The 72,089-nt window shown below is 40.4% G+C and overlaps 1 pseudogene; it reads right to left on the reverse strand.

The window, feature by feature from the left end:
• Positions 1–7,374: 7,374 nt before the first annotated feature.
• On the reverse strand, positions 7,375–8,817 carry LOC117705574 (PRAME family member 12 pseudogene; annotated as a pseudogene).
• Between the last annotated feature and the right edge of the window lie 63,272 nt (positions 8,818–72,089).

The raw sequence follows: 72,089 nt of genomic DNA on the forward strand, positions 1-72,089 counted from the left end.
TAACCATATCCTCTTTGCTAGCAGCTTCTGGAAAAAAACCCACCATCTTTCCTCTGACATCCTAACAGCCTGGACGTACCCTTCCAGAGAAAACTGATAGATATGCCAGGCCACACTGAAGAATCCTCTGGTCAAAGCTGAATCTCTCATAAAACACAGTCCAGGGATTTGCAGCCAACTCTCCCTCTGAGGGAGAGGGAAGGGGTAAACTGTTCCAGGCAGAAGACTTCTTTCCCTTTCCTATATTCTGAAAAGTGGTCTGAGCGAGACCTTAGAGCAGAAGTAGATACCACTCAAATAGTTCCATCGAGTTAGAAGGCCCTTTGTATAGAGTCTAGCCAGTGCCTTGCCTGTGTGTCTTTCAGAGATTGTTATTGGCCCTGGAACCCCTGAGACTAAGTTCTCAGCACCAAGGATATTTGTTTGTCCCACAGGGACAGAGGGCAGGGAATAAGAGACAAAGACAGGAGATAGAGGAGAAGGGGAAGGAAGCGAGGGAGAGGGAAGGAGTATTTGTTCTTGGGACAAAGGATGTCTCTGGAAAGAGAGGAGACAGACGTGGCACATAGGAAAACGGTGGTTTATAAAGGTAAAGGGGGAAACCCTGTTTTAGGATGAGGGGTTTAATATCAATTGGGCATGTTAATTATGTGAGTCAAAAGGGGGTTTTGATTGCTGGACTTCAATACTTTGATAGCTGGACCTTGGTAGTCAGCTTCAGGAGGAGGAAGTGGTCAAATAAGGGAATAGACCTTGATGGCTAGCTTTAGAAATGTAATCTTTTTTTTCCCCCAAGGCAAAGAGAATGAGGGAGAAGATCAAGGCCTACCACAGCCGCGTGCTTGAGTGGGCTAGAGTCTTTTCAGTATCTATAGAACCTTGCAAACAAATTTCCCATGTTTGTTTTTCAATGTCTTAGAGGAAGCATATGCCTGAGGCTGTTGTTTTGCCAGTTCTGGCCCACTCCAGACCTCATTTCCAGGCCCACAGCTTCTTCTTCTTCTGGCTAGGTGGAGCCTCAGGCTGTAACTAGATGTTTGGGCCCTGGCCCAAGGGTTTATAGTTTATTGTTCATATAGCAGTATGTCAACAAATACCATTTCTTCCGTTAGCACAAGAGTAGAGTTATACAGTCTTCAAACCTGTAACTCACTGTAGAGAGTTTGCATGTAACCAGTGTGTGACAGATTCTGGCTTTCAACTCCCAGAAAAATATGCACACACACACACACACACACACACACACACACACACACATATGCACACACATGCTTGCACACATAGGAACACACCCATATGCACATACATACAAACACACACACATATATAAACACATAAACATGCACATAGACACATACATAAGCTAGAATACACACAAGGCACACACAAACATGCACATACACAAACACACACATGCCACAGATACATGCACATGAAGATGTACACACACACATACACATATATACAAACACAAAACAGAATTATAACATACACATATGCAAATACACATTCAAACATATACACACACTTCAGAATCTATTTACACACACACACACACACACACACACACACACACACTAGTCCAGGCAGAGCATCAAGTTGTAATACCTTTGTATTTTCAGAAGATTGTTCAATTAACACCTCATGATCTACAATCAGTCCTCTGATCAGATCAATGATGTCATTGTAAATATACAGAAGGGGTTTGCTCCCCAATAGTTACCGCATGGAGTGTTGATATAAGCTCCCCAGTTCATAAGGCATCTCATGTATTAATGCTTCGCTTACTCCCTACAATAGCCTGGCTTCAGACTAAGGAGGCCCAGGCTCAGAGGGTCTGTAAAGGTTAATCATCATTGTCAAGTTGACTGGATTTAAAATCACCATGGAGACATTTCCAAAGAGGTTTCCAGGAAGGTTTTATTGAAGAAGAAAGAGTTCCTTTGAATGTGGGTGGTGCCATCTCCTCTCCCCTGGCTGCAGCCTTGGACTACTGAAAAGAAAAAAAAAGGGTTCGGGAGACAAATTCACCTCCTCCTTTGGGACTGGATTTTACATGAGCAGCTGCCTCACTGTCCCAGCCTGTGGGAGCCATTCCCTTTCTCTCTGCCAAACCTTTAGGCCATGATATAATTTATCCTCAAAGTGTGAGTCCAAATAACCCCTCCCTCCCTCCCTTTCACCCTTTCTTCCCTTCCCTCCTGTCTTCCCTCCCTTCTTCTTTCCTTCCCTCCCTCCCTTCTGTTAGTTACTTTTGTCAGATATTTTATGACAGCCTTAACACAGTGTCCAAGTTGCTACAGTTAACCTGGTCTTCCAAGGGGCATTGCTGTGTCTTCTGCACACTGTATTTTCAGAGTGCAAACATGGAAGCTTTGTGATGATTGTGAAAGGAGCACCTATCACTGAACTAAGCCCTTCTCATACAGTCCCTATGGGCTCCCACTAATTGTACCTAATTCTCATTTCGCTGATGAGGAATCTGTGCTCATCACGGTTACCCAATGAACTCGGAATCACTGTCTCACACCTGCTGACGTCAACCTTTAACTCTGCTCTGTCTGACTTCTAAGCTCATGCTCCTTCCCTTGGTGGAGAGCCTCCTACTAGTCACCCTTCCTTTAGTCAGAATTTAAGACAACCGTTACTACCTCTTGTGGGGCTATTTGCCTTTTATTGCATCTCTACTTATAGAATGAAAGAACTTCGCTCAATTCTAGGCAAGCTCCAGTCATCAGACCCAGATAGGATAGAATCTAGAGAGTAGTGGGCAGCCTTCTGAGTATCTATGAAAGACAGATCACTGTGGCTGCTGGCTGCTGGGAGCACAGCGCAAATTCTCCAGGGAGGAGGACGAGTCCATCTGAGGAGAGCTGGGTCACTAACAGTAGAGAAGTCAGTAGTCTCAGTGATCCTGCTGCGAAGGACCTGTGTAGCTCTGATAACTTCCCTTCCTCAGTCCTCCAGGTCTCTGCTTCCTTCCTTGACAAAAAACAAACAAACAAACAAACAACAACAACAACAACAAAACAAAACAACCCAGGCATTAAGTTAGGTAAGTGTGTGTGAATTGTTTTCTAGAGAATCCTTTAGGTCTGTCTGCACATTCGTGACTAACAGGTGAAGGATGACTTCTGGGAAAGGTGGACTACCTCCGGAGGGCTTTGCTGAGCAGCTGCAGCAGGAGTCTCCAGCGCACTTCACTGCACGCAAAGCCTCTTTAGAGGGGAGGCCTAGAGTGGGTGTGAAGCAAGCAGTCTGTGAGGGAGTTGAGTAGAACTAGTGAGCTGCTCCAGGTCCTTGGCTACCAAGCATAGGAGGTCAGCGGTATATGGAGTCCAGCTTCCCAGCTTCCCAGCTCTCCTGTCAGCTGAGGTGGCTTCTGCTGCATGTGTCAGTGTCATTATTTGTATGAGGGGGTTGCCCAGTTTTGTAGAGCTCCTTCAAGGATGGCAGATGATGCCCACAGAACATCTTGTAGGCCTCATGCCTTTGCCTACAACTCTCGAGACTCTGTCTTCCGTGTCTTGTTCAGGCTCACGTTTAGTGGGGGATGTATCCCAGCTGCGCAGGCAGAAGTGAATCCCATCAATGGGAGGCTCTGAAGAAAGAGAGGCCACTCCTGATCTTCGATCTTCAGGCTTCTCTAGGCCCCCCATCAGACACTGCCCAGACAGCCCCTCCCACCCGGGGATTTATAAAGATAACAAAGGCGTGTGATGTAGGAAAGAACAGCAGAAGCCACATGCATCTGGTACTCAGACACTTCTGTGAGGTGACCTCTGTAGGATTCTGCCAGCATTTCTCCCTGCAGTGGACCAGGGAATTGCCCCTACATAAGGTCCCAGCAGAATGAGTGTCTGCCATGTTCTATGGACCTCTACTCCTGTGGGTTCTCTCTTACTGTCTCTACTGAAGTGTTTCCTTGATCCAAGCCAAGAGTACTGTCTTCTTAGACTTCTGTTCTGCAGCCACCAACTGCACAAGTCCTGTATTGTTGTCAGAGTGATTTCTGTCAAAGACTCTGCATCTCTGGCAGTGTGGGCAGTGTAGCCTCTGGCTTCTCAGTCTGGATGAAAAAAGCCCCTCATACTTCATCCAAATGATTCAGGGAAGCCTCAGCTAGCTAGCAGGAGGATTGATCACTTCTTATCCAGTTTTCTGTGGCTTTACTATAGGTTTCGTGATGTTGGATCCAATGTTAGAGAAAGAATGTAAAGAGATACAATTATTTTTCTCTGGCTGAAATGCATGAAATGCAGTTGTGTGTGTGTGTATCTTGGAGTTTGTACCCCCAGCTATGACTACATGAAAGACAACACCAAGTAAGGTTGAATGTACGTCCGTGGCTGTGACTATCCATGTTCAAGGAATTTATAGTACTATCACACACACACACACACACACACACACACACACACACACACACACACACAGGCAAAAAGCAGATTTCGATAGCCTTTGCAACAAGCAAACTGCAAGGTAAATCAGTGGATATGCAGCTCAGGACGGTTACTTGTACAGCAGAATTGAGAGTCATTGGAGGATCTATAGAAATGGAGGAAACAGAAAAGTCAACAGAAAGAATTTTAGTCAGAACCAATAACTCACCCAGAGGTGGGAATTGGCCTAGTGTGTTTGAGCACCAGGCAACCTATTTGGCTTCTGTATTTATTCTGTATTTACTCTGTATTTGGATTCTGAGCAGTAGGCTTAGTTTGAAAGGCATGACGGGAGTTTGGGCGTCATCTTTTAGACAGGCCTCTGGAAGCTTTCGAACAAACAGCAGGTACACAGAAGGGGATGTTGCTGGGAACTGATGGTGGTCATGGTATTTGTAGGGAACTCAACAAGAAGTAACAGAAGGGTCAGAGGGAAAGTCCCTCTAGGACTGTTGCCATGATTCCACACAAAATTTTAAGAACCTGGACTAGGGAATTGGTTGAGTGGAAGAGACAAAGTATAAGTGAGAGCAAGCAGTCATCAACAGCCAGCACTGGGCGGTGGAAGAATGTTGGAGCTTGTTTGCAAGACGATCCAATGGGTTAAACATGAGGTCTAGCAAAGGGCCAGCAAACAATGGTTGGAGAGCTGCAGGATGGTCAATGGATGAAGCTGAAGTAGGCTGGGTGTCCTTTGCATAGGATGGACAGCTGAGGTGGCTTTTCTTCAGGTCCTGTCTGTGCGGGAGCTAAGGCAGAGGAAGAGGTGCAGGGCCTATGGGAAATCCCAAACAGACCCAGGGGTATTAAAGGAGCAGGGCTGAAAAGCTAGGAGGGGCCTTGGTATGAAAGAAGAGCTTTGTAGTGAAGAACAGAGGGTCTCTGGTGTCAGAGAGGAGAACGTGCTGTGCACAGAAAGGATGGCTGAGCAGTCTGTTGGCTGCGAGGCTGGCCATCTAAGAAGGCTGATGTGACCATGTCAACGCTGGTGCAGAATGACATTGATTTGAGCTTCCAAGCAGGCCAGTAGGGTCAGGACATATGTCATTAGAAGATTGCACTTTGGCAAGTCTAGTAACACATGCTAGTAGTTAATCTCAGCACTCAAGGGGGCTTGAGTATTTGAGGATGCCTGGAAATAGATCCCTATCTAGATTTTTAAAAATAACTTTAAAGAAAAATAAAAGGCTGGACCAAACAACTGGCTTCATAGAATCAACAGGACTGAAACGGGACCCAGGATCTCAGAAAGGACTGGGAGACATGGAAAAGCTCAGAGATGGGCCTAGAGAAGGGCAAAGACTTCAGTTAGGCAACACAAGGCAAATAAATGACAATAACTTCTCGTTTGTTTCCTAAGACCTCAGGGGTCACAGAGGATACCTTCAGGACTGCTGATGGGTGCAGATGTACTTCAAGTGCCCCACCTCCATCCAGTCTGAGCCAGTTATGCTTTAACTCTTGGATCACTATGGGGTGACTGAATTTGAAAATTTCATTATTGAAATGAAGTTTGAAAGTCAATGCTGGAAGGCTTGGATTACATTTGGCCATAAGAAAAAGCTAAACAACCGGAAGGTCCATAAGCAAGGGGAGAATTATCTGGACTGTGGCCTAGCCAATGTGTGAACTGTTAGACATGACCAGCAAGAAGTCTGCACGGAAGTCAATCAGCACAGGGATGTGCCTGTTTGGTTAAGGACCTGGATCAAGCTTCAGGGTGAGGCGTCAGACACTGCTCTTACAGCACAAAGCCAATCCCTATTATTTTTGTGCATGTTGGTATCAAGGATGAAATAAGTGGGCAGCACACATCAGACCAGATTGGTGGGATGTTTTTGGAGGTGGGGGAAGGGGAAGCCATGCAATTAAAAAAGGTAGATTGTTACCACATTTTATTTTATTTGTTAGTGTGGGGCTGGGAATACACTGCACTTGATAAGTGGTTATTAGCCAGTATCTTTCTTTTTATGTTTTTTTTTTTTAATTTGAAAATAAGTAGGTCCATCAGAAGTTGCAAAGCAGCACAGAGACTCTTACTTCCTTCAGTGGCAGCTTCCGGCATAGGAACAGGGTGGTAACAGGTACCAGTGTGAAGGTGGTGGCAATGGGTACCAGTGTGAAGGCGGTGGTAACAGGTACCAGTGTGAAGACGGGCTGGCTTCATGCACATGTGCACATATCATTTTGTGCAAAGTCATCACATGTGTGGGTTTATGTAGCTGTTGCCATCACTGCCTCAAGGGTCCCTCACTTCAGACTCCTATCCCGCCTGCTCTGTTTCTGGCAACCTGTAACCTCTTTTTTTTTTTTTTTTTTTTTTTTTTTTGGCTCATATTCAGAACTGATTTATTGGAATCTATGACAAATTATACTTCGGATGGTTGTGGGAGAAGATCAAATCAGGCTGCAGGACCTCCCCAAGAAAGAGACACAGCTTAAAAGTCATAACACTCTAATACAAAGAGACTCCTGGGTAAAGTCAGACTTATATTTTATAAAAATGTGTCCATACACTGCAGAAGAGTATGTAAGAGGACAGCCAAAAGGTGGATACCATCCAGAGGCAGAATGACACAGAGTTCTCCTGTTCAAGTCCATTATGCTCTTTATAATGTCCTCTCTATCTCCTGTGCTTCCTCTAGGGTCCCTCATTCTATGAAAGTGCTGGGAGAAAAGCCATACAACTTTCATATATTGCTGCTCTCCAATGATGTGTTTTTCCTGTAGACATAAGACTGAAAGTAAGCTTATGGTTCTCCATGTCAACACAGTTATTTTAAATCTGAAGAATTTGATTGGAATTAAAATGAAATGAAATAATTATCTTTCCAAAGTCCATCCGGAAATGGTTGAATACACATGGCCAATGCCTCTAATCAATCACTTGACTCCTGCCTTCCATTTCTCAGAGCCCAGAAAAGACCTCACTTTATATATCCCCAACAAGAACATTGCCAGGCCTCCAAATTATAGATAAAGATTCTGACAATCTAGACATATTAATTACAAAGCAGACCTGTTTTGGCTGCCTTATATCCAGGACAGTGTCCATAAGCTCAGAATAAAGTTGTATAAATCTGTCTGGAAGAAGAAGACCCATGTTATAATAGATCTCATCAGGGGGAGGGTACTTCACCAGGGTCAGCTTTGTGAGGTTGGATGTATGCTGCAGCAGCTTCTTCAGGCTGCCCATGGACAAGACATTGTTCATAAAATTGACTTCAGTGAGCTGGGAACACTGGCTCAGTGCAGGCAGGAGGGCACTCATTTGCGAGTCCATGATCATACAGCCCTTCAATTTTAATGTCTGCAAAGTGGCTGTCAGTCTTTGTAGCAGACTTCCTGGAAATGCATCATTTAAATGTACGAAGGTGACACCACTCAGGTCCAGGTGTTTGAGCTTCCGGATGCTTGGACACTGGGACAGATAGTTCATATCTGATTGTGACAGCAAACAGTGAGTGATAGCAAGGGTCTCTAATGGACTCTCCAAGCACCTGAGCATTTGGTCTAGGCGACCATTCAGGAAGTAGATATCACTCAAATAGAGATGCTGGAGCTTATTCAGTTTGGAGAACTGGGAAAAGATCTCTGTAAAACAACAGGCTTCCATCTCTAGGTCCCCAGGTAAATGCACAGGTACATAGATTTCCTTGAAAGTGAGTTTCTGGAGGTTTTTCATCTGGCCCAGGCCAGGGGCTAGCAGTGCTAGGGTATGAAGGTCCCACCGTGTCCTATTTCCACTTCCTGGATTGAGTCTGTATCAAAAACCTCCAAAACATCTCGTGGGTCACAGGTAGGATAGTCCCGAAACTCTAACTTCTTACAGATGACCTGTATCACATCTTTCCTCTGCTTGGCCCACTGATAAAAATACTTTAGATAATTAGAGGGATGGTGGTACGTGAGGAAATGATTCATCAATACAGTCATGGGCAGTTTCTTGTCTAGAATGGGATGATTTCCCACAGCTTCGTTGGTGCCAACAACATCTGGAGAAGAGTCCATATGCTGTCTTCCAGCCCAACCCTTCCAGAAGTCGAGGTGGGCATCGCGTAAATCAAGCACTTTGTAGTTTGCACCTCCTGGGTCAATCCTTTTGTGCCATCAGCAAATCAAGGCCATCTAGCACAGCTTTGAAAGACTCCAGGTGGAGAGTCTTCTCCAGGGCTTTTAAAGGAAGGCAGGGGAAGGGCCATGCTGCCACCATCTGCCTCAGGATGTTAGGTTGTTTGCTGGTAAATGCATCCTTGAAGAGTGGTGGGAAGAAATGCAAGGGCAGGTCCTCCAGAGCAGAGATAGCCAAGGCTTCATCTTTCAGCAGGCTTCTTCTTGCCAGCTGCTGGAGTGCTGGTGGGGCCCTGAAGCTCATCATGACTTTTGGATATGCCGATGTTGCTTTGGACACTGCTCTCAAAAGCTTCAATCCCAGAGTGGTCAGGCTGGCAATCCAGACTCCAAGGCTCAGCGAGTGTAACCTCTTTTTCTTATCTCTCAACATGTCATTTTAAAAATGACAAATGAATAAACTCATAGTATGTAACGTCTTTTAAACAGCCTTTGATTTCATTCAAACAGGGTTTATTTGCAAACCATCCAAGTTGTTGGATGTATCAACAATTCATTTCTTTATCTAGCCTGTGTGGTAATTGATGCTAATGTGTCCTTGTTTGTTTAAGAAATTGCCTCATGAGGGATGTATAGGTTAGTTCCATATGGGGGAGTTTTGATTATTACAACAATGCTGCTTGAAACATTTGTGTGCACATGTCAATGTGTACATAAATTTTCAAAAAATTAGACTACTGAATTATAATTATGTGCTTTGTTTGTTTTAATATTGTTTTTATTCTTTGAGGATTTCATATGATATTTTTCACCCTATTCTTTGTTTAGGTTGTCAAATCCAGAATGACTGAATGATTTCACCTTTTCACCAGCTTTCCGTAAGTAGTCAGATTGCTTAGCATCCATATCAACATTTGGAATTAATATTTTTTTTTGTTTTAACTGTTCTGGTAGCTGCATGGTGATATTTAATTTGTCTTTCTCTAATGGCCAATAATGTAGAGCAAATTTTCAAATTCATGTTTTTGTCACTTGTGTATCACCTCGATGAAATGTATGCTTCATGGTTTTTTTTGTGCTATCTGTAAAAAATAATTTATTCTTTTACAATTTCATGCATATACATGATATATTCTAGTCACAATGATTACCTTACACATCCCTACCAATGCCCTGATCCATCATCTACCTCGATCAAGTAGACTTCGTTCTAGAACTTGCTGTACAGACATCTGCTTTAATGTCTTTTCATTTTGTTTGTTTTGTCTTCGTGACTCACTGATTTAACTAGGACTGCTCTTGTGGGCATGGGTGTGAAGCTCTCCCCTGGAGCAGAACTCCCCAGTGGCGTTATCTCTGAAGCCAATGATTTCTTCTCCTGAAGTCCTTGTCTGCCCTTAGTTCCCTCAGAAGGGTGGAGCCCCATGAGCTCATCCCGTCTAAGACTGTTTCCTCTTCAGCCTGTGTAGGCCCTCTGCAGGCAACTATGGATGCTGTGAGTTCATGAATGGATGACGTAAATGAAGGAATGGATGTAGGTGTTGTGAGTTCATGCCGAGGAGATAGCATTTCAGTGCTCTCCTCCTCCTTCATGGTCCTCATTTAGTTCTAACATTCTTTCCAACCTTTCTTGTGTGATGTTGGTATTCCATTGAATTCTAGGCACCTAACTGTCAATCATTCTCAGCACCTCAAACAGCCACCAGTCCCCGAATTAAGTACCATTTGCTGAAAAGAGAAGTTTGATACAGGCTGAGAACAGCACAGGTCAATAATAAGCATGAACATTTAAGAGAAAGTTTGACAACATGTCCTATAAAAGTAGTAGGTCACCTCTAGTACTTATGAATTCCCCAGTCATGAGGCTTTGACTGGCTCCACAGTATCAGACATAGCTCCCTCCATTGAAGTGGGCTTCATTTCCAATCATAAGTCAGTTAGTTTTTCACATCATAGCTATGCTGCTATTGTACCCATGAGGTCTTCTTGCCCAGTACATTGATATTGTAGCAGAGGGGAGACCATTGCTGTCTTTCTTCCCCAGACATCTGTACAGCAAGTTCCAGAGTGAAGCCTAATTTGATCATGGTGGATGATCTTTTTGGCGTATTCTTGGATTCAGTTTGCAATTATTTTATTGAGAGAAAATTAATCTATGCTCATAAGGGGAATTGGTCTGCAATTCTCTCTCTTTGTTGAATCTTTATGAGGTCTCATAAAAAAAATGGGCAAAGTTCCTTCTGTTTCTATTTTGTGGAATAACTTGAAAAGCATTGAGGTTAACCTTTCTTTAAAAGTATGGTAGAGCCGGGTGGTGGTGGTGACACACGCCTTTAATCCCAGCATTTGGGAGGCAGAGGCAGGTGGATTTCTGAGTTTGAGGCCAGCCTGGTCTACAGAGTGAGTTCCAGGACAGCCAGAACTACACAGAGAAACCCTGTCTCGAAAGACCAAAAAAAAAAAAAAAAAAGTACGGTAGAATACTGTCCTAAAACCAACTGCACTAGGCTTTTATTGGTTGGGAGACTTTTGATTACTGCTTCTACTTACTTCACTAGGTTTATAGGTCTTTTAAAATTGCCCGTCTGATCTTGACTTAACAGATAGGTAGGTGATATATATTGAGAAAAATTATTGATCTCTTTTAGATTTTTCTAATTTTGTGGAGTACAAGTTTAAAAGTATGTCTACATAATTCTCTGGATTTCCTTGGTTCCTGCTGTTATGTTCCTTTCTACATCTCTAATTTTCTTAATTTGGATTTTTTTCTCTCAGCCTTTTAGTTATTTAGCTAAGGGTTTGTCAATCTTATTTTTTTTTCCAAAGGACCAACCCTTTGCTTATTAATCCTTTGCATTGTTTTATTTGTTTCTATTTCAGCCTGGAGCGTGATTATTTCTTGCCATCTACTTATTTTGGATGTTATTTCTTTTCTTTTCATTCCCCTCCCCCAGGGTGTTTATGTGTGCTGTTAAGTTACTAGTATCAGATTGCTCTGTTTTGTTTTTTTATAGGTACTTATGCTGTGAACTTGCTTCTTGGAACTGCCTTCATGTGTCCTACAAATGTGGGTATATTGTACTTTCATTTTCACTTGATTCTAGAAAGGTTTTAATTTCTTTCTTCATTTCTGCCTTGTTTCATTTTTCCATTCAGTGAAGAGTTGTTCAGTTTCCGTGAGTTTATAAGCTTTCTGTTGTTAATACCCATCTTTAATCCATGCTGGTCAGATAGGATACAGAATGTTATTTCAATTCTCTGGCATCTGTTGAGACTTGCTGTGTGTCAGAGTATGTGGCCAATTTTGGAGAAAGTTCTGTGAGGTGCTGAGAAGAAGGTGTGTTCTTTTGTGTTTGGTGAAGTGTTACATCCATTTGGTTTATGATGTTAACTTCAGCACGTCTCTGTTTAGTTGTGGTCTGGATGCCCTGTATATTGGCGAGACTGAGTATTGAAGTCATCCATATCAGTGTGTGTGTGTGTGTGGGGTGTGATTTAAGCTGTAGTAATGTTTCTTTTATAAACTTGGGTGCCCTTGTGTTTGGTGCATAGATGCAAAACATTGCAATACTCTTTTAGTGGATTTTCCTTAGATGAATATGTAATGTCCTACCCTATCTCTTATGTTTAGTTTCAGTTTGAAGTCTATTTTTTTCAGATATTAAGATGGCTATGCCAGCTTGCTTGAAATATCATGTTTCATCCTTTTTAGCACAAGGTGATGCCTATTCTTGATGTTAAGCTGTGTTTCTTGGATGCAACAGAAGGTTGGATCCTGTTTTTTAATCTTTTGTAATTTTTCATATCTTTTTATTGGGAAACTGCTACAGTTGTTGAATCTCTCTGTGAGAGGTGCTGTTTCTATCTAATCCCCTTCGTTGTTGTTAGGATGTGATTCTCTTTTTTCTCCTCCCTCCTTTGATTTTCTGGTCAGATATTATCTATTTGTTCAGTTTTCTTGGGTGTGGTTAGCTTCTTTAGGTTACAGTTTTCTTTCTAGCAGCCTCTGTGGGGCTGGATTTATAAATACATACTGCTTACATTTGCTTTTATTATGCAGTGCTTTTCTTTATCCAGTATTGTGATTGAGGTTTTCTCATGGTAGTCTGGGCTGGCATTGTGTTCTCTTGAGTGTGTAGAACACTTTTCCAGATCCTTCTGGCTTTTAGAGTCTCCGTTGAAAAGTCAAGAGTTAGTCTGAAAGATCTGTCTTTATATGTTGCTTGGTCTTTTTCCCTTGCAGACTTTATTATTCTTCCATTGTTCTGTACATTTAGCATTTTGGTTATTATATGTTGTGGGGAATTTCTTTTCTGTTCCAGTCTACTTGGTGTTCTGTATGCTACTTGTACCTTGATAAATACCACCCTCTTTAGGTTAGAGAATTTTTCTTCTATGATTTTGTTAAAATATTTTTTGTGCCTCTGACCTGGGTTTCTTCCCTTTCACCCATTCCTATTATTGTTTATTTGCCCTTCTTACCATGTTTTCAGATTTCCTAGATGTTTCTCACCTTAATGTTTTTCATATTTAACATTTTCTTTGACCAAGGTATCCATTTCTCTCTCTCATCTCTTGTATTCTGTCAGTGAGGTTTGCCTCTGAGTTGCCTGTTTGAGTTCTGTCTTAGGGTTTGCATTGCTGTGAAGAAACACCATGACCAAGGCAACTCTTATAAGAATAACATTTAATTGAGGCTGGCTTACAGGTTCAGAGGTTCAGTCCATTGTCATCAAGGTGGCAGCATGGCAGCATCCAGACAGGCATGGTGCAGGAGGAGCTGAGAGTCCTACATCTTCATCTGAAGGCCTCTAGAAGAAGACTGGCTCCCAAGTGGTTAGGAGGAGGGTCTCATTGCCCACCCCCACAGTGATACACTTCCTCCCACAAGGCCATACCGACCCCTACAATTCCACAGCTTCCAATAATACCGCTCCTCAAATCACCACAAGTTCCTAAAGTTTTCATTTCCAGTTTCCCCTCAGTTTGGGTTTTCTTTACTGATTCTATTTCCTCTTGCAAAGTCTTGAACTGTTTTCTTCATTTCATTTCACTGTCTGTGTTTTCATAGATTTCTTTAATCAATTTATTCATTTCCTCCCTAAAGTCCTCTAACATATTCATAAAGGCTATTTTGAAGTCTTTATCTTGCTCTTCTGCCATATTGCATTTCTCAGGTCCTACTGTAGTGGCGTCATTTGGCTCTAGTGGAGATGTAGTGTCCTGTGTCTTATTGACTGGACTCGTATGCAGATGGCCTGCTGTAGAGCTGGGGATCAGAAGAGGATGGGTTTGGGATGAGAGGAGGAAAAACTATTCTATTTTGTTTTAATTAATTGTTTTTCTTTTCTTTTTTCTTTTTTTTTTTTTAGGAAAGGTCTCTAGCTTTCCTGGAGCTCACTATGTAGATAAGGTTGGCTTTGAACTCACTGAGATCTACCTGTTTCTACTTCCAGAGAGAGTCTAGAACAAGACCAGGTGCTCACACCAATGTTACTCATTGCGCTTTCATCTTGGCCCATGTAATCTATCAAATTTTAAATTAAAAGGGTCCTATATGAGGGGAAAAGTTTTCTATTCAACTATGGTAATGTATTTGAAGTTGAAGTTAGTCAAATCTTAGAGAGTTTCGGCTTTAGACAGTACAGTCTGTTGTCAACAGGCATCTCTTAAAAAAAAAATACACAGGGTTTTCTTTGCTGCCAAAGAAGCATGGGTGAACAAACATGAAAAGAGAATTCAATGACCGTTCTCCAGTTTCCATGTGAGTATGAAATTTCTTCCAGGTGAGTCTGTTGTGTTCTTTCACTGAGTAGGTAGAGCCATAGCTGCTAACATCAGCCAAGGTTAATTTTATCTCTTATGATGTTTGCATATGTAAAAGCAGAGCTAAACTGAAGTATTTCATATTGGATTCTCATCTTCCCTACGATATCACTGTATCAGAACTCGGAAGAATGAAGATGAAAATATAACACCCATGAAGACAGCAGCCAGAATTTTATTATGTTTGAAAGAAGTAGCTTTTGTTTTTAAGGCAAACAAGCTCTTTCTCTGGTCGGATAAGTTTTCGGCTCTTCTGTCACAAGCGAATGACTAAAGCAGCAGAATTTTATTAGTGTACAAAGCTGTTCCTGATGAGAAGAGAATGATGAGCCTGTGATTACTGTGTCAGGTCGTTTTCTTTCCTTTTTTTTCTTCTGGGTTTGTGGCATGTATTAAAAGACACAAAGGCAGACAATTACTCAGACCTAATTCAGAAACCCACAAGCAAAATCCAAGATCCTAACCAAAAGATCATAAACTAGGACAAGCAGAACATTGCCTTCCATGATCACAAACTATACATTTTAAAAGCGAGATACCTCCTGTAATCAGTTACACCTACAGCTGAAGATTAGTGGAGAAGATTTATGACTCATATGAGAGGAAATGGCACCAGAGCCAGGACTGTCTTCAGCTTGGTGATGGGAATAAAGTGGCTGAGAAAGACTCAGAATGCTGTTTGGAGTAGGAGGAGTAAACTGGGGGCAGGTATACCTTCGTTCTTTCCTGTGTGTATATTCTCAACCTTTCTTCCAAAGGTTATTATGTAGGAATGCTGCTTCTCAAACTAGTGTTATGAACTTCTTTACAAACCATCTATACAGGCACAAATTATCCAAACATAACACAAGGGAAATAAATTGCTATTTGATCATGGTTCAAGAAACTTCAAAAAGTAGTTAAGAGTAGGGATAGTTACTGTCCAATGAAAGCAAAGACTCGATGGTGTGTAGATGGCCTTGATGTCATCTTGAGGTCTTGTTCTTGATGTCATGTGATTCCTGTCCTCCCAATACCAGAGACAATCTAGTGATCCAATTATGTGATGATAACTTTTATAGACAAAAAAAGATAAGGTACAGGGGACTAAGGAAATTACCCAATATTATTAAAATGGCTGGAACAGAATGTAAGTACACATCTTCAAGACCCTAATCCCCACACTATGGAGGAAGCTTAAGAGGATGAGAGACATCAGGAGAAGATAGAAGGATAGATGCCAAGTCCTTCCAGATTTCACAGCAATGTACATAGTAACTTGCCCTGCATGTGACCACTGCCACCAAGATTCAATGATTTCCCCATTGTAGTAATTTACTAGAAATGCTTAAAGGAAGACATACTACAACCATTGAAGGAAATTTCTCTTTGAGGAGATACAAGGGGGATTTGATTAAAGGACACAAAATAAACGGTGGAGGAATCACCAGGCTGAGATCCAATTCTAGATCAACCATTTCAATCTGACCCAAAGGGGAAATGCTGGCAGGGCTAACAAGGAAGTCTAAAGTGCCCTCAGGTCCCAGGGGGAGTTGTACAGCTAGGCTGGCACTTTTCAGAGGATACAGAGATGATCATGCAGACATCTAGCAGTATATGAGGCATGTGCTGCAGGCCTGTCTTCATGGGTCTCATAATTTGGCAAAATGGCTTTTTGGATCAGTGAAGCTGTAACTTTGGGAGATATCTTGGAGATGAGAAGGAAAACGTGGCCTCCCCAAGGCCACATACTTTATAAAAGATCCCCTGGTCCCTTTGTGCTGTGTTTAGAAGATACCGCCAACACTCAACAGGAAACCATAGCAGACTCTGCCCTTAGTCTATGTCTAACGGGACAGTAATTCATTCTCTATAGTTTTAAGTTATGCGATAATACTGAGGTTCTGAGGGATGGGTGAGCCTAGAGCTATGGCACATGGCCAACCAGACTTCCCACCAGAGCCCAGGACAGCATTCCGTACATATTCTAGGTTTCCAAGGGAAGAAAGACTTCTCACCTCTTCTTCAGGAGTCTCCCCCACAGAACAGTGTTCTTTAGAATAGGTTGATAGCCATCATCCTTCTAGTCACTGAGGCAAAGTCAGTGTCCAAACAAACCATCATCTTGGTTTCTGCTTGAAGCTAGTCAGTCATGTGAATAGTGTCCCAGAATGGCCCCTCTGGGTTCTGGGATGACTTAAGCCTGCTGCTTACTCTTCATGGAGGGTCTTGACAGAGTCCCTTTCTTCCTTGGACCTTTCTAATTTCCACTTATCTCATAGGAATAATTGGTCCTCTCTCCACGGGATCAAACCTGCTTGCCCCATATGACTCCTAGCTCCAGGAGCTCATCTCAGTGTAGCATCAATGTACATGAAACTTCTTGTTTTGCTTTTCCTTGTCCCCCTCATAAGTACCTCATAAAGGGAAGTCAGCCAGCAAAGATCACAGCTGTAAATGGGGCCAATCCTGGGCCTTCTAAGATGTTTGAAAGACGAGCAGATGGTGGAATCCTGAAGGAACACAGAAGCAAAGAGCAACCATTAGGACAGGAATAGTGAAGAACATGGTCGATGTCAGGGAGCTTGATTAGAATTCCAGTTCTGTCCCGTGGCAGTTAAATGACATTAGACTCTTCTAAACCTTAATTATCCCACGTGCAGAATAACAACCACAGCAATGATAACAACCTAGAAAGTAATTACTTTGATATTATTACAGATACGTCAGGACTGAAGTAGAGCAAATGGGATAGTGTAATTATTTAAACTAGAACTTGGCACATTCTAAAGGCTGAGCTAATATTAACAATACTCTCACCCCTTTGGTGCCTGCCTAATTCTTTCTCTGCTGGGGTACATTTTGAAGAAAAGAACTATTACTACATTTGGAAAAAAATCCTTATTTGAGAATTATAAAATGGAATTTCTTTCAAAAGCAACCACCAATATCTCTGAATCATGTAGAGTCATTTATAAAGACGAATAAGTATTTATCATGCTGCCATTGGCATGGCTCCCAGCGTCAGAGGGTCTCATTACCAGGAATGCTTATGAATGAATGGCTTCTCCCGAGCCATCTTTTACCAGGCATAAAACTCACCACTAGGTGGCAGCTGAGAGAGGGGTCCCCGGAAGTGAAGGCAAACACACCCTTTTGGCAGCTGCACCGGAGGCTTTGCTGTTAGTACCCAAACATCTGACTCACCCAGTGAGCGTCAGCCTAGAAAATGGCAGGCACTGATTTCAATGGCCAGTGAAATATAACATCCCTGGGGCCAGAGCAGTAAGACAGATTTGGAAGCCTGAGAGCAATTTCCACGGAAATAAGAGAATTAGGCTGCTGACAAATGAAGACACACAAGCTTATAAACTACTTAAGTCTTTATGATAAATCACGTCCCTAGATAAAGAAGAATCATAGTCACGATTCTCCCTTGCACAGAAGCCTATGATGACCATTACGGATTTCCCAGTTAGTATGGGGGTGGGTGTGTAGGCAGGGACGACAAACCTAGTGCTGGAATTTCTAGGGAGAACTAAGCAAATAGCACTCATCACACTTTCTTTGTTTATAATACCGACTGAGGAAAGTGACTCTCAGTGCAATCTGACTATTGGCGATATACAGAGGAAAGAGGGGGAAGCATTGCAGGAGAGCTGGCCCACGATAGTAACGTTTACTAAGCACTGACTGCGGAGCTCTATCTGCCTTTACACACTGTCTCTTTCACCCTCCCAACCCCACTGCCAGGCAGCAGTGATTCATATCCTCATTTGACATCTAGGGAATTGGAGGCTTTGGGAGATTAACTTGTCTAAAGATGGAGTTCGATTCTATATCCAAGATTCAAATCTCTGCAGTCTGACTCCAGAGCCATGGTAAAGGAAGAAATCCAGGAAGGTCAGCAAGATTTGTGCACATTTTTGAGCCTTCTTTTCTTCATCTCCTCCTACGCCTTTTGATGTTTTAATTAGGCTGCAGTGGAGCACCATTATGGGCTGGCCTGAAGGCTACCGGTGCTGAGGTTGCACTGAAGATGGGGACATTAGAGGATAAATAACAGCTCCCTTTTATTATTTTGAGGGTGCCTCCTAGGGTCAATGTGGTTTCTTGCACTCCAAGGATTTGTGTGTATTCCCTTGGCTGCTAGTCACCATGACACATTTTCCCTTTCAACTCAGCCTAGACTTTGGCTTCTGTGCCAAACATACTGGCTACCATCAGAGTTCTACATGGTCTCTTCAGACCCAGAGGATGCTGTAAGAATCATCACCAAGTACTTCTCTTCTGATGCTTCACCTGTTTGTTGACTTGACATTCCCCAAAGATCCAAGCTGCTCCCTCCCCACCCCCCCAACTCTTTTTTTTTTTTTTTGTCCCTGGCTCCTTAGTCCTTCCCAGTGCCAGGTACAAAACGGTGCTTATGAGATCTTTATTGAATGAAAAGATTCTTAGATACCTTTTCATTCTGTTTGCTTTCAGGGAAGATGGAGGGAAACTCCAAGCCATGTAATTTGTATTTAAAGCAGGAGGAAGCTCTTGAAGTACTGGCTTCAGGTCACATCCTTGGGGGCTGACCCATGAGCAGCTAACTCTAGGATAGGATAAAAGTCTGGGATACACTTATCATTGTTGAAGTTGTTAAAAGAACAGTGTGGAATATTACCCTCTCATCTTGCTTAGGAGCCTGTATCTGCCCACCCAGAAGTCCCCGTGTATACAAACGTGACATGAAGAGAGGACCCCCCCCCCCACAGGTATCATTGCAGTACTTCCTCCAGTGCTAAGCAAGAGCTGAAATTCTCCCTAAGAGGGTGACAGCCCACACAGGTTTGCATTGGCCACAATAAGCTTCCAGGCCATTTATTTTCCTGTAGCATCATGGCTCAAGCTCACCCTAGCTCTTCTAAACCTTCACAAACATGGATGCACACATTTCCAAACGCACACAGATGCAATGTTATTGTGTCAACACCATGCTTGGAACAAAGTGCTGCAGCAATCTCACTGCAACCAGCATCTGCCCTCTTCTGAGAGCTTCCACCGCTCCTCATTTCAGAGCTAGTTACAATCATGTTTCCTACAAAGGCAAAGCAAAATGCACATTTTCAATCCTGTGTCTCTAGAGATCTCAAATGAATATTGTCGATGGATTTTATGCTTCTAGGAAAACTGAGGGAATAAAATAGCACAGTGAACGCCAGCTCTCTATCACCCAGCTCTATCATATGTTAACCTTTTGGTGCATTGTCCCAGATTGGAGATGCGGTTGAGGATTCCTGTGAGGAGTAGGAGAGCTACAGTCCACCTCTCTCTGTGATGTTCTCTCTCTCTCCCTCTTTCTACTTTATCGTTATTAATTGCCAGAAGCCTCTGTCTACTGTTTCTTTTTTTAATTGGATATTTTATTTATTTACATTTCATATGTCATCCACTTTCCCCATTCCCCTTCCTAGAAACCCCCTATCCAATCCCTCCTCCTCCTTTTTGCTTTTATACCATTTTAATTACATGCAAGTATTAAAGGTCAGTTCTAGGTTGAGGAACTAACAATAAAATAGATGCAAACAGTCAAGGAACAAGCAAGACAATAAACACAAATAGTCAAAGAACAAGCAAGACAATAAACAAAGTTCCATGAACACTCCCATGATCACTGTTTCTAAGGGCTTATCAGGATGACCAAAATATCTGAGCCTACTTCCCTGTCCTAGCCCAAAGTCATTTTCATGTCTGAAGCCTACTTCCTTGTTCTGGCCTAAGATTTAGATTCCTGCCTGAAATTACTTCTTTGTTCTAGCCTAATGTCAGATTCTTGCCTGAAGCCCAGTTTCTTGTCCTTGGCAAATGTCATATTCCTGCCAAACAGCCCGCCCATTTCCTTGTCTTTGGCCCATGTCAGATTTTTGCCAAGCAGTCCCTAAAGCTCTCTGCCTCTCCTGTTTTTTTTTTTTTTTTTTTTTTTTTTTTTTTTTTTTTTAAATTTCATAACTATAACTAAGCCTGTCTTAGGTTGTTCTGTCAAGAATGCCTTACTTACCTGTTGTGGAATATGCATTATCCAAAGCAATGAATTTCTTTCTTAGGTTGGTAAGGCTCTGTGCAGAATCTTACCTGTCCTTGGCTTGCCAGCCTGTTAATTTAATAACTCTGTCTGGGGAGGGGGGTCTATTTTCAGTTTCAAGTCTTGTACTTTGGCTGCCAAGATGTTTATGCTGTTAAAGACAAGCTTTAACACTATGGGCAGGAATAAAAGTATTTCCAGGACAAAAATGGCTAGCATGATCAAGCTATATAGGCCATTCTTGAAGCTTGACCAAAGTAGAAATACTGACTTCAGGCCATGGGTAATTTTATCAGCAGTATCTGCCACATAAATGCTCAGCAGAGAATTATTCTTTAAATTCATAATCTCACTGTGAAAAGTTAAAACATCCAGAGAGGTGTTAGAATTATGCTAAATACACTGTAAGTGTCTTTAAACTTTTCCCTAATTATAATGACTACTACTGTAAATTTTAGAACTAACAGGAATCCAATGGTATTTGGCATGACACTCGAGAAGGCTCCTTACTCTTTGAATAAGATAAAGAGCATCAATTTGTTGTTCCAAATGCCAATCTAAATTCTCTTGTATATTCAACACATTAGTAACATTTTTGGCTAAATGATTAACAAAAGTAGCTATTTTAACTTCTTGTGTCAAAGCAATTGCAGAAGCAGTGGTGCTAGCAATTAATGTAATTAAACCTGCTATTCCAGCAATAATCAAGCCCACTACCCTCTTGCTTCTGCTTAAAGCCTGACTCACTTCTTCCAGTACTTGCAAACTTTTCTCAGAAGACCAAAGTTCTGTGATACTCAGGGCAATAAAACAAAAGCTAGTTGATAGACCTTCATAACAGACATGTTGGGTTTCAATACACTAACACAATTAGAAAGTGTACAATCAATGCAACTTACATTAAATACTGTAGAGGAAACAAAAGTGATTTTAACTTGACATTAAAAAAGCCTTAACACATGTACTAATGCTTGTTTGAAATCCAGATCCTGTCCCAACTTTATCTCTTGCTAACATAACATCATAGAGAACTGCAGCTAACTTCCAAATATATCTCTGAAAATGTCCAGAACCAGACTTCCAAATGAAGACTGTTATTTTCAATATTGGATTGATTCTAGACCAGTCCATGATTGAGTCCGAATGACTGGTCACATTTAAGAAAAATACAAGAGTCATTACAACTTCTCTTTTTGATTCTCTGTTCCACAAGGTCTAAAAACTTGAAGCAAAGCAGCTTGTCACATCTGGGGTACAGGTAAGCAATGGTGGGTCAGGAACATATGTCCAATACAGCTTCCCAGTCACCATTATCAGGGAACTCAGCAAGCTCATAGGTCAGCATCATTCTTTGTCCCAGTATCAGCATGTCATTCTGGCATCTACTATGCTCCTTCAGCATCCTGCAGAAAAAACACAAACATGCCCTCTTCCCCATATAAAATACCTGAATGGGATCATGTCATATGCCAGTAAGTGGATCCTTCCCTTTTACTTATGCATAAGTATGCCTAGTTATAGGGTGCCATAGACACTCAGCAGAAAGTTCCTTGGCATCCAAAAAATTTTTAAAAAAAATTAAAATAAACAGAACATGATTTAAATAAATTTGTGGTGTACAGGGATATACCTCCCCCTTCTTTTATTTTATAAAGATATTGTTTAAAGTTTCATGGGACCCTTCCACGGTCTTTTGTCCTTGACAATTATAAGGAATCGAGTAATATGGGTAATCTTAAATTGCTGACAAAAAGTCTCAAGTGTTTGACTGCAATAGCCAGTTCCATTATGTTGTTGTTGCTTTTGTTGTTATTATTTTTATTATTGGCTAATTGATTTATCTACATTTCAGATGTTATCCACTTTCGCCATTCCCCCCTGCCAGAAGCCCCTTATTCCATCCCCTATCCTTCTACTTCTATGAGGGTATGCCCCTACCCATCCACCCACCCCCATCTACCAGCCCTAGAATTTCCCCACACTGGGGCATCCAGCCTTCTTGGGACCAAGGCTCTCCTCTCCCACTGATGACCAACAAGGACATCCTCCACTACATATAAAATTGGAGCCATGGGTCCCTCCATGTGTGCTCCCAGGCCAGTAATTTAGACCCTAGGAGCTATGGTTGGTTGGTATTGTTGCTTTCCCCATGGGGCTGCAAACCCTTTCAATTTCTTCAGTTTTCTCTCTAACTCCTCCACTGGGGACCCTGTAATCAGTTCAATGGTTAGCTGTGAGCATATGCCTCTGTATATGTCAGGCTCTGGCAGAACCTCTCATGAAACAGGTATATCAGATTTTTATCAGCATGCACTTTCTGATATCCACAACAGTGTTTATATTTGGTGATTGCACTTGGGATGGATCCCCAGATGGGGTAGTCTCTGGACTGTCCCCCCTCCAGACTCTGCTCTACACATTGTCTCTGTATTTGCTCCTGTGAGTATTTTGTTACTCCTTCTAAGGACAGAAGTGCCCACACTTTGGTCTTCCTTCTTGAGCTTCCTGTGGTCTGTGAGTTATATCTTGGGTATTGTGAGCTTTTGGGCTAATATCCACTTATCAGTGAGTGTATACCATGTGTGTTCTTTTGTGATTGGGTTACCTCAGTCAGGATGATATTTTCTAGTTCCACCCATTTGTCTAAGAATTTTATGATTTGATTGTTTTTAATAGCTGAGTAATACTCCATTGTGTAAATGTATGACATTTTCTGTATCCATTCCTATGTTGAAGGACATCTGGGTTCTTTCCAGCTTCTGGCTATTATAAATAAGGCTGCTATGAACATAGTGGAGCATGTGTCTTTGTTATATGTTGGAACATCTTTTGGATATATGCCCAGAAGTGGTATAGCTGGATCCTTAGGTAATACTATGTCCAATTTTCTGAGGAACTGCCAGACTGATTTTCAGAGTAGTTGTACCAGCTTACAATCCCACCAACAATGGAAGAGTGTTCCTCTTTCTCCACATCCTCGCCAGCATCTGCTGTCACCTCAGTTTTTGATTTAGCCATTCTGATTGGTGTGAGGTGGTATCTCAGGGTCAGGGTTGTTTTGAGTTGCATTTTCCTAATGACTAAAGATGTTGAACACTTCTTTAGGTGCTTCTAGGCCATTCGATATTACTCAGTTGAAGATTCTTTGTTGAACTCTGTACCCCATTTTTAAATAGGGTTATTTGATTGTCTAAAGTCTAATTTCTTGAGTTCTTTGTATATTTTGGATATTACCCCTCTATCAAATGTAGGACTGGTAAAGATCTTTTCCCAATCTGTTGGTTGTTGTTTTGTCCTATTGACAGTGTCTTTTGCCTTACACAAGCTTTGCAATTTTATGAGGTTCCATTTGTCAATTCTTGTTCTTACAGCATAAGCCATTGGTGTCCTGTTCAGGAACTTTCCCCCTGTGCCCAGTGTTCAAGCCTCTTCCCCACTTTCTCTTCTATTAGTTTCAGTGTATCTGGTTTTATGAGGAGGTCCTTGATACACTTGGATTTGAGTATTGTACAAAGAGATAAGAATGGTTTGATTTGCATTCTTCTACATGCTAACCTCCAGTTCAACCAGCACCATTTGTTGAAAATGCTGTCTTTTTTCCACTGAATGTTTTTTAGCTCCTTTGTCAAAGATCAAGTGACCATAGTTATGAAGGTTCATTTCTGGGTCTTCAATTCTATTCAATTGATCTTCTTGCCTTTCTCTGCAACAATACCATAAAGTTTTTATTGCTTTGTAGTACAGCTTGAGGTCAGAGATGGTGATTCCCCCAGAAGATCTTTTATTGTTGAGAATAGTTTTCGATATCCTGTTTTTTTTGTTTTTTTGTTTTTTTGGGTTTTTTTTGTTATTCCAAATGAATTTGAGAATTGCTCTTTCTATCTCTGTGAAGAATTGAGTTTGGAATTTTGATGGGTATTGCATTGAATCTATAGATTGCTTTTGGCAAGGTGGCCATTTTTACTATATTAGTCCTACCAATCCATGAGCATGGGAGACCTTTCCATCTTCTGAGATCTTCTTCAATTTCTTTCTTAAGGGACTTGAAGTTCTTGTCATATAGATCTGTCACTTGCTTGGTTAGATTCACACCAAGGTATTTTATATTATTTGTGACTATTGTGAAGGGTGTCATTTCCCTAATTTCTTTCTCAGCCTGTTTATCTCTTGAGTAGAGGAAGGCTACTGATTTGTTTGAATAGTTTTATATCTAGCCACTTAGCTAAAGTTGTTCATCAGGTTTAGGAGTTCTTTGGAGTCAGTTTTGGAGTCACTTAAGTATACTATCATATCATCTGCAATAGTGAAATTTTGACTTCTTTCTTTTCAATTTGTATCCTTCTGACCTCTTTTTGTTGTCTAATTGCTCTAGTTAGGACTTTGAGTACTATATTGCATAGATAGGGAGAGAGTGGACAGCCTTGTCTAGTCCCTATTTTTAGTGGGATTGCTTCAATTTTCTCTCCATTTAGTTTGATGCTGGCTACTGGTTTGCTGTATATTGCTTTTACTGTGTTTATATATGGGCCTTGAATTCCTGATCATTCCAAGACTTTTACCATGAAGGGGTGTTGAATTTTGTCAAATGCTTTCTCAGCATCTAGTGATATTATCATGTGGTTTTTTTTCTTTGAGTTTGTTTGTATAGTGGATTACATTGATGGATTTTTGTGTTTTGAACCATCCTTGCATTTCAGGGGTAAAGCCTATGTGATCATGATGGATGACTGTTTTTGATGTGTTCTTGGATTCAATTTGCGAGGATTTTATTGAATACTTTTGCATCAATATTCATAAGGGAGATTAGTCTGACGTTCCCTTGAGATTTCATCTTGGTTGGTTTTTCCTTTGACGAGTATGCAGTGTCCTTCCTGATCTTTCATAACTTTTGGTTGAAAGTCTATTTTATTCAATATTAGAATAGTTACTCCAGCTTGTTTCTTGGGACCATTTGCTTGGAGAATTGTTTTTCAGCCTTTTACTCTGAGGTAATGTCTGTCTTTGTTACTGTGGTGTGTAGGTAATTGTGGCTGGAGAATCGCAGGGTTTCTCACGCCTGGCTGTGTGTAGTTGGCTGGGAATGCTCTGGGTTCCTCCAGCTGGAAGTTAGGCCCGGCTGCTGTGGCTCCATGGTTCCTCATGGTGTGGCCCCAATGACACACAAGAAAGTCCATGGGTTTTTACAGGCTTTATTGTCATGGCGGATGGTGGATCTGGATACACCCTCCCCTGTCCCCCCAAACCCAGGGCAGACCTGAGTTAAATAGGGAGGGAAAGAGGGGGGAGGGGCTGGAGAGGAACGCTTAATTGACTCCACCCTCTGGCCTTCAGGTACCTCATTAGTATGTAAATCTCTCTAGGGCCTAAGGCATGTTAATCACACTCTCCACCTGTGCCCTACATGACTGAAGGGTGCAGGTTGAATGGAGATCAGAGAGTCAGGAGCCTGGGGGTTCTGGGGGCATGGCTGAACACCTACAACCCAAGAACCAGGATACCCTTGCATGGCCTGACAGTGGTGCGTTTCCTGTATGCAGCAAAATGTTGGGTCTTATTTAAGTATCCGATAGTCTATGTCTTTTTATTGGGGAATTGAGGCCACTGATGTTAAGAGATATTAAGGAAAAGTGATTGTTGCTTCCTGTTATTTTTGTTATTGAAGGTGGAGTTATGTTTGTGTGGCTATCTTCTTTTAGGTTTGTTGGAAGAAGATTACTTTCTTGCTTTTTCTAGGGTAATAATTTCCTTCCTTGTGCTGGAGTTTCCCCTCTATTATCTTTTGTAGAGCTGGATTTGTGGAAAGATATTGTATAAATTTGGTTTTGTCATGGAATATCTTGGTTTCTCCATCTATGGTAATTGAGAGTTTTGCTGGGTGTGGTAGCCTGGGCTGGCATTTGTGTTCTCTTAGGGTCTGTATGACATCTGTCCAGGATCTTCTGGTTTTTATAGTCTCTTGTGAGAAGTCTGGTGTAATTCTGATAGGTTGGTCTGCCTTTATAAGTTACTTGACCTTTTTCCCTTACTGCTTTTAATATTCTTTGTTTTGTGCATTTGGTGGTTTGATTATTATGTGATGGGAGGAATTCCTTTTCTGATCTAGTCTATTTGGAGTTCTGTAGGCTTCTTGTATGTTCATAGGCATCTCCTTCTTTAGGTTAGGGAAGTTTTCTTCTATAATTTTGTTGAAGATATTTACTGGCCCTTCAAGTTGGGAATCTCTCTCCTCTATACCAATTATCCTTAGGTTTGGTCTTCTCATTGTGTCCTGGATTTCCTGGATATTTTGGGTTAGAAGCTTTTTGCATTTTGCATTTTCTTTGACAGTTGTATCAATGTTTTCCATGGTATCTTCTGCATCTGAGATTCTTTATTCTATCTCTTGTATTTTGTTGGTGATGCTTGCATCCATGACTCCTGATATCTTCCCAATGTTTTTTTTTTTTTTTTATCTCCAGGGTAGTCTCCCTTTGTGATTTCTTTATTGTTTCTACTTCCATTTTTATGTCCTGGATTGTTTTGTTCAATTTCTTCACATGTTTGATTGTATTTTCTTGTAATTCTTTAAGAGATTTTTGTGTTTTCTCTTTAAGGGCTCCTACCTGTTTACCTGTGTTCTCCTGTATTTCTTTGAGGGAGTTATTTGTGTCCTCCTTAAAGTACTCTATCATCAATATGAGAAAAGTGATTTTAAATGTGAATCTTGCTTTTCTGGTGTCATGGGGTATTCAGGATTTGCTATAGTGGGAGAATTAGGTTCTGATGATGCCAAGTAACTTTGGTTTCTGTTGCTTATGTTCTTGTGCTTGCCTTTCACCATCTGGTTATCTCTAGTGCTACCTCTACTCACTATCTCTGACTAGAGCCTGTCTATCCTGTTATCTTGGTTGTGTCAGAACTTTTCAGAGTCCTGCTGTCTCTATGATCCTGTGATCCTGAGATCCTGGATATAAGAGCTCCTGGGAGTCCGGCTGCTTCTGGGATCCTGAAATCCTGGTGTGACCAAGATCCTGAGATCCTGTGATCCTATTATCCTATGTTTCTATATGTTAGAGTTCCTGGGAGTCCAGCCTTCTCTGGGTTTTGGGGGATTGGGTGCAGAGCTGGCACCCTAGGACTGCTCAGGGCACCAACACAAACTGGAGGAATCTGTCTACTGTTTCAATGTTGATTTTTGCCATCCCCAATGTCTTAATATATTGGCTACCTAGATATGGAATCACAAATAGATACAACATTTCACTTAACTATTCTAATATAGAAATAAATCTTCATGTCTTTATGATTATGTAAATATTGTCCACTCAGAAATATGACTTTTGGGAATTGAGAATATTCATGTGGGCTCAGGGGTTGCTTCAGTGGGTAATGTGCCTGCCATGAAGCTGGGGGACTTGAGTTCAGGCCCTGAGAAGCCACATTAAGAAAGTCAGCTGCTGTGTGCACACCTATAATGCCATCATTGGAGTGGCCAACACAAGACTGGCTCACACTACAGAACTGGAACAAAATAGCTCTTATCTGCTCTGTGGTCAGTGACATTTGGTTATTTTCTATTGTTTTCTCTGCAGTTTCCTCAGGGCTTCCATCATGACAGGATGTTGGATTTCAGTGAAGGTGGCTCTCTCCATCTGTTGAGATGATCATGTGATTTCTGTCCTCAAGTTGGTTTAAATGCTGTGTAACTCCTATTGGTTTTTAAAGTATTAAATCCTATTTTTATATCTGGAATGAAGCCTTTTTTTTTTTTTCTGTGTAGCAAATGGTCCGGAAATGTTGTTGAATTTGGTTTGCAAGTATTTTTATTGAGGATTATAGCATCTGCACTCCTTAGGGACAGTGGCCTAGGTAGTGGTTTGAATGAGACTACCCAATACCACAATAGGCTCAGACAATTGAGGATTTGGTTCCCAGTTGGTAGCACTGTGTTTAGGAGGGTTGTGAGGAGTGTGTCGTGGGAGGCAGACTTTGAGATTAAAAGTTTTGTGCCCCTTGCAATTCCCTCTCTGTCTAATTTGTGTTTGAATTTGAAACTGTGAGCTCTGCTTCCTGCTCCTATTGCCATGGCCATGCCTCTCCACTGTGATGGATTCTTATCTCTTTAGAACCATAAGCCCAAATTAACTCCTTTTTTTTTCACGTAAGTTGTCTTGGTCATGGTGTTTTTATTGTCGCAACAGAATTGTAACTAACACAGCTTATTCTTTTATTTTGTTGTGTCCTTGTCCAGTTTTGTTTTCATGGCAATAGTGGCAATGTCTACTGAGTTTGATAGCATTCACTCCCTCTTCAGATTTGTGAAATGGCTTGAGGAGAATTGGTCTTGTCTTTTTGTCCCCAGAGATTCAGCATATAAGCTTTCCAGCACCTTCAAGTTTTCAACATTGCCTCTCCTTCTTCAGGAAATGAGTGTTACTCCAGTCTGTGGTTCATACTAGTTTCTGTAACACATGGAATAATGCATTTTTGACTCAAAGACTCTAGCTTTAGCTAGGAAAAGAGAGATTCCATAAGTCAGCTCTTAAAGTGCAGCCCTCTTACCACATCAACACATACAATGTGGAGGTATGAAGAAGAATAGCTCCTATAGGTTCATATGATGGAATGCTTGGTCCCCAGTTAGTGGAACCGTTTGGGAAGGATTAGGAGGTGTTCCCTTGTTGTAGCAGATGTGGCCTTGCTAGAGAGGTGTATCATCAAGGGTAGGCTTTGAGTTTCAAAAGCCCATGCCAGGCCCAGTGTCTTTCTCTTTGTGTCTGCTGCCTGCAGATCACAATGTAGCTCTCAATTACTGCACTGGCACCAAGTCTACTTGCATGCATCCACAATAATCATGGATCAACCCTCTAAAACCATGAGAAAGTCCACAGCTAAATGCTTTATTTTTAAGAGTTGCCTTGGTCATGGTGTCTCTTCATAGTAATAGAACAGTAACTAAGACAAACACACCCAGGGTTCCCAGGGGCCTTGTAAAAAGGGAACTTTGTTTCTGGCTCAGTAGTGACACATAGTCATTGATTCAGAACAGGCCTTTTGAATGTGTCTTTTCATTACTGCTGCAGTGAATGATGGGGAGAGAGGATTTTCTTAGCACCCGTGTATTTTTTAGGACCTTGAGATACCTGTCTGTTGGCTGTTAATTGCAATTTTGCTCAGTGATGGAGTCCAGCGTTAATTGTATTTTTTTTAAACCTTTGAGTGCCTCCTATTTTCCTTCTCCATCCCTCTGCTGTATGGTCTGCCCTCTCTCTTGCCCCTCTTCTCTGTATCCCCTCTTTTCTCTCTTCTCCTCTTTTCTGCTGTCTAGATATGTCTAGATACTGAGAGGACAGTGTGTATTTCCTAAAGTTCTCTCTTTGTTTTAAGCCATGGCTTTCCCCCTCTGCAACTGCACTCACTACACACTTGGACCTGAGCCCTTTGGAACCAACTCTGTACTCTCTCATTCTGTTCAGTTTTCTAAAGTTTTGTTTCTTTCTTGGCCTATAAAAGCTCATTGTCTTTCTTCTATTACTCATGTCAGAGGATAACTTCTCTTCAACTACGCTGGATTCATTCCCTGGAGACTTCAGCACTGGTGTAGGGTCTTTGTCTGCATCTTGGTTGGCTTCTGATCTCACAACCTTTAAGAAAATCTTCTATAAGATCAAGATTTTTGATCCTTTCCAACTTGATAGTATCAGATTTTTAAATTGTTGCCAAACTGGTCACGGTAAAATAACATCTTGTTGTGGTTAAATTTGTTTTTCCTTGATCATCGGGGAAGTTGAGAACTTTTGTTTGGTGTTTATGTGTGTATGCCCAGGCCACAATACATGTGTGGAGGTCAGCAGACTTCATTCTCTTTTCTTCATGTGGGTTCCAGGGATTGAAGTCAGGCAGTCAGGCTTGGTGGCAGGCACCTTTACCCACTGAGACACCTTGCTGAGCCTGAGAAAAAAATTCACTCACATACAAAAATTAAAATCTCCTCCTTGTTTGATTTGCTTCTCAGTATCATCTACCTGTCTCAGCATGTTATTGGTTACCAGTCTTTATAGATTTCTAAGAGTTCAAGGTATGTTCTGGATATGCACTGTTGCCAGTTGAAAGTAACTTGAATGTGCTGCTTGTCTTTGTTCTTGAGCAGGGCCTTGAATTTTAATATGCAAACATTTCCTGACTCACTGTCTTTGTGAGCAATTCTTCTCCAAGCCATAGAGAGTACCATAAAAATAATCTTTAGAATAAATCTCCCTAAAATAGATTTGACCTACCTGTAATCTCTATTCTTGCCAGTACATGGGTATAATCTAATGTCCTTATCCCTAGTGTCATTTGCAGAAAATGTATTTGATCTACCTGTGATCTGTATTCCATGCCAGTACATGGTCATAATCTAATGTCCTTGTCCCTAGTGCCATTTGCTGGTGACTTGTTATTTCTCCAATGATTTACAAAGACATCCTTCTCTACAGGCTCTCAAGTGCTTCTGTGACAGACACATACCATCTTAAAATCAAGTGGAATTCGTGAGTTATAGGCCACAGACATTTGAAATTTCACTAAATATTGCCAAATGGCTCTCTAAAGTCTTTGTATTGATTTGTTTTGTCACGACTGGTGACAGAGTTTCTATCTCTCTTCATGACCTCCTCCCCCTCTTTTAAAAACTTTTTGTCGGGTGACTCATCTATTCTTGAAATAATATCTTTACCTTAGATCAGATACACGTTTGCACCAGTGTTATCTAGTAAGGGAGATAAGTCTGCTAATCAAAAAAGGAAGATAATAGACGACGAGAGGGAGCCAGGTCTCTTCAGCTGTACCGCCATTAACCCTCACCTCCTCCAAACCCCTACCCTCAACACTGGCTAAATAAATGAGTGTTGCTAAGTGCTTTGTGGCTGCTTATTATGTTTCATAGCCAGGCCAATGCAAAACTTAAATAAGCATGTGTTGTCAAATAAGTGCTTGATGAATGCAGGCTGTTGTCACAGTTTCAGCTAATGGCAGTTAATAGGCTGAGTCATTCAAGTCAGCAACCTGGAGTTCATCATGGATTCCTTTCAATCCCTGCGCATGCCCTCTCCAGGGAATGTTTGTTCTTTTTGACCTAGTCATAGCCCAATGCTGCTAATTCAAGCTCAGCCTCTCGGCATCGTCTCATCTCTTTGCTCTAATTATACTGAGCTATCTATCCACAGTTACCATGAGCCATGTTTCCTCCCTCCTCCCTCCTCAACACTCACATTATCCTCACACACACACACACACAAACACACACACACGAAAAATTTCCATAGAAACATACCTAAAAGTAAGCTGGAATAAGATGGTATGTGTCTGTCATAGAAGCACTTGAGAGCCTGGGTACAAGAATAGCTGGGTTACTTGATCAGATTCCATATTAAATCACAATAAAGCAAAACAAAACACATTAACTCTCATATTCCCACTTAATAGAAATACTGGCTAGTTTTATGTCAAGTTGACACAAGCCATCATCGTCAGAGAGGAGGGAGCTTCAATTATGAAAATGACTCTATAAGATTGGGTTGTAGACAAGCCTATAGGGCATTTTCTTAATTAGTAATTTAAGGGTGAGATCCCAGTCCATTATGGGTGATGCCCATAATGGGTGATGAATTCTATAAGAAAGAAGGCTGAAAAAGCCTTGGGAAGCAAGCCAGTAAGTGGCATCCCTCCATGGCCTGCATCAGTTCCTGTCTCCAGGTTCCAGCCCTGTCTTGAGTTCCTGTCCTGACTTCTTTCGATGATACAAAGTGATGTGTATGCATAAGCCCAATAAACCCTGTCCTCCTTTTGGTCATGGTATTTCATCATAGCAATAGTAACCCTAACTGAGACACTGGGTGTGTCCTTAGAGAAGCTAGGTACCATCTCTTATCTCTGTTTTCTGTTCTGAAAGAAATGGAACTAAGGATAGTATTTCTCAGAATGATTGCAAACATACTTTTAGTGTACAGTACACAGTAATATGAACATTCCTTTTAGCTGGCAGCATCTCACATTCCTTCTTGATGATACCCTCAGAGGTTCTGCTATGCTGGCTGCATGGTCAGCATTCTCCTGTTTCCTCTTAACAGTATCTTGAGAAACAGGCATGCAATCTGGATTTGATTGGTCCCATCTCACCTATGAGTTGCAGTTCATTTCTGGCTCTTGTCATATCCTGTTCTTAGACTATTTAGACACAGGGGTTCTCCTTCCGTTCAGTCTGAGAACTACAGTGCTGCAGCCTGTCATTGTGGGAAACATGAGACATGTTTAATGCATGAAACAGCATTAAACAGGAAACAACTTAGTGCAGAGCAATATAGAGCTTTGAAATGGATTCTCTTTTGAGCTTCGTTTAAACGGAACCCAAAGAGAACCTGTATTTTGACTTCTCATGAGCCTATTTGCTGGATTGTTAGGGCCAATTTTAGACAGGGTTTCTGCTGTTCACCACAGAGCCTGAAAAGCTGTACCTTAAAGGGATTTGTGTGTTCTTCCTCTTCTTTGGGCTTTGCCACTCTAAATGATGCTCGTTCTAAGTACTTAGCTGCTGTAGTGGGTTCAACAGTGGCGTCACAAGAGAGTTGCCTCCCAAGACTCCATGAATATGAACTTATTTGGGAACAGGCACAAATGAGAAGAGAAGGACGTGTGAAGATGAGGTAGACATCAGAGTTAGGCATGTCTTGAGCTACTGGAAGCTGCGGGAGGGAAGGAAGTGTTCTCTCCTGACCTTAGTGTGACCTCAGAGATACTTTGTTGACATCTATAATCTCTATTATTTTAGTCATTATATTTGTACACATATTTAGTTATTAAGCTAGATAGGTAGTTTGTCTTTCTGTCAGGATGAAGAGACACTTATCTTTAAGAACTTCCAGCCTATTCCTAAGTTGCCTGGACACACTTCTGCATAAACGTTTCTTCACTATGAGTTTATTTGTAATACGTAATCACCGTTTATATGATCAGATGTCCTGGATAGTTTTTGTTTGTTTGTTTGTTTTGTTTTTGTCAACTTGAAAGAAGCTAGAGTTATTTGGGAAGAGGAACCTCAGCTGAGACATTGTCTTCATCAGTGCAATGTTTAAAGGTACTTTCTTCAATCCTGACTGATGTGGGATTGGTGGACCACCTTTAGCCAGGTGGTCCTGGAATGCATAAGAAAACAGGCTAAGCGATCTATGAAGAGCAAGCCAGTAAGCCGAGTTCCTCCATGGCCTCTGCTTCAGTTCTTGCTTCCAGGTTCCTGCCTTGCTTGTGTCCTAAGCTTTCTTCCTGTTATCACAGGCTGTAAAGTAAAGCAAACTATTTTCCTTCTCAAGTTGCTTTTGGTCTTGGTGTTTACCATAGCAACAAAAACAAACTAAGATGTCAGGTTTTGAAATTTTATCTCCACTTCTTTCTCTTTCTTTTATTAAAAGATAATCAAACCAGATGGCTCCTGTAACACTTGGTTTGCATTATTCCAGTGTTTACCTGCCACCTCCGTGTGACTGCCCTCCTCTTGCTACCAGAGGAGTTGTCATTTTAGACAGCTAATCCTGTGGTCACCCATGCTAATAGGATTTGTCAGCTTCCACCAAGCGCAGTGTTTGAGATGTTTTCCTACTCTCGCTTCCTGGGGACACTCTGGGAGCATCCAGAGCTCTACTTCTTCAATGGCCAGGGCCACACGTTTCCTTTAAAGTGGCCTAGGATGGCTGCTTGGCTTACTCATAGACTTGTCAGTAGCAAGAATTTTTTGTCCTGTGTTTTCAATAGATGGGCTTGGGACTATTACATTCTTCTCTAGGTGATCTGTAAGTACGCTTGGATGGTTAGGAATATGGGACCATAATAAAAGAGGATGAGGCCACATTCAGGACTTGTACAACAATCCATGAATTCTCCAATGAGAGGGATTGAGAGAACAACAGATTTCTCCACAGACTTGTACACTTTGATGTATGGTCTTGCAAGCACAGTTCACGCAGACTGCTTTCTGTCTGGAGCTCCTGAGCTGTGCCATGTGGCAGCTCTGATTGTTTCGCATCCTAACGTCTTTCTGTTCCAATTTTAGGACTAATAGGTGTCCATCAGTGTTTCTAAAACTTGGCAAAACATTAGAATTTACAAGGCAAAAATTAAAAAAAAAACAATTTTTGATTCCAGGGGCTGGAGAGATGCATCATTGGTTAAAAGTGCATACTGTTTTTGCAGAGGGTCCGAGTTCAATTCCCAGCACCTGCCTAGGGCAGCTAACAACTGTCTGTAACTCCAGCTTGAGAGTCCCTCTCAGTTCCCTCACTGCTGTTTTTGAAGTCATTCCAGTGATGGAATTGGTACATCCAGAGATAGTACCCATCTCAACATGTGACTGAGCCACACTCCTGGTGCTCTGGATAGCAGGATATGGTCTATGACATCCTCTTAATTTCTCAGCAGTCATAGAACTGATCTAGAAAGCTTCATGCATTTTGCCTGACATCTGAAAATTGTGGTACTTCTGTCATTGGCTAATTTCATGAGCTTTTGAATAGCTCTTGGCATGAGGATGGGAATTATGTAAAACAGTCCTGCTTTTGTTCATCCCTTCTGTGTAATTCCTTTTAGTGTTTTCATGTACAGCTTGGGTCATGCTCAGTACCAACTAGACTAGAGTGCTTGTATATTACGCAGCAGGAGTTGATTGTGATTGTGCCTCTTTTTTTTTTTTTGTCTTCTGGTATATATTTTTTTAATGGTTCAGCCACTCATTTTATCCCATGGTTTTGCTATTCTGCCTGTATACATACACATGGGTTCCAGCAGCTGCAGATGCCTGTGATTTACAAAAGAGCACAAAGCACAGAAGAACTATATTTGGGAATGACCACTTGTAATGACAAACTGCCTCATGCCCTGGAATTTTCTCTTTTCAGTGCTGGGATTGAACTATCATCTTGAGAGTGCTCCGCCTGTGTGGCCCCTGAACTGTGTTCTCAGCCTTCAGTTCACTCTTTGTTTTGAGCTTGAGTCTCAGTAAGTTGCCCAACATGGCCTTTAACTCACTCTGGGTTCTAGGCAGGTTTTAAAATTTGAAACATTTCTGCTTTGGTTAGTATCACTAGCCACCAGCCCCAGCTGGAATTTTCTTTAGTTCAGTGGACATAAAAGGCAAACTTCTGTTCACAAGGTCGTTTACGCGATTTGATAGAAGTATTTATTATTGTTAATAACATTCACCTGTCCAGCACCTGAGCACAACTTTTAGAAATGACGTCAAATGATGTGACCTAGGGAGGAAGATCTCTATGACCAGGAGTGATGGGTGGGACCCCAATCCCCCCCAAACACCATCACTATAATTTGCATAGTACTACCTGGAAAGTGTAACACAGGGGAAAATAGTAGGGGCTAAGTATTTTTGGTGGTAGACTTGTATACCTGGCTCATTGATGGTGCTCTGATTTCCATTGTGCAAAAGGCACCTACAGGCATTAGCTTCTTTGAATATAGCAAAAAGAGAGGCTCTGAGCGGCCCTGCCTGGCATCTGAAAGGAAAAGACATACACTCCTGGGTACTAAACTGCAGCGCACCTTTCTGTCTTGTTCACCCACCCTTCTTCCCCTCCTGGTGTAAACTCTGTCTCATCCTTTGCATCTCTACAATGTTCCCAGGCTGAGAGGGGTGGGTTCTGGATGTGATGTTATTCATGTTTTCACTGTTCTTTTGAGCCTGTTCTAGTCCTTGGTTTTGCATTAGAAGCAATGGTTTCATCATGGCACCTTCATACCTATATGTCATTATACTTTGTTCTCACTTGTTGCCCTTCTTCATGGGTCTCTCCTTTCCTATTCCAGGTGGCTCCATTGCTCCACTTTGTCCTCCTTCTCGTTTTCCTATTACACATGCCCCATTACTCCGTCTGCTTTCCACTTCTCTTGAGATCTCTTCCACTCCTCTTGTGGCCACCTTTCAAGTTTTGTGACCTATAAACACAAGTAAATACGTAATGAATATTATGTAATGTTATATTATATATTACACATTTTGTAATACACACACACACACACATATATATGTGTGTGTGTGTGTATATATATGGTAAATGCAAATTAAAACTGCTTCAAGAATTCATCTCAGGCTGGTCAGAATGGCTGTCATCAAGAAATCAAATAACAGCAAAGGATGGTGCAGATGCACAGAGTAAGGAACCCTTACCCACTGCTGGTGGGAATGTAATTTTTGTAGCCACTGTGAAAATCAGGATGGAGGCTCCTCAAAATAAAATGGAAATCAAACTAACACATGATTTAATTGTATCATCCCAGTATAAACCAAAAGATTTTATGTCAGTATACATATTTGCATGCTTGTATTTATACTACACTGTTCACAATGACAAGAGATGGAAGCAGCTTAGATGTCCATCAACACATGAGTGGGTAAAGAAAACATGATGTATATTCACAGTGGAAATTACGCACCTGTAAAGACATTTGCAGGAAAATGAATGCAACTGGAAATCACTGTGCTAAGCAAAATAAGCCAGGCTCAGAAAAATGAACACACTGTTTTTTCTCTTAGGTGTGGAACTGAAATTTAAAACCATACAGGTGTATAAATTTGGGATTCCTTGAGTCTGTAGACTCATTATGTTATTCTCACTTATGTTAGAATGGCTGTTTTTACAGTGCTGACTTTTCTAATTCATAAGTGTGGGAGTCTTTCCATCTTTTGGTGTCTTCCTCAGTATTTTTCTTCATGTTTCCCGTTTCATTTCCTTGAATAGATTTATATGTAGGTCTTTGTGTGGGTCTACTGTAAATTGGAATGTTTCCTTGATTCCTTTTGCAGAATGTTGCCATAGGTCTGTAAGAAGGCTGCTGATTTTTTTTTGTGTGTGTGTGTGTGTTAATATTGTGTCCTGCTATTTTGTTGAAAGTATTTATTAGCTCTAAGAGGTTTGTGGTAATGTCTTTGGGTCATATATGTATAGAATCACATTATAACCAATGGGGATACTTTGACAGTTTTGTCTCTTATTCGTATTCTTTTTACATTGCAGGGTATTTGATCACACTGTGGACCCTGAGATTGTGTTATTTACTGGGAAAACCTGTTTCTCATTGTGGTGTGGCTCAGCCCTAGAACCTTTCATCCGCGAACTTTCTGATTATTGTAGACAGGATTACATAGAGTCAACCATGGGTCAAGAGATGGAGCAAATGATCAGTTGACAGGGAGTGAACATAGGAAAAAACCATAGAGAGTAAGAGGGAGTCTGGAGGACAAATGGAGGAGAGACGCACAGGAAGTAGAAGAAAGGGATGTTTAATTTGAAGGGTTTTTGAGATGGCGTGGAATTCCAAAAGTTTCCTTTTGGAATGTCAGTTGAGAAGGAAGGTTAGCTGGGTGCCTTCTCTGTCTCTTTGAGCTAGCAGGCTTTCACCATAGCATCTAGCTCCCAAGTCTTTGTGGTAAAATCGAATGTTTGAGATTTTTTGTTTTTGTTTTTTTTTTTTTTTTTTTTTTTGGTTTTTTGAGACAGGGTTTCTCTGTGTAGTCCTGGCTGTCCTGGAACTCACTCTGTAGACCAGGCTGACCTCGAACTCAGAAATTTGCCTGCCTCTGCCTCCCAAGTGCTGGGATTAAAGGCTTGCGCCACCACCACCAGGCTGAATGTTTGAGATTTTATAAAAAAACATTTTGATTTCCTTGTCTTGTGTTATCACTCCAGTTAATACTTTAAGTGTTGTATTGAACAGGAATGGAGAGAGTGGACACCCTTGATTTGTTCTGGATCTTAGTGGGAACACTTCACACATTGCCTTATTTAGCTTGATACTGGCTACGGGTTCGTTGTTGTTTTTCATTGTGTAAGGTATGCTCTCCGGAGCCTCACCTTTCCATGGCTTTTATCATAAGGATGTTAGATTCTGTGAAAATTGCTTTCTACATTCATTAAAATGGCCATATGATTTCTGTTGTTGAGTCTAAGCGCTGTGTTACATTTATTGATTTGTTAACGCTCACCCACCCCCATATCCATGTAATGAAGCCCTCTTGGTCATAGCACATGTGTTCTTGACTTTGATTTACAAGAGTTCTATGAGAATCACTGCCTCTATGTTCCTCAGGGAAACTGACTTACAGATTTTTTTTCTTTGTTGTATTCTTATTTGGTTTTGGTGCCAGGGCAATACTGGCCTTCTACAGTGACTTTGATAGTATCTCATGTCTTTCAATTTTATGGAGTAATTTCAGAAGCATTGGTGTTACCTCTTCTTTAAAGAATTGGTTGAATTTGGCAGTAAATCTCTGGATTGTCTTTGCTGGGATGCTTTTTACTACTGCTTTAATCCCATAATTGTTATAACTCCACTGAAGTTGTTTATATCTTCTGGATATAATTCAGTAGGACATATACATCTAGGAATTTATTCATGACCTCTGGATTTTCAGTTTTGTGGGATCTGAGTTTTCAAAGTTCTCTCTAATGACCGCATTTCATCAGGACCCATAGTAGGCTCTCCCCTTTTATCTCCAGTTTTATTCATTTAGATCTTCTTTCTCTTTCATTGGTTAGTTGGACTAAGGGATTGTCAGTCATACTTATTTTTGAAATAGAGGAAAAGAGCCAAGTCTTTGCCTATCCATTATTCTTCCAGTCTTCTTTTTATTATTTTTTTGCCCTCATATTTATTAACTGTTGTCATTTACTGCATTTGAGTGTGGGTTGTTCTTATTTTCCCAGAACCTTAATGTGCACAGTTGGGATTTTTAAATTTGTTTTATATCTTTTTGGTAACTATTAATAGCTATAATCTTCTTCTTAGAACTCTCATAGGTATACCCCAAAGGTTTTGGTAACTTGCACTTTCATTTTCATCTGAATCTAGGTATAGCTTTACTTCTTTTTTATTTCTTCAATGACACACTGGTCATTTAAGAGTATATTGTTTTGTCTTCTTGTATGTGTGAGGTTCCTATAGCTTCTGTTTTGTTTTGATGTTTTTGGCTATTGGCTTCTAATCATAACCTGGTGTTATCAGAGACTATTTTGATTTGTTTTGTATTTGCAAGACTCTACTTGTGACCTATAATTTGGTATACTTTTAGAAAAAGTTCTGTTTCTGTTATTTGGAATAATCTACAGATACCCATTCATTCCATTCGGTCCATGATGTGGTTAATCTTGACATTCCTTTTAGTTCGTGCAACCTACCTAACAAAGAAAATGGAACATTAAAATCACCTACTGCTATTTTTATCAGATTTATTTAATCTGTTCAGTATTTGTTTTATGAAACTGGGAGCTCAAATATTTGGCCCATATATATTTACTGTTGTTATATCTTCTCAAAGTATTTTTTTTTACTTTTATCAATACATCATATCCTCCTTTATTTCTTGAGAATAATTTTGGATTAGAGGTTATTTTATCAAATATCAGAATATCTACCATAGTTTAAGTTTCTGTTTGATGGATAGATTGTTTTGACTCTCAGTCCATGGTTGTCTTTACCAGTACATTTCTTAGAGACAACATGAGGTTGGGTCATTCTTTTTTTTTTAATCCTTTCAGCTTGTCTGTATATTTTTATGAATTGGGGTCACTTACATTTAAGGTTTTTATTGAGACATATTTATTAATTCTCATAATTTTGATTGTTTTTTGTTGGTGGATTATTGTGTTCTTTTTTCCCTATTAATATCTGGGGTATGGTGGATTACTGTGCTGATATGATGGATTTCTTCCTAGTTCTCTTTGTTTAACCCTTAACCCTTCCTTGCATAAAGTTTATGAGCCCTTGGGATTGTAACAGTCTTCTCCCAGCTCCCACCCCACTGCTATGTGTGTAACTACTTTAAGTATCTTTTTGTACTGCTAGTCTTGTGGTCATAAACTGGTTAATTTTGCTTGTCTGGAAATATTCTTAGTTCTCTCTCAATTCTGAAAGATTTGCAAAGGAAATACAACCTTGTATTTTATCTTTCACATATATACTTAGCCTCTGACTTTCTACTATTTTGTAATGTAGGATGAGGCCATTAGATTCAGCTTCTCAATCTCAGACTTCAAATCTTCAGAATCTTGAACCCAACAAACATCATCGGTGTTGTCAACTCCTTCCCCTTTCCCTTCCTCTTCTTCCTCCTCCTCCTTCTTCTTCATAAACTACTTAGTTTCAGATATTCTGTTTTTGCAACAGAAGAATGGATTCAAACATCATCTTTTTTACTAGATTAAAAATATTTGGAGCCAAAATTATGTTTTTAATATATCTTACTATGCATTGCTTATAAAAACATCTGTTCACACATTACTATCACTAAACAGTAGATTCAGAGGGCTGTGTAAGTCGCACCAGAAGACTAGACAGGAGTAGACATTTTCTTGTGACCCTACATGACTATAACTTGTAAATATTTTTAATTATTAAAAAAAACCTTGTGAGGAAAATATAAATATGTCACTAAGCATTCAAAACATTAAGGGTCTTTCAAGCTAATGAAAGGTAGGTTTGGCAAAAGGGTCTCTGACTGCTAATTAGATTCTCTTTTCATTCTGTAACAACCTGAATTACCCTAATACCTTGCTGAGAACTGGAATCACATACTGTATGTATGAACTATAATAGAGCTTTAGATGCTCTAGTCAGCAGCCATATATGGCAGTTCAATGTCTGTGGTCCTAGCACTTGGGAGCTAGAGACAGGATACTGAACTGCAGACCAGATTTCGGACACAATGTGTTCTAGGTTATTCTGGGCTGCATAGTAAAAGACATGATTATTATGTATAAAAATTTAAATATGCATACCTTGGATGATTTGCAAGAATATTCTTGCAACTAGAAAACTGAAGACAAATTTTAGGTTATGTCTTTAAAGAGGGAAATCACATTAAAATTATAGTATTTCCACATAACAAACTAATAGCCAAAGATATAATATCACTCTTGTAGTAACAAGTTATACAATATTATGGTAAAATACTATGTAAATCTCACATTATAATATCCCTCTCTTTCTCTCTGTCTCTGGGAAATGGATCAAAAAAGGATGGAAGAAGCTGGTCTAATAACAGTGATTCCTTTCAGTGTTTGGAATGAGAAGGAACCAGGTGCCAAGTAAAGAGAACTTAGACCTTGTTAATCATGGACAATGAAAGCATCTTCTTTTTCTTCCTCATTTCCTTCTGGCTAAGTTTTGTATTTGATGGGTAGCATCTGTATTATATTATATCCAGAAGTCTAGCTACACATTGCCTTGGGATGCTCACTCTGGCCTTCCAGCATCTCTATGCTATGTTATTGAAAAGAGTTGGTTTCCATGTTGAGCTTATTAGTGTATACAATAATACCCTGTGTAATGAGATTTAGCCAAATTGCCAAGTAAAATCAAACTGAAAAGATGTGATTGTGAATCACATGGGTTTTTTGCATGATATTATAGTCTATGGAGTTAACTATAATTTGAACAGAGATAATATAAATGCAAGCTACAGAAGCTATATTAAAGGTTTCCATCTCTTAGGAGATCTGACATTTCTGGTACCCTCCCCCAATTGCTGTCCCATTATCCACCACCTGAAAGACAGCCAACAAATTAAAAACACCTTTTTGGTGTAATTATAAATAGAATTATTTGTATAATTTACTTTTTCCATTGTTCATTGTATACAAAGTGCATGTGGTTTTTATTAGTCAACTTTGTTTTCTGTATTGCTCGAAATAACTGTGTCACATGGGAGTTCTATTTGTAGTTTCATGAGGAACCACCATGGTTATTTCATGGCAATTGGGATCAATTCACATTCCCACCAGCAGTGTATAAGGGTTTCTCTACTCTGAACCACCAGTTGCAATTATCGTGGTTTGTTTTTAATGCTAGCCATTCTGGCTGGGGTAAGATGGAATCTCAATGTAGCTCTGACTTGCATTTTGCTGGTGGATAAGAACATTGAACATTCTTACATAAATTTATTAGCCACTTTTATTTCATATTTTATGAACTGTCTTTTCATTTAATTGGCCTATTCTGGGATTGTATTGCTTACTTTTATTATTTAGTTTGAGGGGCTCTTTATATATTATAGATATTATTCTATGTCAGATATGTACTTTCAAAGATATTTTCCAGTTCTATGAAGTGTCATTTCATTTAATTGTTTATTTTGCTGTGCAGAAGCTTTTTTTTAATTAATAAAACTCCATTTGTCAGTTCTCAAGATGATTTCCTGAGTCACGTGACTATTTTTCAGAAAACCCCTATGCCTTTATCTTAAGTATTGTCCATGCTTTTCTGTACTAATTTTAGATCTCAAAGGGCTTTGATCCATTTTGAATTAATCTTTGAGGAGTAGAAGATAAGAATCTAGTTTAGTTCCACACATGGACATCCAGTAATCCCAACCATTTGCTGAAGAGTCTGTCTTTTCTTCAGTGTATGTTTTGGCATGCATACTCTGTTTGGCATGTATACCATTGGCTGTGTGAGTTTAATTATGGGTGCTTTATTCTGTTTCACTGATTGATGCGAGTCTGTTTTGTGTCAGCAAGTTATATTACTGTAGTTTTGTAGAATGACCTAAAATCAGGTGTTGTGATGCCTTCGGTATCACATTGCTCAGAATTGCTTTGGCTTTTTGGGGTCTTTTGTGCTTCCATATGGATTGGGTTTGCTTTGCCCCCTTCTAGTTCTGTGAAAAAAAGTCACCTGAATTTAATTAAAGAATTGCATTGCATCTGAACATTGGCTTCTCTAATACAAACATGTTTACAACACTATTTCTGCCACTGAGGAGTATGGGAAGTCAGTCCATCGTCTAGTATTCTCTTCAGTTTCTTTTCCAATGTTTTAAAATGTTCATTATACATTTCTTCATTTCATTTATTAGCTTTGTTTTCAAGAATTTTTTGAAGCTATTGTGAATGGGGTTGTTTTTCTACTCCCCTTGACCCCCCACATCTTCATTACTGGTATATAGGAAAGTCATGGAAATTTTTGTATTGATTTTACACTCAGTAACTTCATTTGTGTTCATAAAATCTAAAATTTTTCTGTTTATTTATTTATTATTTTATGCATATAGGTGTTTTGCCTGCATGTCTACATACAACTTGTGTGCCTGATGCCTGTGGAGGCCAGAAGAGAACATCTGATCCTCTGGGACAGCAGTTAGACTGTTGTGAGCTGCCATGTGGGTGCTGGGAATTGAACCTAGGTCCTCTGGAAGAGCAGTTCTTAACCACTGAGCCATCTCTCCAGCCCCTTTTAGAATTTTCTTTATAATCTTTAAAGTATAGGTTCATGTCATCTACAAATGGCAAGACCGACTTCTGCTAGTTCTATCTGTATCTCCTCTCTCTCTCTCTCTCTCTCTCTCTCTCTCTCTCTCTCTCTCTCTCTCTCTCTCTCTCTCTCTCTGTGTGTGTTAACTGTTCAGCTAAGGCCTCACACACTATACTGAATAAGAGTAGAGAGACTGGGCATCCTTTTTTCACTCCAGCCTTTAGATAAAATTGGTCTTCAGTTTTTTCCCCCATTCAAGTATAATGATAAATATAGCTGTCATATATCCTGTATTTTGTTCAAGCATGTTCCTTCTATTTATGATTCTTTAGAGACTTTTATCACAAAGGGAATTTGGACTTTATCACAGGCTATTTTGCATCTGTTGAGAAGATCATGTGATTTCCGTCCTTGAGTCTATTTTTGGGCTGTATTGCACTTATTGATTTGAGAATGTTGAATCATCATGCATCCCTGGAACGAAGCCTTCTTAGTCATCCTGATGAGTCCTTCAATGTGCTGTTGAACTGTTTGTATTTTGCTGAGAACATTTTCCTGCATGATCATCACAGAGGTTGAACTACTTTTTGTTTTCTTTATCCAATTCTAGTGCCAGGCCAACAATAACTTGGGAAAAGAGTTTGGTAGCATCTTCTCTCTTTCTCTTTTCTTTATCTTGTTGAGTTCTAGTTTTAGTCCACTGTGATCAGGCAGAATACCAGAACAAGGTGCAATTTTCTCGTATGTTTGAGATTTGCTTTATGTCTTATGATGTGTTCTATTTTGGAGAAAGTTCTTGGGCTGCTGAGAAGGTGTTCTCCAGTGTTTGGATATTCTGTAGACATTTGCTAAATCCATTTAATATATAATATCAGTAATGCTTATGCTTCTCTGTTGACTTTGGGGGGGCGTTAGCTGAACTACATTGGTGAGAAGAGAGTGATAAAGTCACCTACTATTATTGTGTTGATAATCCATGGATTTTAATGTGATGTTTATTGTGTGAAACTGGGTATACCAATGATCAGCTACATAGTTTTGATGAAATTCTTCCATAATCAATGTAAAATTCATGTTTTTTTCTTCATATGTTTAGAGGCTTATTAGGTATCCAACTCAGAGAAAGTTTGTTTTGTTTTAATTTTGGGTGGATATCAAAATCAGAGAGGAAGAGAGCAAGCCATATTATGATCACTTTCTAAATCACTTCCTTATTCCTTTCCCATTCAACTCACCCCATTTCTCCCCACTCCATCCCAGTGTCATGATTTCTTCTTTAATTATTGTTTTACACACACACACACACACACACACACACACACACACACACACACACACAGAGATCTTTAGCTGTGTTCATATGTACATGTATCCAGAGCTGACCACTTGGGATTTGATAACCCAAATGGGAGCTTGACTCTGCATAAAAATGACTCTCTCTCACTCAGCAGCTACTGACCATTTGTAGCTCTTCATCTAGGGGGTATAGGACCTTGGGGATTACCTCCATTGTAGTGTTGGGATTTCATGGGTACAGCTTCTCTGTCATGCCTAGTGGACACTCTTTAGCTGCTCACCTGCTAACTTTAACTCTTATGACTAATTCTTGTTTGAAGTTTACTGGGTTAGACACTAATATAGCTATGCTGGCTTTCTTTCTAGTCCATTTGCTTTGATTATCTTCTTTCATCTTTTCCCAATTAAGGCTGTGTTTGGTTTTGCCTGTGAGTTACATTTCCTGCAGGCATCAAGTAGATGGGTCTTGGTTTTTAATCCAGTCTTTTGAAGAGCATGTGTGTGTGTGTGTGTGTGTGTGTGTGTGTGTGTGTGTGTGTGTGATTGTGTACATAATCATGTGTGCACACAGGGGTATATGTAGGTGTATATATGCATATGGAGGCCAACCTGGGATACTGGTCATCAGGGTCCGTCCATCTCATTTTATGAGACAGGCTTTCTTACTGGCACTCAGTACCCACTGATTAGGTTAGGCTGCCTGTCCAATGATCCCTCAGCACATGCCTATTTCTATCTCCTCAGGGATTGAATTACAAGCACATGCCTCTAATACCTGGCTTTCAGTGTTGGTACCAGGTATAGAACTCAAGTCCTCATGCTTGCATGCAAACACTTTACTGACTGAACTATCTCCTCAGCCCTGGTCTATGTATTTTGATTAGAGAATTAAGAGCATTATGAATGTTTTCATAATCATTATTTAAAGGCATGTATTAACTCCTGTCATTTTGCTGTTTTGTGACATTTGCTATTCTACACTAGCTTATCTAGTATTTTAACACAGTTAAATTTTTACTCATGGATGTGTTGTTTCCTCAGAATGTTAGTCTTCCTTCAAGTATTTTCAGCAGTGCTGTCCTAATAGTCATGTATTTCTTTAGTTTGTGTTTATCATGGAAAGTTTTTCCATCTTTAATTAAGAAGGACAACTTTGCTGGGTATAATAATTTGGGTTGGTGATTATTGCTATTCAGATCTCAAAATACAAAATTCCATGCCCTCCTATGTATTTGAGTTTCATTTAGAGAACTACTCTTATTCTAATGGGTTTACTTTATTTGTGACATAGTAATTCTTGGTGATTTCAAAGAGCCTTCTTTGTTACTTATGCTTCTTGTTTTAACTAACACATGATGGGAAGGGGTTCTTTCCATGTCTTGTCTATTTGATTTTCTGAATGGTGCTAGGGAGATTGCTCAGCACCTGTCTTGTAAGCCTGACAACCTGTATTTAGATCCCAGTAACTTATTTTAAAAACTAGATATGGTAGCGTGCATCTGCAGTCTCAGCACTTTTATGATGAGATGGGAGACAAAGCAGGAGATTCAACCAGAAGATCATGGGCCAGTCAGCCTAGAGTATATAGGGTACTGTCAGGAACAAGAGAGACCTCGACTTTAAACAAGGTGGAAGGTGAGGACCAATGTCCCAAAGTTGTGTTTTGACTTCCACACATGTACCTGCGTATATGTGCTTGCACATACATACACATGCATGCACATAACTAAATATCCCTTGTATCTGGATGGCAAACTCTTTCTCTAGATTGGAGGAACTTTTCTGTAATTTTATTGAACATATATTCTATATCTTTATCTTCTTATATGCCCATGCTTTATAAATGTGATTCTTTACTTGTGTCTCATACTCAAATATTTTTCTCATACTTACATTATCTTTGCCATTATCTATTGCCCTAACTCATCTGCTTTACCTTTGAACTCTCATATTCTGCCTTCCCCTTGATTCATCCAATTAGTGGTTTCCTCTTGAATGTTAAAGTGACTTGTTGAACTTTTCACTTTCAAAATTTCTATTTGATTTTTTTCAGCATTTATATGTCCTTATTGAATCCACTGTATTAATACTTTGTATTGTTTCCTGTATTTCACTTAATTATTTTTGTCCTTTTGCAATTCATTCAGAAAATTGTGTTCTCTTTCATTTTGTTCAACATTACACTCATTAGTTTCAATTCTTTATTTGTGATTTCATGTACTTTCCCTTATTGCAATATATTACTGTTGAATTAATTTTGGGAAGAAATGCATTCTTGATTTCTCATCTGGCTTGTATTTCTGTATTGTGGATTTTGGATTTGGGGTTCGGTCATTCCTTGGGCTGTCTGTCTGTTTGTCTTTCATTATCTGTATCATTTCAGTTGAATTATTTTCAATATTCAGGTGTCACTTGGATTGGGGTGTATTTCTTGTCTCAGCCCACATCTTTAGGGCATCAACCATGATCTCCAGCACCACATAATCACAGAATACTATTGGGAGAAGCAAGCACAAAGATTGGATAAGCTGTCTATGAAAATATGGTAATAATCAATTAGAAGTATTTGCTCTGCTGTGTGACAAAACTTTCCATGGAGAGATGCAACATATACGTCTACTCACTTCAGATAGTGAGCCCACGACAGAACAAAATACCACCAAAGTTCAATTTGCTGAACCAACGAACTTTATTGAGATTACTTACAGGCATACGATGATGGATTACTTACAGGAGCAGTCAAGGACTGCTCAAATGACTCAAAGAGCTGTCGAGGCTCATCCCAGCACAGGTGACAACTCACAGCAGTGTGGAACCTGGAGCACGATGCACAGCTTGCAATCAGGTCATCAGGTTGCAGGGTGTCCCTTTCAAGTGACTCAGTTGGTCTAAACGTCTTCCAGAGAGCCTGGCTGATTTCTGCTTCCTCAGGCAGTTGGGCCTGGTCTTGAGCCTTTTTTTTTCCTTCAGCTTGGTTTGTCTGAGAGTGGCTCTCAGAAGTGTTATTGCTTACTCTGGCAGGGAGAAACCTAGTGATCAATTTCAGCAACTTCCTGGAGCTATTTTGAGTTGTTTACCTTCCTGCTTTAAGGAGCTTTCCAGCAGGATGGAACGTTTCAGTTTCAGTCTTGGAGGAAACTGTTACACATGTGCACCTGCAAATAAAATATTTTTGACTGAGTAAAGGAGAAGGATTAATATATTGTATACTACGCTATTAGCTACTAAGGGTAAAAATATGATAAACATAAGCAAAATAAGTTTCACAATTACACTGGGCAGTGGTAATGTATGCCTTTAATCTCAGCACTCAGGAGGCAGAGGCAGGGTGAGCTCTGAGTTTGAGGTCAGTCTGGTTTATACAACTAGTTTTAGAATAACCAGGGCTACACAGAGAAATCTGTCTAAAAAAACCAACGAAATCCAATCAGCAGAGGAGGAGGAAGAAAAAGAAGAGGAGGAAGAGGACAATGGGAGAGAAAGAAGAGAAAGAGGATAAAGGAGGAGGAGGAGGAGGAGGGGGAGGGGAGGGGAGGGGGAGGGGAAGGGGAAGAGAAGGAGGAGGAGGAGAAGGAGGAAGAGGAGGAGGGGGAGGGGGAGGGGGAAGGGGAGGAGGAGAAGGAGGAGAAGGAGGAGGAGGAGGAGGAGGAGGAGAAGAAGGAGGAGGAGGAGGAGGAGGAGGAGGAGGAGGAGGAGGAGGAGGAGGAGGAGGAGGAGGAGAAGGAGAAGGAGAAGGAGAAGGAGAAGGAGAAGGAGAAGGAGAAGAAGCAGAAGAAGAAGAAGAAGAAGAAGAAGAAGAAGAAGAAGAAGAAGAAGAAGAAGAAGAAGAAGAAGAAGAAGAAGAAGTTGTTTCACAATCACTACTGGAAGAACAAATAACAGAGATGATAAAGTGAATAAAAGTGTCATATTAATTATTTAATCTCAGTCTGGATTTTCTACCCCACCTTTGATCATTCAGATCATTTTGTCCCAGTAAAAGACAAAAATCCTTTAATATTTATAACGAGCCTTAATCAGCACTATGGACAGATACGTACTCTGTAAGCTATTATGTCTACTTCCTTGTTGATATTTCCTTGCCATATTTTCATGACTCATCTTTCCCTGGGCATCTTCTCACTCTTCTGTCTCCTCCTCCTCCTCCTCCTCCTCCTCCTCCTCCTCCTCCTCCTCCTCCTCCTCCTCCTCCTCCTCCTCCTCCTCCTCCTCCTCCTCCTCCTCCTCCTCCTCTTCTTCTTCTTCTTCTTCTTCTTCTTCTTCTTCTTCTTCTTCTTCTCCTTTTGGTCTCCTGTCTCAGACCCCCAAGCCCAGGTCTGAAACCTCACACTCTTCTACCGAGCTATATAGGCTGTAGGCATCTTTACTCAACCAATAATTATAAGTTAAGTAGCAAGATCACACAGTATCACTTTGTGTGCTTGAGGACTCTCTCATCCTTGAGGCAACCAGGGCCAGCATTTAGCACTCTAATACATAGCAGCAGGCCAAACGTCAATATAGAACAGCTAAAGAATAAACTCAAATGGAGAAGTGATCTCCAGCTAAAGGCAAAACAGAAAGAGACTGAATTATGAAACGCAGTGAGACTACCTAAATTAATTCCAGATCTTAGGGTTCTGAAGTGAGGAGAATTCCAGCTCCAGGCCAACTTGTACTCTTTGGGAGCATCTATCTCAGATAACTAAAAAGAAAACAGACCAACTACATTGAAATTACGTATTGAACAGGGGACATACAAATGGGAAGCAGAACTGGGTGGGGTTGTAGACTGTGTCTTTACAGACATGAGCCTGGAAACAGGTGCAGAAGTTTCTGGTCCTCCACAGTACTGCAGGTGCGGAGTCTTGTATAGTCTCACTGTGGATGCAGATGTAGCGTCTATTCCTTTGTGACCCTTGTGGGGTTGGGTGCAGAGCATGTTCTGTGCCGTTCCTTGCCTGTGTGCAGGTGCAAAGCCTGCCAATGTGGGCCACTTAAGTTTAACAACCATATCTCCACCCAACAGACCATGAGCTGGTTTGGGTTTAAAGATTTCCCCTTCTCTATCCAAAGGCATTCTGCAAGTCATGTCTTAGAGGATAGTCCTGTGATCTCTGCTCTGGTCTCTCAGAGCAAGCCATTCAAAGACAGACCTTTACCTCTAGTTCCAGATGTCCATCGAGTTATTTAGCCAGGGTCTTTTAAAAATGGCTTCTTGCCACTGCTTCAATTTACTTCTGAGAAGAAAGAATTTTTCCAGCATCAATACAACCTCCAAGATCCTTACTTAGTTGGATTGAAAATCTGCTAAGTGATGCATTGAGTTCATTGTAATTTTGAATTTTTGGTCCCCACTTTGGTCTCAACACCTCTCTTCGCTGGTGCATCCGCCATATGTGCCATCAGTCTCTCATAGGTCAAACAGTAATGGCAAGAGTAGGTATCCTTGACGTGTTCCCTGATCTTAGACAAAAGGCTTTCAGCCTCTGCCTGTTGAGTATAATGTTGGTTGTAAGCTCTCGTCCCTGGCTTTTGTTGTACTGTAGTTTTTGTTCATCCTTAGCTTATTGTGTGTGTTGTCTGTCAAGTGCATTTTCTACATTGATTGAAATGATCTTGTACTTTTTGTACTTTGTATTTTTAATGTGGACACATGGACATCCATTAATTTCCATGTGTTGACCTATCCTGGCTTTTCATGTCTGATCCTCTAAAGAGCTATTGTAGTCAGTTTACTAGTATTTTAAACATTTGCATCAGTTTTAAACTGGCAATATTAGTCAACTTTTATTTTTATCATGTCTTTGTCTAGTATTGGTGTTAGGGTAACACTAGCCTTACATAGTGCATTTGGAAGTCTTCCAGAATTTGGGAATATTTGGGTTCCTTGTTCTTTAAACATTTCTAGTTCTTTTAATTCACGTGTCATTGGTTGTAATAAAGCTCCTTTCACTACTAACTTTAAAAATTAGGATTTCTCTCCCTTTTCTCAATCTAATTGAAATCTTGTCAAATTTTCTCTTTTGCTCCTTTAAAAAAAGCTACAACAATAACCTGCCTGCTCAAGACCTACAGGAACATCCCATGTCATACCCAAGCTGAGACCTACATATCATGTCCACAGGGACCACTAGAGAAAACCACAACCAATCAAAATGCAGAAATCAAGTGATCATGTAGTGTCCATCCCCAGCTAATATATCTACAACACAGTTCCTGCACCTAAGGCTCAGGAAACATGGAAGAAAGGGGGCAAAAAGAATGTAAGAGCCACAGGAATAGGAAGTCTGCTGTGAGATTGCACTTTCTAGAAATTACAGGGAAAGCTGCACACTTGAACTCTTACTACATGGCTGCCTAAACAAGACTTGAACAAGGAAGACACCAGTAGATGTGCTAACATGAGAGGGAAAGCTCACAGGGCCCCAACCTGATTTTTTTTTATATGTATGGCCACTCCTACTCTTTAGGGCAGAGTGAGATGAACTCCCTTAGTTTCTGTTTAACTGGGAAAATCTTCAAGTCTTCTATAGTTTTGAAAGGTAGCTGGCCAACCACAATTTTCTTAATCAGTAAGGCTTCTTTCAGTACTTTGAATATACAACCTCACCGCCTTCTAGTAAGGCTCCTTCTGGGAAGTCATTGTTCAATAGACAGTCCATCATGTGATGAGTCACTTTTTCTTTGAATGTTTTGAAGTTTTCTCATTGTCTATGACATCTGATAACTTGACTATGACATGCCTTCTAAGTTCTTTAACTGTCTTTCAACTGGAGTTCTTTGGGCTTCTCAAATTTGTATATTTAGTCTCTCATTATGTGGGGAAAACTTCAGTAATTGTTTTCTTAAATATATTACTTCTTTTTTCCTTTTCTTGTCTTGGATCTGCCATTAATATATGCTGTTGTCCTTGATGCTGTCCAGATGTCCTGCGGGCTCTACTAGCCTGTGGATTTGTTCCTCCTCTTTGGCCATTAAAGAAGTCCTCTTCTCAAGCTCACTGATTATTTTTTTCCTGCCCAATCCAGTCTGCCGTTGAGACCATCAAGTGCATTTTTTATTTCAGTTGCTGCAGTCTTCAGATCAGAACTTCTGGTTCATTCTTTTCTCTAGTTGTTCTGGATTGGAAATGTTACTTTGTCCATGTGTTATTTTCCAGATTTCATTTATTTGTATGTCTATGTTTTCTTTTATTGAGCATATTTATGGTTTTAATTGTTAGTTATTTATATGGAAATTCACACTTCTGGTTTTTCTTTAAAGAATACATTGCTGGAAATTTAACTTGTTCCTTGGAACATGTTATTATTTCTTATTTGTTTCTATGTCTCAGTGGTTTGTTGTTGTTGTTGTTTTGTTGTTGTTGTTATTATTGTTGGGATTTTGGCATTTAAAGAACTACACAAGTCTTCCAGACTTTGTGATTTGATTTTATATACAGGGAAATCTTCCTAGTCAGATAGATATTCTGAAAACTTCTCAGGGAATTTTTGGACATGCACCTTCTCTGATCTGTGGATGTAACCTATCTAAAGAGATTTCCCAGTTTCTACTTAGGAACTCCCTCAGATGACTGTGATGTTGCAGCCTGTCTGGTCTGTGGTTAGCCACGATACAGGTATCTCATGTATTTCTGCCACATTGTAGAATCTGACTGACCACCTTCATTCTCTGACATGCCATATCTAGTGAGCTGCTTCTACTAGTGTGGCCCTGTGACATAAGACAGAAGCCAGTCCCCAGTCAGAAAGTCTGACATCTAGGAGTTAGAGGTTTCTTCTCTATTACCTGGTATGGTAGGTGGGATATTTGATGAGAGACAAACCGTGGAGAGCATCACAGATTTTCTACTGGGCTTCATCATCATCTGGGGTATAGGAATCTTTACTTGGTCCCCGAATTTTTCACAGATACACTTAGAATGTTTGTTGTTAATTTCATGTTTCAGTTGAGGAAGATGGAGTAGGCCCTCCCTGCCCACTATATTGCTGATGTAATTCCTCTGCCTTTTATAGACAGAAATACAGTAATTTGCAGTTTTCTCCAAACAAGCACACACAATGTGCACTTCTTATGGTTCTCATCTTCCATCACCTTTGCCAATAATGGTATTGACAATGGTTTCTTTAGAATGCCTGCTAAATAGGCATTCTATTTAGATAGAGATAGAGAGAATCTTAGCAATCTGTTTCTATCTTGTTCTCTTCCTCTAAACTCATTTTGATTCAGCTGACAGCAGATTCTCCCCTTTTATCTGGACATCTAGTCTAAACATGATGTTGTTACATAATTGGAGCCACAGACATTCCAGGGAATACCACGAATTAGGAATTGCCTACTAGATACCTATAGGCTATAGCATCCTCTTGGAAGCTCATCTCCAGATGGTGAAACCTGGAGGAGTGGAACACCAAAGAGCAAGACATGTCAGCTTATAAGCAAAGTGACACAAGATACTGAGTCCTGCCAGGGAGCCACTTGTAAAGCATGGACTGCTAGGTGCACTCATGTGGGGGACCTGGTGCTGATGAGCAATGCTGTTGACTCTCTGTGACATTTCTTATTCATGACTTATTCAGTTCTATCAAATGGTGCCAGTTACAAGTTGGTGAGACTCCAGAATGTTAGGTCACAGAAAAGCATGTTGAGAAAAGAAATGAGTAAAACAGATCTTCTGAAGATCTTTTGCCTGTTTTCTGGAATAGTCAGTCCTGGGCCCTGGTAGTTTTACTGTTCTCCATCAGTAAGAAAGGCCATTCTCTAACAGCTGGTAGAGTGGGCAGGAACCACTGAGCCCAGCGTGTCACCCTTGCTAAAAAGAGGTTTGCTGCAGAGGTGTCTCCATGTGGCAAGGCACTTACTTATTCTGCCCTGTACCGTACCATGTAATAGCTTAAGCTTCCTCATGAGTTTATTAGGAATTGTAGAGAAAGGTAAGCTCTGCCATGGAACAGAGGAGACTGTACACTCTACACTGTGACGCTAACTTTTGGGAAAGCAGAGACTATTTTCTTTGTTGCTGTATCTATGATTCCATAGGTACAAGAATGTAATTTTAATCAGAGGCAAACCCAGTGGAATGGCAACTATGGGACCAAGGATCTACTAGTACATGGGGATCTTTCCTTATTCATGTCTATTCTATATGGTCCACATTCCAGGCAGTTCTGGTCATACGTCTTTGGACAATTTGTAATTTATCAAAACCCACCCCCCCCACACGTTTTTGTTAGCTTCATTTTAATCTGTAAGGTGGAAATAATATTTCCAGGGCTCTTAGAAGGATTGAGTGAGGTCATGTACATGTTGAGGTGACTTGTAAAATGTTTTAAAATGCCAACTGCTGCTGTTTTTGCGATGATAGTGAGAATGTTGTGGGGAGAAGATGCTATTTTACATTGGATATCAATGGTCCCAAATGACCAAGGGAGATTTTGAGGAGCTCAACTAAGGAGCTAGAATAAATATGAAGATGAGACTAAAGGTACACAGAAACCAGAAGCCCCAGCCAGGGTTTTTTCCCCCCCTGTGACTTATGTAGCCACCCTTTGTGTATTAGCTGTGAACCTCACACAAGGCAAGTACATTTGAGGTATAGAGTATTTTGCTTCTGTTTGTTCCATGTGTACTTTATGTTGTGTATTGTTCAAGCAAGCAGTAAACATTTGTTGAGTTTTTTTTTTTTTTTAATGAAGAAATGATTTGATGAAGGGTGACATCAGTGCAGTGGCCATAGAGAAATTAGGAACTGAAATTGCTCCCTGGATGTAATTTGTCCAGGCAGAATCAAAACTCTTCTTGTCATTTCCTGATTTAAAAACTCTGTTGGCTCATTACAGTACAAGAAATAAAGTCCCAGCATATTAGAAAAGAACAGAAAGTCCCTTTAGAAAAATAGATCCAAACTATACCTGTAATCTTATCTTTCATCATGTCATTTTTCTAACCTCTAATCCTTTGCACTGTGGTAGTCTAAGGTGACCAAGGTTTTTAGAGTCCCCTGGGCTTCTTAGTCTCTCCATAGTCTCTTCTTTGTTACCTTGGACAACTTATTGTTCTTGGGAGATTTAGCATCAATCCTTCTTTCTCTGTAACATCCTCCTTAATGTCTCATTGCATGCATCCATTCATTTGTTCATTTGTTCATTCCTCCATTCAGCAAGTTTCCCCTTGGTGCCTGATATGAATCAGACACTAGTGTAAGTACTGGATACAATAGGCAACTGATAGGACCAGAAGTCTGTCCTCATGAGGTATTCATTCTGAGGGGGGGTATTTCCAAAGGAAAGACAATATGAGTCACCTCTCATAAAAGTGAGGGGGTATGAAAGAATTGAAGAAGGCTGCAAGTCTTTTTATTTATGTAAAATATGATGTATCAGTCAGGATTAGCTGGTTATGTTGCAATAATAAACAATCCCCCAAATCTTAGTGGTTTATAACAACCATGATTTGTTCCTACTTCCTACCTTATGACCACTGAAGAGCATCTGAGATCTGGATTCTTTATTCCTTGCTCTTAAAGACAGGCTCTAAAGCAGAGCTTCCCCACATACAGGTCATGACCCCCACAGGGTCACATAGCATATATTTACATTACAATTCATAATAGCAGCAAAATTACAGTTCTGAAATAGCAACTAGTTAATTTTATGGCTGGGGGTCTCCACAACATGAGGAACTGTCTTAAAGGGCCACAGCCTTAGGATGGTTCACTGCTGCAAAGGAGATTTCCAGTTACCCTACTAGAGGCAAAAGAAAGTAAGATGAGACATAGGCACAGCACTAGCTATTAATAGCTATTATACCCGAATAGCTAATAATAATTAATAGCTATTATACCTGAAAACGGTATAAGTTGGATATACTCACATTTTATTAGCCAAAATTGGCCATGGATCACCCTGAACTAAATAGGATGCAGGACAATTCTCCCATCTCCTTAAAAGGAGAGTGAACCAACGTGTGTGAACAACCTTAATGCTTGATACACGTGGCCAGTGAGAGCAGTTATGATCAGAGGGCATCCGAGCCAAATAACATGAAAACAGGGACCTAACTAATAGATCCAGGGAGATTGTTAAACCCTGCTCCTCAAACTATACAGCCTGGAGCTTTCTTTGACCCCTCCCCCTCTTCCTTTCATAGCCTATACCCAATCTGTCTTGACAGCTATACTTCCAGAGATCGAGAACTGGCCAGAGCTCACTGCCTCTGTCTGACTCACCATCCTCCGGAGGATGTAGGAATTTTCTAACTTCTGTTTGCTTCTGTCTCTGCAGTCTGACCTCCTTACATCAGCCACAGGGAGCTTTTTAAAATCGACATTACCATTATGTGTCTATGAGCAAGGCCTAGTAGATTTCCACCCTTCTTTGAGTGCAAGGTAAAGTTTTTGTAGGGTCTCACACAGTCTCTGCCCCACCTACCCTGGTATCTCCTCAGCCCCAACAATTGCTTTTATTCTGGGTCACTATGTACCAGACACTAAACACTTTGTGTGTGTGGCTTTTTTGGATATTTTATTTATTTACATTTCAGATGTCATCCCCTTTCCCCATCTCCCTTCCCTTCAACCCCTCTATCCCATTCCCCTTCCTCCCTTTTGTTTTTATACCATTTTAATTACATGCAAGTATTAAGGTCAGTTCTACGTTGAGGAACTAGCAATACAATAAATGCAAATAGTCAAGGAACAAGCAAGACAATAAACACAAATAGTCAAAGAACAAGCAAGGCAGTAAACAAAATTCCGTGAACACTCCCATGATCACTGTTTCTAAGGGCTTATCAGGATGACCAAAATATCCAAGCCAACTTCCTTGTCCTAGCTCAAAATCATTTTCATGTCTGAAGCCTACCACTTTGTGTTTTGTTTATTTGGTATATACACTTGAAGGCTGAAGATGTAGCAGAAACATCGACACATATTAGAATTGTTCTGCCCATTTGTCTTTCCCATGAAATCTTTTTGTTTTCATGCTATTCATGGCCAATCATAGTAAAAACGTCATGTGTGGCTCAGCACATCATCATTGTATATTGGAGTGGGGAATAGAAAGCTGACTGCCTGCATAGATAGATTAGAACATCAGTGTATGGGTGGATAAATTAAATAGATAAAAAGGCAGCCTTCTCCTCCAGTGGAGCTGTGGTGTGTGCTGTGGAATTCTCTGAGCTGTTATTAACTAGATGCACACAATTACAGGGAAAGCCTGCCTGCAGAGAGCCCTGGCTGAATTTAATCAGCATTTTAAGGAGACCAAAATATTTTAAGAGGCAAAATATTTTCCTTTCTTCTGAAATAGATTTAAGTTTTGAAACCATTTTTTTTTCTTGTTAGATGACTCAACCCTAAGAGAGAAACAGACTCTGGTAGTGAACCCCAGGTTATTTCTGAACTCCATCATTTGCCACACTTAGTTAGGGGACAGGAAAGAAGATACAAGTAGCACATTAAAACATAACATTGGAATAAAATATGTCATGGCCTTTGTAATTCTGTTTAGTGCATTTTATATTCAAGGCTTGTGTTTAGCTTTCGCAGATATGAATATAAAATCTTACCACTTCTACCCATGTGGACCTCAAGAAGCTCAAAGCACTGGAGCATGTCCCAGAAGCAATTGCACCTGAAGCATAGTTTGTGAACTTTACTGCTAAGAGAAATGATAATATTTAGTGTAAGTCCAGAAAAGCAAAATATAGAGACTAAACCAGAACAAACCCCATGTATATCTATCTACACAGATGACAATTCCTTTCATTTTGGTGAGAAGAAAATGATTACTTTCCAGTCAGAATCAAAGAGCCCGTGTGGTTTTGCTACATTTCTTGGAGATGAGGTTCTGTGGTTTGTCTGCCTGCCATGTTGTGAATTGCCTCTTCCTAATGCTAGTTGAAAGGAAGAGAGGGACCCGTACGAATAGGGATGTGGAGAGGTTGCCCTGTGAGTACAGAAGTGTTGTGATCCACAGGCTTGCTGATAGATACCTCAAGGCCACACTAGACAGCGTGTAGATCTTAGAATACTTAGGGACATTTTGTATGGCTGTCTTATAGTCATCTTTCACAATTCAACAAGATGGTAAACCCTTGTTTAGAAGGGTTCATGGTGTCTATGATTAAAACACTTTGCTATATCATATGTTTGAGTGTTTACTTATGTATGGTAGCTTGGCTTACAGTTATTGACTTATGTGGGGCAAAAGCAATATGCTTGTAGTAGAAACCAATGTTTTCATTTTGGCCCTTTGCTGGACTAGCAATATAAACTTCCTTAGGATGCTCGGTAGGGCCGATCAGTCATGTGTCAGAAGACCTAGAGCTAATTATCCACTATGTTCAGTGCTACTGCATGTTGGAAGATTGGATGTACTAAAAGCACTTTGAGCTCACAAGATATTTGACTCCTAGTATACTTATCACAGTGTAATCCTGTAATATACCTATCACAGTGTGATCCTGTAATCTACACATCACAGTGTGATCCTGTAATCTACACATCACAGTGTGATCCTGTAATCTACCCATCACAGTGTGATCCTGTAATCTACCCATCACAGTGTGATCCTGTAATCTACCTATCACAGTGTGATCCTGTAATCTACCTATCACAGTGTGATCCTGTAATATACCCATCACAGTGTGATCCTGTAATATACCTATCACAGTGTGATCCTATTAGACAGTGAGAAGCAGCTCTATGGCAGCTTCATAAGATGTTGTCTCCTGGATACCATGAAACAATATTTTTTTATAGTTCATTTCTCTAAATATAACCAATTCTAAGCACTATAGTACATGATTAAACAAGTTTAAAATCCATAGGAGATTCGGCTGCTTAATCTATTGCTCTAAAGTGAGCTTCTTGCTCAATATGATACTTGTATGGTAATGGCTTTAATTTTTCTCAACCTGCTTTAATAAGCATTCATAAATGCTTTAACCTTCCTTCTAACCCACCATCCACCAGAGGTGGTGGTGGAAAAGAAAGGATATTAGGATACAGGGAAAATGGACCTGTTTAGAAATTGCTCTTTGGAGCAAATCCAATCTGTGTTGTCAGAAATCAGCAGTGGCTGCTTGATCCACTCACAAACACTTCACAAATATATCAGCAGTCCAGTTCAGTAGTGTCAGGATAGCAAGCACAAATTAGCAGAGGTGGCAAGACCTAGTAGAAACAGCCAGGCCTCCATTGAATCAGCATGAGCCAGCAGGAGCAACCAGGACCACAAGGGACGACAGAAGTTCTCTGATGTGCCTCTCTCAATGAAGTGAAGATTAGCAAAGACTCGAGACCAAGGAGGCATTGCAAAGCTAGCTATGCAAGCCCCCATCCTTGTCCATTGAGTCCTACTTATACTCCCTCCAAACATCATGTTTTCTCCACAGGTCTTGCCTCGCCACATGTCTTCCCACAGTGTGTGTGTCTGTCTTAGCCAAACCCCACGTGAGTTTGTATCAGTTAACATCATTCTGCCAATTGACCTGAGCCCAAGGGAGTGGCAAGAAGTCAACTGAACACCACCAGAAGGTTTTTTTTTTTTTTTTTTTTTTTTTTTTTTTTTTTTTTTGTGCATTTCTCTTTATGGAGTCATGACAAATGGAGCTCAACAATGCAATGTAAGGCAAACCAATACATGCGTGTCTTTAGTGAAGAATCCTTCGTCACTCATCCTTTCACATGCTTGCTTCAGCAAAACGTCTTTTTACCTGTGTCTGCTTCAGGAAAACACTCCTTCATGTGTTTGCTCCAGCAAAACACCACTGACTTTTCAAAGAACCCATAAGTTTCCACTTCAGTATAGGATGCCATGGTAGAGAAAATAGCTCTACCTGGCTCGGCAGTCATCTCAAATCATAACAACTATAATTGCCCTAGTGTAGTGCTAGTTGGATTTTCTTGTATAGTGTTTGAGAGCTCCACAAATGAACAAAACCATTAGAGTAGTATATAAAGAAGGCGGTGCTGACAGGATACATCAGGTATATTCTGACCTATGTTTTTGTCTTCATGGATGAGTATATATCCTTCCCTCTGACCCAGATAATGAAAACACACTTGGTATTGCTAATCATTTGAGTTCTCTCAACTAACTGCACTTTATCATCCCGGGTCTGTTGCTCTCTTTCTGTAGTCTCATATAACCTTGAAGTTTGTTCATATGTACTGGAACCAAGTTCTTCTAGAACAAAGATTTAATAAATCCATAAATAGGGTGCCAATTAAATCATGGAAGACAGAAAAACTATCTGGCCTAAATCTCTCTGAGGTATTGAAGCTTGTTGTGGAGGCTGGGGGGTGTGTTTAGCTTGGTTGATGTTGCAGGCAGGTTAGCAGAATCTGGAACATATTAAAGGTCTCTGCAGAATGACTTGTTACACAAGGCGCAGAAGTTGATGGATCTCTGAGGCAATACTCTTACAGCAGAGAGAGTTCCTTACTACAGTTGGACTTAGAACTTTCAATTTTACAATACAGTGCAATTCAATTGAACCTGAACTTAAAATTTTGAATTTTAATTCCTTTAGGTACTGCATAGAAATATAGCAATATCCAGTACTTTAAGATGCTGGGCAGTGGCTGTGAGGCAGAGGTCTCAGGAAGTCACTCAACTACCCAGGTGAGCAACCGATGAGTTACAGTGTATGATGCTGCTGACCCATGATGTGTGATAGGCTAGCTATATTAAATGCATTTTTTACTTAAAATATTTTCAACTTCTGATGAGCTTATCAGGTTTAATTTCTTTATAAGTGAGGGAATGTCTACATACCATTCTATCCTATTAGGTCAAAGCAGATTATGGCCGGCGTTTCCTGCTTTGAAAGCCAGAGATGGATAGCTGCACTTCAGAGACTGTAGGGTGTGGATATACTTAATGACTTATTTACTTTTATTTTATGTTAATGAATTTTTGTTTGCACACATGTGCGTGTACTGATACATGGCTGGTGCCCATGAAAGCCAGAAGAGAGCACTGGATCCCTTGAAACTGAGGTTGCAGATGGCTGTAAGCCACCATGTGAGTGTTGGGAACAAAACCCAGGTCCTCTGTAAGAGTAACAAGTGCTCTTAACTGCTGAACCATCTCTCTTGCCCTAGATGTGTCTATTTGCGTCACAGGATAGGCACATTTGCTTCAGTAAAGAAATCATATGAGTTTCATAATTAGAATAACCCCCCCATCGGGCTTACATTAAATTATCATCATTATCCAAAAATATATATTCAGTTTTAATAATGATCACACTGTTGACCAGATGGGAATGTGAAAGTCTGTCTTTTCAGATCCACCATAATGAAATTTATGGCTTCGATTGACCAAGTACTATGAACTACATTGTGTTCCCTTAAATTCATATGTGAAGGCTTAGCCCATAAAATGATTGCTCACGAAGAGAGAGTTCTTAGAAAGTAGATAGGATTAAAGGAAATCATGAAGCCCTTATTCTGTTGGACAATTGATCGTTAAGCCATACGTAGCCACTTTCTCTGATAGGCTCCCATATAATTGTTCACACATGCCAGGAAGCACACATAGTATAAAGATACAGAAAGGTCATATGAACACACAAGGAGATGGAAGTCAGCTGCAAGCTAAGAGGAAAGGCTTCAGAATGAAACCCACTTTGTCAGTACCTTTGCCTTGGACTTCTCATACTCCAGAGCTGGAAAGGACATGTTTGTTGACACGATGTTGAGGAGACCCAAGCAAACTAAGGCATCAAAGGTGAGGTGTTGCTCTTGACTTGCTCCTTTGGGGGAAGAGGACAAGAATCCAGTAAATGGACTCTAAAGACCTCTGAGTAAATCTATTCTCATGTCTGTACTTGAGATGTGCTAAGAAACTAGGGCAATAACCACAGGGTAGGTTTGGACTCTTACTGAGTTTTCTGTGAGGCAGTACTCAAGAGAAATCTCCATTTGGCTCTGTTTGACTCTCGTAACACACTGTAGGGAATGAGTTTTAAGCTTGGTGTTTGGACATTAGTGTTGCTCAGGGACTGTGTCTAATATCCTGAACAAGCTAGCTGGTTTTTTTTTTTTTTTTCCTGTTGGTAAATAACCACAGGATCCCTTGAGAAACCACAGGATGATATATACAGTACAAATGTGATAATTACATACTATTTCCTAAGTAATCTAAGCCTACCTATCTATTCTTTCAATTTCAAGGGCATGAAATTGACACCCACTTAAGAAAAAAGTATTTCTTTTACGATTCCTGAACTAGTAGAGCCTTTGTTCGTATTACTTAATGCGTTGAGGGTTTCGCCACTTATATGGTAGTGTATTTATAATTCAGTCTTTATTTTTCTTCTTAGGTTGGTATTTTTCAATTTGTCTTTGGATCTCAGTATCAATATAACCTGGGGAGTTATTTGAAATGCTAATTCTTGATTCCCATCCATATTTACTGAGTCACAAACTCTAGGGATGGGGCCCAGGCACCAATCACAGTTTTATTTATCTATTATGCCTTAACAAACTTTCCTGGTGTTTATAAAAGTCTGAGAACCACTGAATGACTCATACAGCTTGTTTATCACTATGTACATAATATGCATGTGGGATGATAGCTTTATCTGCTCTGCCTCACAGGATTACTTACCTAGGCTGCTTGCCTTCAAGCTGTTTCTAGGCTTTCCATGTAAAGATAGAGACTTCATTTTAACTGAGGCATTTCTTATTAGAAACTCTGGCCTATAGTACTCTTCAAATAATGGTAACATCCTTTTTATCATTCACCATATTTCTCAAAGCTGGCGAATAAGCATGTGCGGAGACTCTCGGGGCATTGTTAGCCTATGGGTGAGTATTTTATTAGAGAATTCCTGTCTTCTGACTTTCAACAAATGAAGACCCACTAACCTGAGGCACTGGTCAGACAATGAAGGAAATATTTAGAAACATGTTCAGGTATTCTAACTGGTAGATTGAAACCAAAGCCTTTCATAAGTGACATATCTTAATCTATTTCTGCTGCTATAGAAACAGTTATTTTTAAATCACTATTTATAAAGAAAAAAATTATTTCTGGCAGTTCTTGTCGTTGTGTTCTCACATGACAGAAGAGATGGAAAGATGGGTTAGCTGTCTAGAGAATCTCTCATAGAATGTTAAACAGTCTCCAAAAGGCCTGGTCTCCTAAAATTGCCATCATGGGGCTTGAATGTCCCCATCTGATCTTATGCTGAAACCTAATTCTAATAGTTAGGAATACAGAGATAGAACCAGGTGGGACCTTGAAGAGATAATTGGGTCTCCAGTGCTCCTTCATGAATGGATTCATCTATGAACAGAGCAATCACTTACCGGATGAATGGATTATCATGGGAATGGCTATCTTATACAACTGAGCTGCTTCTGGTGGGCTTGCCTGTTCTCATTGTGCAATCCCCTCCACCAACCCATGACACAGCAGGCAGGCTCTCACCAAGTGCCCAGTGCCATGTTCTTAAACTTGCCTAATTCTTAAACTCGGGAGCCACTAGTGAAATAACCCCTTTTTCTTTATAAATAACCCAGTCTTTGGTTTTCAGTTGTAGCAATAGAAAAATGAGTCAAACAAGGTTTCAGTCACAACATGTGAATTTTGCAGGGACATGTAATTGCATGGTGTGTGAGGGAAATCCAGCTTGATCTAAAAACATATTCTTTGTTCCTTACTTTAGCACCCCCACATTCTTTTCCACAGGTATTCACAGTATTTGCTGACAAATTGACAGAATGTTTTAACCAGTTAGTCATCTTGTTCCTGCTGGGTCTGATTTTGTTCTTGGGACCCCTGGTGGTGCTGGATGGATTCTGACCCTGGCTTGAAGCCTAAAAGGCATCGAGGAAGAGGAAAGATGAGGTTTATGAATTATCTGATCCTTTCCAGGTAATTACCTCAGATAGGATAATTTTTAAAGTATGAAAGTAAGGTAGGAATCCCTTCTCACCTAGAGCAAAGAGGAGCTGGTTCAGCTGACAAAGGACCCCGTGAGGCTTTCTGTGGAATGCGATCCCAGACTGGGGCATGTATGATTCAGATGTGCTTCCACACACACTTTGTTTCCTAAACTGTGTCACATTCTCATGCAGGAAGGATAGCTAGCGCTTTGCTTTGACCTCCACAATAGGCATGTATCAACATGGCCCAGCAGCTACTAATCTATGTGCTTCCAGGTGTCCTGAAACCTTTCCTCCACATGGATGGCATCCAGACAGGTGTTCTCAGTTCTCAGCAACCTCTTGGTTCCAGTGGATTCATAGCCACATGTGAGGTCCTTCACAGCGTCCCTATTTATGTACTTCAATGCATGTCACATGGCTCTAGAGACACCTGTACCCATCCCTTTATATGTGTTATCAGCAGTGGGGGTCTTCTTTCTACATCACAGCTTCAAAGACTTCAGGAAAAAGACTGATGGCTTCTCTATCTTCCTCTGTGCCCCGGACACTGCATGGGACCTCAGGATAGCAAAACTTCATTACATCACACTCCCTCCCAGTTTTGTGTTTAGCTTTGTGCCCTGGACCCTGAAGAACTTTTTGGACTCCAAGTCTTCCTTGCCAAGTGTCCATGTTTCTGCTGGGAGACATTCTTTCAGAGAGTCAAACATGGTTCTTAGTGCAGTATGGTTTCAGAAGAAACTGATATTTCTTTTCTTGTTGTGGTCCCTCCTGTGCCTCTTTGATGCTTTAACTTCTCCTTTCCCCCATAAAATATAAACATCATCTCCATCCTTAGTGTGTTATGTCCAGATTGGTAAAATTTCTCTATAGGCTTGCTCAGGACCATTCTGCAGCATCTTGACTTAGTGAAACTACAAATGAAAGAACAGGAGAGGGCTTTGATTTTGGAATCAACAGTATCAACAAAGCTGTAAGTATGGGAGGGTATTTCAACGTTTGTCACAGTGGCCTGTCATCATGACTCATACTTCACAAGGCTCCATTTAGCTCTACATTACCAGAACATTTTAATCTAGCAAGAATGAACTTTAGTCATTGTTCCAAAGCAACAGAAATAGATGTGTTGTCATCAACTCAGAGATCAGCGTTTTCCTGTGTCAGTTCTTGGGAATTTGTCTCAAAGATGACATACACATTCATCATATTAAAAGTTCTGCTCAAGAACTTGGTTCCAGCAGCTGAGATCTAGCCTGGCATAAGGGCATGTCTGACTGAGACTCAGTTCCTAGACTTAGATGCATAGCAACACTGCAATCCATTTCTCCATAGAGAACTTGAACTTTCTTTGGGGGTCCTAATGGTTTCTCAAATGATATCCAAGGACACTTCTGATAATGAAAAGATGTATTCCAACAACAAACTCTGTGTTCAGAAGTGTATCTGAACATTGATGCTAGGCATGTAGGAATTCACCCCTTCAAGTCCATAGGGTTCCCAATAACCTCCCAATAACCAAATGAAATGGAAGCCTCTTGATCATCCTATCAACATCTCTTCTTCCTTTAGTAGGCATGAATCAAAGAAGCAGAAGAGCCCACAAAACTTTTCACCCAAAATTTATCCTCTCTACAAGAAACGCAGTCATGGGGGAGGGAGCAGAGACAGAGGGAATGGCCAAACAATAACTGGCCCAACTTGAGACCCATCCCATGGGTAAGCACCAGTCCTGGCATTATTGATACTCTGTTATGCTTGCAGATAGGAGTATGTTATCCTCTGAGAGGCTCCACCCAGCAGCCATACAGATACCCACAGTCAAACAGTAGATGGAGTTTGGGGACTCTTATGGAAGAATAGGAGGAAGGATTACAGACCCTGAAGGGGATACAAACTCCACAGGAAGAACAACAGAATCAATTAACCTGGACTCTTGGGGTTCTCAGAGTCTGAGTCACCAACCAAAAACATACACGGTCTGGACCTATGTAGTAGATATACAGCTTGGTCTTCGTGAGGGTCCTGAACAACTGGAATGAGGGGTAATCCCAAAAGCTGTTGCCTGTGTGTGGGATATGTTCTTCTAGCAGGACTCCCTTGTCTGGCTTCTGTGGGAGAGGATGGGTCTAGCCTTGAAGAGACTTGAAATACAAGGGTAGAAGGGATAGCCAGGGGGCCTACTAGCTCAGAGGAGAAGGGGAAAGGAAATGGGAGAAGGATTGTGGGATGGGGTTACCAGGAGGGGGGTAGAGAACAGGCTGTAAAGTGAATAAGTAAGAAAATAAAATAAAATTTTAAATAAGGGAGAAGAGAGTGGAAGAAACCCTAGGCCCACACACTTGCTCTCTTTGTACTAACCATGGAACCCTTGGGAGACTGCTTAACTTCCTGAGACTAAGCTTTCTGTTTGCTCTGAAATAGGTAAAGTGATATATGAGGAATTCCCAAGGAGAACATAGGTGTATAACGATCTGGGGATACACTAGGTTGTTATTATCATACATAGAACAATTTTTACCAACCCCCCCCCACACACAGACTGTTCTCTTTCTTACCTCATTTTCTTTTCTCATTCATTCATTCATTCATTCATTCAACAGTATTAATGAAACATTTGTTATGTATTAGGTAAGCACTTTATTAGGTACTGGATTTAAACAATATAGTCTACTCGTCTAGCAGGTAGAGCAGCATATAAGCTCTACCTGTAACTCAACATAATAGCTGAGTAACTGTTGTAGTGCAGGCTGGTATACTCATAGCCTCGACATCCATGTGATGACCTAATGTGTTCATAAGAACCCGTGAAAGCTCACGCTTTGCACTGAAGAATAGGCCAAGCCAAGAAGAAAAGATGGCTTCGTAACAGGATCATTTTCTATAGGGTGGATGAAAATCACTGGCTATGCAGCAGCATCGTGAGACTCAATAGAAAATATTTTACTATTTAATTAAATCTTGGAACATATGAGTTATGATTATTGTTGTTCACAAAGTTTGGGATATAAAGTCATTCTCACAGGATAAAAATGAGCCTTGGCCATCATTTACAAGCACACATATAAGGGGTTTCAAGGGGCTGGAGGGATGACTCTGTGATTAAGAGTACTCCCTGCTTTTGCAGAGGACTCAGGCTGCCAGCACCCATACCAGGAGGATCAATGCCACTTGCAACTCCTGTTCCTAAGTATCTGGCATCCTCTTCTGTCCTCTGCAGGCATCTGCATGCATTTGGTGCACATAAACACATGCATACATATACATGTATATACATATACAGATAAATTAAATAAAACCTCAACTTAAAGGGAAAACACTTACGCACTATAAAGACAAAGTAGAATATGCAAATCTCTATTTAAAAAGAAGTTTCGACATGGAACTAGTAATGATCTTTCTGATCTAAGGACATGAGGAATGGAAACCATATCTAACTTAGAGACCCAATCCGTAGAAGAAGTTATCCCCAGACAAGTCGCACTAAAACGAAGACCAACTGAAGAAAAACAATTTTATTTTTTTTCTCCCAAACTCATTTTTATTGAGTAGGATGAAGGAAGGAAAATCTTAGGTTTAAATATAGTCCCTTTTCTGTCTCAGCCTTCCTATGCCTTGCTTTCCAGCGGATATACTGAGTTTGCTCCGATCCAACTCATGTTTGAAGTGGTGGCCTAGTTTGAATCCTTATATAAAAATTTCTCAGCAATTTGATATAATTTCCCTTTTTTTTGAAACAAATGGGTAGAACATTTAAGTGCACTCGCTTATCCCACGCCTTATCGCAAATATTATAGAGGCAGTCAGCAAAGGGTTAAACACTGTCACTGTATTTGATTGGCAAGCATAATTTAAGTACATAGGTGCCTGTGAGTGGCTGATGACACTGAACTTTTGAGAAGCAACTTGCAAGTCATAATGGTGATGTCGGGGACAGTGAGCTAGACAAAAGTTCCCCCCTTTGAACAGTAAAAGCATTTAAATTATTTTTAATCTGAATTTTATAACTTTATGAAAAAGAAATGCCCAAACATTTTAATTATATTTGAAAATAGAAGGACATCAAGTGAACGCACTGTGTATGAGGATTGTAAAACAGGAACAGAATTGTTTTGAAAGCTTAGAAAAGCACCGTTGTTAAAAAAACAAAACAAAACAAACAAACAAACAAAAGAGTTGTGAGTACTGTATACTGTTTAAGTACATTTTAATGAACTTCCAAGGGCACACTTCCCAGCAAAGCACTATTGAAATACATTAAATTAATCCAGGGTTTCTGAGACTTTAGTGCCTTTAATATGTTTCAGTGTTTCATAAGCCAGATCTATCAACATGCTGTGTTCCTCATTGCTCGCCAAAGAATTTTATATCCTAAAATAATGATCATAGCAGTTTCCAGGCTTGTGCTTCTAATCCAGAAATGTTATGGAAAACTCACTCATTTTTGAAATTCCTATGACTAACTAATTAATACCTTACTGATAGGAAACTTACTTGGCTGGGTGTAGTAGTCTGGACTGGCAGTTTTGTTCTTTTAGGGTCTACGTGACATCTGATCTTCTGGCTTTTAGAGTCTCTGTTGAGAAGTGTGGTGTAATTCTGATAGGTCTGCCTTTATAAGTTACTTGACCTTTTCCCCTACTGCTCTTAATATTCTTTCTTTGTTCTGTGCATTTGGTGTTTTGATTATTATCTGATGGGAGGAATTTCTTTTCTGGTTCAATCTATTCAGCATTCTGTAGGCTTCTTGTACGTTTATAGGCATCTCTTTAGGTTAGGGAAGTTTTCTTCTATAATTTTGTTGAAGATGTTTACTGGCCTTTTGAGTTGGGAATCTTCACTCTCTTCTACACCTATTATTCTTAGCCTTAGTCTTTTCATTGTGTCCTGGATTTCCTGGATGTTTTGGGTTAAGAGCTTTTTGCATTTTGTACTTTCTTTGACTGTCATGTCAATGTTTTCTATGATATCTTCTACACCTGAGATTCTCTCTTCTATCTCTTGTATTCTGTTGGTGATGCATCTATGACTCCTGATCTCTTTTCTAGGTTTTCTAACACTAGGGTTGTCTGCCTTTGAGATTTCTTTATTGTTTCTATATCCATTTTTAGATCCTGGATGGTTTTGTTCAATTCCTTCACATGTTTCACTTGAATTTCTTTAAGGGAGTTATTTATGTTCTTCTTAAAGTCCTCTATCATCATCATGAGATGTGATTTTACATCAGAATCTTGCTTTTCAGGTGTGTTGGGGCATCCACAACTTGTTGTGGTGGGAGAACTGGGTTCTGATTATGTGAGGTAGCCTTGGTTTCTGTTGCTTATGTTCTTGCACTTGCTTCTTGCCATCTGGTTATCTCTGGTGTTAGCTGGTCTTGTTGTCTCTGACTGGAGCTTGTCCATCCTGTGAGTCTGAGCTTGGGTGTGTCAGCACTCCTGGGGGTCAAGCTTTCTCTGAGTGGGATTGGGGTATAGAGGGCTGTAGCACAGGGTCAGCTCCTGAGAACAGATGGAAACTGAAAGGATAGCGTCCTCACCTGTGAGGCAGTTCCTGTGTCCCCTGTGTCCTAGGCAGGTCCCAGTCAGGCCAGATATTGGGGCAGTTAGAGGAAGGACTGAAAGAGCTGAAGGAGTTTACAACCTTATAGGAAGAACAACAATATCAACCAACCATACCCCTCCAGAGCTCCCAGGGACTAAACCACCAACCAAAGAGCACACACACACACACACACACACACACACACACACACACATGAAAAAAAGAAACTTAGTTTGCTAGAAAAGTTTTTTATGAGAATTGAATACAGAGCGTGGACTCTCAAGGAGAAATTGTTTAATTAAACATTTTTCTTGATGTTTTCTTGATGTTCCATCTTGTTGAAATTTTCTGCATTGATTATCAGTGCGTGCACGTACTAATGTGTGTGTGTGTGTGTGTTTGTGTGTGTGTGTGGTGTATGCACATGTGTTTGCTTGTGTGGAGGCCCAGATTTATTGTTTCAAATGTCTGGTTTTTTTTTTGTCTCTTGTCTGGTTTTTTTTTGTCTCTCTCCACCTTATTGTTTTTGAGATTGGAACTCTTCACTGACTCATCTCAGACTAGACTAGATGGTCAGCTGCACTAGCCAGCCTGTGTCGTCCCCAGGATTCTCTTGACTCTGCCTCCTGCATTTGAGGATCATGTCATCATGTATGGCTTTTAGTTTCTTTTAACTTTTATTAATTCTAGAAGAATTTAATATAATGTATTTTAATCATATCAAGCTCCACTCTTTCCTCAATTCCTTCCAGATTTACCCCCATGCTGGGTCTTGGGGTAGAACTACTCCCAATTTTCTGAGAAACCACCAGATTAATTTCCAAAGTGGTTGTACACGCTTGCACTTCCAGCAATGGAGACGTGTTCCCTTTGGTCCATGTCCTCACCAACATGTGTAGTCACTTGAATTTTTGATCGTAGTCATTCTGGCAGGTAGAAGATGGAATCTCAGAGTCTCTTTGCTCTTTCCCTGACGACTAAGGACATTCAACATTTCTTTAAGTGTTTCTAGGCCATTGGAGATTTCTCTGTTGAGAGTTCTGTTCAGCTCTGCACCTCATTTTTAACTGGGGTATTTGGCTTGTTGGTGTCTAGTTTCTTGAGTTCTTTATGTATTTTGAGTATTACTCCTCAGTCAGAGGTAGGGTTGATGAATATTCTTTGACTCAAAATTTGCCCTGCCTCCAACATATGCAGGGATAAAGATGGAGCAGAGACTGAAGGAATGACCAACCAATGACTGGTCCAACTTGAGACCCACTCCATGGGAGAGAATCCATCTCTGACACTATTAATGATATTCTGCTATACTTGCAGACAGGGGCCTAGACTGTCTTCTGAGAGGCTTCATCCAGAAGTTGATGGAAGCAGATACAGAGACACACAGCCAAACATTAAGTAGAGCTTGGGGCTTCTTGGGGAAGAGTGGGTGGAAGGATTGAGGGAACCAGAGGGGTCAAGGACACCACAAGAGCATCTAACAGAGTTAACTAATCTGGGCCCATGAGGTTCACCTAGACTAAAACACAAACCAAAGATCATTCACGGGCTAGACTTAGGCCTCCTATACATTTTTAGCAGATGTGTAACTTGGTCTCCATTTTTTTCTTTAACAATTGGAGTGGGGGCTCTCAGACTCTGTTGCCTGCTTTTGGATCCCCCTTCCCATAGCTGGACTGCTCTGTCTGGACTCAGTGGGAGAGGATAAGCTTAGTCTGCTGAGATATGATATGTCAGGGCTAGTTAGGGGTTGGTATCCATGGGGGAGGGGGGACTTCCTTTATCTAAGGAGAAAGGGAGGGTAATGGGAGAAGGGAACTTGTGAGGGTGGGACTGGGAGGAGGAGGAGGAGGAAGTAATGTATTCACTTTACACTCTGTGATTGGTATGTACAGTGAGTGAATACATTACTAGAAAACAAAACGAAGCACGCACACACACACACACACACAGACACACACACACACACACGCATTGTGCGCATGTCAGCCTTTCTAAGCAGCTTTTCCTAATTTCTAAAATTTCCCCCAAGAGATTCAGAAGTTAGCATATTTGTTTCCAAAAACATTTAATAGCTAACCCAATTTCCAAACGGGCTTTTGGAAGCAACTATGCATTTTACAGGATTTGAAATGAAGCTTTTCACGTAATGAAGTAACACAACTCTCATTGATTTGCAAAGCAATCCCAAGGTGACTAGAAGAGTCAAGAAAACTGTAAAACCAAGAGCATTATCATGCTTCTTTTAATGAACTCACCTTTAATAGACCCACACAAAGCAGTTATGCCACCAATTCCCCAGACTCTACAGCATGCAAATAAAATATCCTAAGACTACCCATTTTCATTAACATGTGTGTCTACTACCCCACATTTTTTCCATTCCATGATGTAGTTTGTCAATGTGCCAGGTGGCTACTTAGTTTAGCCGACAATCGTTTTGAGACTTTTGAAGTACATAACATAGCCGATGGTATGTGTTTGAAATTTCTAACACTTCAAATCAGCATGCATATCTCTCTCTGTAAAACACTGACACACCTCTATAGCCAACTTAGGAAGAAGGCAATACATTCATTACATGATAGCAACAGTGCCATGACGCACACACAATGATGTATCATGCATCCGTGCCTGTGCGTCTAACATGATAGTAAAGTTTAACCTTATATACACATTAATCTCATTAGGTGTCGGTGTGATTGACTGCCGGTGT

Source organism: Arvicanthis niloticus, chromosome 3 (genome assembly GCF_011762505.2).
Source record: "Arvicanthis niloticus isolate mArvNil1 chromosome 3, mArvNil1.pat.X, whole genome shotgun sequence".
Lineage (NCBI taxonomy): Eukaryota > Metazoa > Chordata > Mammalia > Rodentia > Muridae > Arvicanthis > Arvicanthis niloticus.